We start from the raw sequence: 72,089 nt of genomic DNA on the forward strand, positions 1-72,089 counted from the left end.
TGAATCAGATAATTTCGTTACTCCTGGTGATAACCAAAATTCAAGGTCTCTGAAGCCCCATTTCGGTTCCAAACAGTATGGCAACAAAGTAAAGAAAGCATCAATTTATTCTTTGAAGTTTCTTGATTTGGTAATTTTAGACAAAAATTAAAATTATCGTTTTTATATTTATGATGTTTAGAGTTTAATGTCAATCATAATCATTGTATGCTGGATATGTAGCATATTTCTTTGCAACCTCTCGAAAACAAATTATGCTGGAACTGTATTAAGCTTGATCCATCTATAACAAATCATATTATTCTGAAATACGTCCTAATGCTTAGGCGAAATTAGTTCTCCCTGATGCTCTAGTAGTTTGCGCGCTAACTTTGAATCCGAATTCAATGCCTGATAGAACAGCTTTAAAATTTGAACGCAATACGGTGATTCGGATTTCCCTTCAAACTGTAAATCCATGTCTTATATAGCCTTGGTGCTGAAAGGAGACGCTGAACTTCAACGAAGAACAACAGACAGAATTAATACTGTATGTCCATCCAGTAGGCACCCAGAAGTACATTGATTGTCCACACTATGGACCGTCATTTGGATTATTATTGGGCGATGTTCAGAGTTTTCCGAATTAGGCAGGGAATTCCGGATTTGAAGAAAATTTTCTGCGTCCCAAATAACACCTAAGAGGGACACACTATATGGTGGGACGCTAATTTATCCAAAATACTCTAAAATATGCGACAGAAATTCATTGTCACAATTTCGAGCAACGAAGCGTACCTGTGGCTATCGAGATATCGGTAGTATTGAATGAATGAGTGAATGAAGAAAGCCAATCCTTCCCCCAAGACGAAAAGAAAGGGGAGTCTAGCCAAAGTACAGGTTACTTTGCCCAGGGCAATTTTTAATAGTTTTAATGAAGAAGTGTAATAGAAGGCGGAACACAAAATGGATATTTAAAATGTACTTTTGTGGAATGAGTTGCTTGATTCTACGGCAGAAAGAAGTTGCTTTTTCCATTTCTAAGTTCAAAAATACTATCCTGGCTTCTAATTGGCTTCCACGCTCGACGAATGGTTCTAGATGCAAATCCAGAGGCTCACTTGCAATAAACTAGGTGGAGGGAGCTTTTTTTTTTTAATATATATATATATTTTTTTTTTCTGGATTTTTAAAAATTAATTTTATGGCGGATTGAAAGGGATATGAATATTGCCACGAGTAGAAGTTAATTAGTATCCACAGTCTTTGTTGGAAAATACTCTCGGTGTGTTTCAAAATGGTCCTATGCAATCGAAAAATTTCAACGGGAGATGTCGTGACTGTCAGAATAGAAGTAATCCAAACTCCGAAGTACCAAATGACGAATAATGTCTTCATGAGTTTCCTTCATGAGTTGGACTAAACAGTTTCAAGAGGTACCAAATCAGGTTGCGGCATCAAAGAAACATCCGGCGAAGTTATACAAGTGTCGGTTGTTGACGCTATCATTGTACGGGAATACCGTGTATGGCTCTTTACAAGGGCTGAACTTGATGAGATCAGAAATTATATTAGCTATTGTAGTAAAATTGGACTTGTACGCGCGTTTTGACATGTGTTGGACCCTTCCTGCTTAGTATACAGATAGGATCTTATTAGTAAACTTTTATGTGTTGTTAACAGCGCAATTACCATCAACGATGTTATTTCTTTGTTTGTACCCGGTTCAATGGTTCATAATTGAAGGCTCGCTGTAGGAAACAATGTAAGTGCCAAAAACAGTAGTTACTGTAACAGTAGAGATAGAAAATAGTAAATTGTAGCCAAGTGTCACAAAAATAGGAATTTCTATTGCTTAGAAATACAACCTACCATACAACGAAGTGAAGCTATGTATGAAAATTTAAAACACAATCATATTTAAAAAAATAAAATAAAATAAGTGAAACAATTTCAAGGTGGCACTTACAGTGTTTTCTACAGCGAGTCTTCAATTGAATCGTTCAGTTCGAAAACCGATCACCTCCATCGAAGCTAATTTGAGAGGACAGAGAAACAAAACTAAATTAGTCAATATGTATCTGACATATAGGTCTGTTTTCATTTTCGGACCGTAGACTTTCCATTTCTCTACAGTCCAAAAATGAAAAGAGCCCCGTATATAAGATACATATTGACTAATTTAGTTTTGTTTGTCTGTCCTGTCAAATTAGCTTCGATGGAGATGACCGGTTTTCGAACTCAAACGATTCAATTGTGTTCAAGTCATCGCCAACAAGATGGCGCCACAAGTTTTCCGTTTCGAGTGTTTTTCGTATATTTTTTCTTGCAGTTTACATTCACGAATACATTATATGTACTTCTTTCAGCAAGGAATCGGCGACCCATAAGTGTGCACCGCTTTAAGCTTACGGTAAGCGATCTTGAACACTCGCCCTGTTCAAGATCGTATTTAATATTTTTGCTGCTCTGGGCCAGGGGAGTCACTTGTGAGGGCTGGGGGAAAATTGTCTCCTCCAGGTTTGTAAAACACATGCTTTAAATAAATTGTATACCAGTCTCTATATAAAAGAAGTCCTGACTAACAGAATGACTGATTGAAATTTGGACACGGTATAGGATTCGTGATGTAAGGTTTCACTAAGGAACGATTTTTGGAAAGTCGGCGAGGAAGGGGGAAAGAAGAGATATAACAATTATTATCTTAAAATATACACATCTTGGAACCTCACAAGGGAGGGTCACGCAGTGGCTCCGCTAGAGATCCGAACGAGACAATTTGTTTGCATTTGATATGTTATAACTAGATGAATCCCAAAGTTATACGTGACACCGGGCAGAATATCGTAAGTTACAACACATTTTCCAATGTAAAAAATGAAATTAAATCTTTGAGTTTTACGTCCCACGGTTATGCCGGCTAGGGTAAAGGAGACGGTGAAAGTGAAAAATGAATGAAATAGTGGAATGAAGAAAGTGGGAGGAAACAGGAGAATCCGAGGGTCCACCACAAAGTTCACTTGGCGGGATCAGGGTTTGACCCCGGGAACCCATGCACCTGGGGTGAACACTCTACCACTGAGCCACCGCGGCCCCTGTTGTAATGTAAAAGCTACAAACAATTACCTGTCAGAACAATTTGAACCGAGTCATTTGTTCGGAAACGGTTGGGTAAATGGAAAACTCGGCCAACACGTATCCCATCATTTTCAAGGACAAACTTTTTGGAGCAAAAAACTTTGCCCCAGGGTCCAACTCAAATTTTTCAAATAACAAGACGGGTTAAGTGGCACATCGTTTGAAAGCTATTGTAAAATAAAAGAAAATGGAGCAAGACTCGACTCTCTACGACAACCCTGTGCAAAATGGCAGCGGGTCAAAATTTAAACAAAAATTTAATTGAAAAGTCTACTGTCTTGGAGCAGTATTTTGGAGGGCTCTTCGGAGAGGGGCGATCGCCCCCTCGCACCCCTTTAATGCTAGGGATATTAGAAAATAATAGCTAAATCGCTGTGGATTGAGGCTAACAGCGATTTAGCTTTATTTAGGTATGTGAAATGTATGGACATGGAATTATGATTTTCTTTTTCTTTTTCCGTGAAAGTCGCCAACAAGGTCAGTTTCCAAACTCTTTCTTCTCTGTTCTGTTTAGTTTAATGATGACGACTCTTCTTCGTTCTTTGTCTGGAAGTTGAGAAAAATTAAGAAGTAAAAAATGAAGCCTTTTTTGTCCCTCGTATACTGCGTGGTTGCCGTTTGTAAGTTAGTATAAATGTCCTTTCTTGTTCTTGTAATGGTTCAAACACCCGAAGGTTAGGGACGATCCATGCGACCGAGAGAGAACGAACAAGCGCGGCCGACTGAAAAAATAAAATAAACTACTCGGGTACATTGGCAGCCCTGATTCTTCTTCAGCTCGTGCACCGGATCAACATACACACACACAGACACAAACACAATTCACCGCGCCGTGACGAATGCGGTTAACGTCTATGCCACTACACTGGAGCAGCAGCAGCAGCGCCCTTTGCTTGTGTAGAGGAATGCTCAGTAGTTTCACTATGCGTCGAGAGATGGCACTAAAGTGCTCTTTTTCTCTTCTCATCTCAGTTAGGTAAACAAAATACAGTTGGATGCAAAAATACAGCAGTGTTGCCAACGTGGAATTCTTGGAAAAATTTTAAAAATATGGACAAGTATCAAAGATTAAAAAAAATGGAGGTGAGCTGTATAAAGTGTTGTATCTACATGCAATATCTCGTATGGATAAAATACAACAAAAATGAATACTAAGTCTACTAATTGCAAATTAAGGTTATAAAAAAGAGAATGAGCAGTCCTTATTATATCCTTATTGTAAAGCAAAATATATGTCTGTGAGTAACTAATATGCAAACTTCAAAGCAGGCAAGGATTACGGGTTGCATAAATATCTAGACGAAAATATTTAGATTTTTCACTCTTATTATAACCGCAAGACAAGACGCCTGTCTGTCAATCACGCCGATTCCTAATACTTCAGTCAGGCTAATAGTTATCGCTATTTGCCCTACCTGCTACCTGACGCCAAAAGATGTCGCTAGTGTGCAAGCAATCGTAATGCAGACTAATCAAAGGCTTCGAGGAAGCAAATGAAATAAAATGAAATCTTTCAGTTTAACATCCGACGTGTTTATGCCGTTTTTTAGGTTAAGGGAGACGATGATTAAGGCAAGTGGGTGATGATGTTGATGGAAGAAATGGTAGAATGAGAAAGTGGGAGGAAATGGGAAATCTACGTATACGATGTTGTCCACCACAAATTTACTTGGTCGAGGATCGAACCAGAGACCTCTTGTACCAGAGGTATGCCCTCTACCACTAACCTGCCAAGGCCCCATTGGAGGAAATAATTTGTAATTGGAAGGGAAGGTACGACACGAGAATGTATAGGATCTCTTCTTCATCCAGGTTCCAAGAAGATATCTTTTAGAATTAAAACAATGTCCTTCTTCGCTCACATTGTGCCAATGTAAGATCTTGAACCTAAGAACCACCACCAAGAATCTCTTTTTGTATGTGCATATTTTGGAATTCCTGGTGACCAGTGGCGTAGCACACTTTTGCGCCCCCCCCTGCAAAGTATAGAGAAGGGACCCTAGTTGTAAAGCCGATAGAAGTAAGGTTGAGGTTCTACTTCTTTAAATCTTTATTCATCTCAAGATTTCGGGGCCCCCTACACCTCGGGGCCCCCCCGCACTGCGTAGGTTGCGGGGGCAGCTGCTACGCCACTGCTGGTGACGGTAATCTGAGAAAATTAATAGATCTCGAGTGTATAGATACTGGATGTAAAGAGATTGCTTTTGTCTCTTATGACTTTATTAATTAAAATTTCAATCACTGAAGGTTATAATGATTTTGCATCTTCCCAAGGAATATCTATGTAATATATTCTGACATTTTCGCGAAGGAGGTTGAATCTTGAAAGAAATTTATATATTTATATTACACGCTATTACCTCATAAGAAAATGATATTAGTACCATCTGATTTGGGATTTGCTAATGCTCTCCCTACGGAAAAAAAAAGTTCGTTTGAATTCGCGACTACTTGTGGAAATATTTAGCCTATAAAAGAATTCCTGCATAGTAAAAAAAAGTTCGATTAATGGGGAAAGAAGGGGATGATTAGTATTTCCTCTTTTTCTGGGACTATCTCATTGTAGTTCTCCAATTTCTCTACTTTACAGCTGGGTGAAGAAACTATGCAAACTAAGTAATTAAAAATACCAAACTAAGTACTCGTACATACCAATAGCATCATTTCAGATTTTGCCAGAGGTGGGGTAAGGTTGTCTATCAACATAAGAGTTTCAGTTTTTTTTTTTTTTTTTTTGTTAGTATATTAGTATACAGTTTATTTAAAAAGCATGCGTTTTTCATAGCAAATTGTCCCCCTTCTCTCTCCAAATGACGCTCCTCGTACAAACTAGAGCTTAATTTCAACATGTTGATCGACTTAACATAATAAGAGTTTGCAAAAGCCTAAATGAACAAAGCTTATCAAGGTTTATATATTGTGTGTGGTCTGGCACGCATTGACTAATGTAATGTGAGCTAGACCTTTCCATTGTTTCACTGATGAATTCTCGTACAATTTGGGCATAATTATTACATTATTTTTTTGTAACAAAGAATGAAAATAAAAGAGAATGTAAAGTATGGGAGGTCTATTAAAAAAAAGGGGGCGTTTCAAAACACTGAATCCATGCAGAGAAATTTTCATCTTAAATGATGCTATAGGTTCCAAACAGGAGCGGATTAAGGACGGAGCCAATGGACCCCAGGCTTCAGGGTCTCCCAAAATCCGTCCCTTTAATACTAAAATATAGCAATCAATTATTATATTATAGGCTTCAGATCAATGCTAATTTTTTCCCGCTCGCTACGCTCGCTGTATTACTAAAGTTAAGTCTTCTTCCACCAGCGTCTTCACGATAGTTATTTTGTTGTGTTCACCATTTAGCTTGTATTTGGCATTGCAGTATATGAGCATTTAACTGTTAATTAAACTAACTGTTGTAAACTTGGAAAAATTAAAGTATTACAGCATAGTTCTCGGTGTTTCAATAAGCCTATGATGCTGTGGAAGGCAGCAAAGAAAATTTATGAGTTGGAATTATTCGTAACATAAGGCCTCCTTGAAATAGTCGGCTCCAGGGCCCCAAAAACTTTAATCCGCCCCTGGTTACAAAATATCTTTGTAAAAAAAATATATTTAATCATACAAAAACAGGAGAAAAAGTCTGGGAGGTAATGGGTAATTACTCTTAGATTATTAACATATGGATGGAGATTCCAGTGCTAACAGGAAAGTTTTTAAGGACAATACCAATTTTAATTAAAGTGAGCGTTGGCGAAGCTCCTACCGTTCGTTTCGACCTATATTTGTGTGTTTGTCCGTCCATTCGTCTATTCCACGTAGGGATGCATTCGAGTCGAGTCGAGTCGAGATTTAAGCCTGTCTCGACTCGTCTCGAGAAAATGTTGTCTCGACTCGAAAATATGTTTCTGTCTCGACTCGTGTCTCGACTCGACAGTCTCTGTCTCGACTCGACTCGAATTCGAGTCGAGACGTCTCGAAATTCGAGTCGAGACAAAATATACGAGTTAAAATATACGCACACATCAGCCAAAATATTATGACTACCTACCTTATTGTCAGTGTGTCCAACTTTGGCACGGATAACAATGGCGACGCGTCTTGGCATGGACGCAATGATCCTTGAAAGGTCACTGGAGAGAGTTGATTGGTACACATAGGCAAGGGCGCCGATTTTTCTGTAAATGTGGGGGGCATTCAGATGCAGAAGGCATATATATGAGGATTTTAAGACGAATTGTATTCAAATTATGCCAAATATTGTATATTCATAAATACAATGCGGGGGCTCACATGAGCTTTGGGGGTGCCCGGGCCCCCTCGGCCCCCCAGGATCGGCGCCCTTGCACACAGGTCATCTAATTCCCGTAAATTCCGGGAAGAGGGGCGATGCGCTCTGAAGTCATGTTCAATCACATCCCATTTGTGTTTGATTAGGTTCAGATCAGGCGAGTTGGGCGGCCAGCACATCACTTGGAACTTGTCCCTGTGTTCCTCGAACCACTCCATCACAATCCTAGCCTTGTGATATGGTGCATTATCTTTTCGAAAAATGCCACTACCGTTGGGAAACATGGTCGTCGTCTGCAAGCAGTGTGTGATACGCCTTGGCCGTCATGGTGCCTTGCTCGAGCTTCACTAGACACATAGATGCTCACGTGAATGTTTTCCGGAGCATAATTAAGCCACCGCCAGCTTGTCTCCGTCCCGCAGTACAGGTGTCAAAGAACTGTTCTCTTGAAACACGACGAATTCGCACCCTCCCATCGTCATGATGAAGAAGGTATCGGGATTCATCAGACAATGCAACGCTCTGCCACTGTGCCAAGGTTTAATGACGATGGTCATGTGTTCATTTCAGTCGCAGTTGCCGATGTCGTGGTGTTAACATTCGCACATAGATGGGACATGGGCTTCGGAGGACCATCGTTAGGGTGTTCGGTGCACTGTGTGTTCAAACGCACTTGTACTTTGCCCAGTAATAAAGTATGATGTTAGTTCTGCCACAGTTCGCTGCCTGTCTTGTTTTACCAGTCTGCTCAGCCTATGACGTCCGACATCTGTAATGAGGTGGGGGCGCCCAACCCCTTGACGTTTAGACGTCGTTTTCCCTTGGTTTCGCGACTTGTTGAAGACACTCACCACAGCACTCCTCGAACATCCGACAAGTCCTGCAGTTTCCGAAATTCTCCTGCCGAGTATGCGGGTCATTACAACCTGCCCTCGGTCAAACTCAGATCGCGCGCCTTCCCCATTCTACACACGGCCAGCACTCTCACTGATACTACATGCACCGTACGCGTGACTGACTAGCAGGCATTCGTCGGCAGGTGACACAGATATCGCCTGGACGAAATTATATCGATAGTAGTCTGACTGATCAGTACATACTAAATAAATTTAAAATGTAGGAAATTTTCAACATTCTGATTAACTTGCAGGAAATTTCACAATGAAAAGAAGCAACTGACTTGGACAAGACAACGGTTAGTTGATGGGGCAATTTTTTTTTTCTGGTCTTTGAGGTGTGATCTTTGACCATGCCTTGTGAAATTTTGATGTTTGGTGCTCATCAGTCGCGCTTCCATTTTTTTCTAATTGTTCCAGTTCATGATAATTAACAATACATTGCGCAGTTCGAATACATGTTCACGTTTTCATTCAATCCAACTCAAGCCGCTTCAGATACTATAGAGTTGTATTTGTTTACGAAGAATTAATTGCGTATTAGAAATACACCCCAACAAAACATTCTGCGTGCTCATCTGCTCAGTATTCAAGGTTTTAATTACAACCTGAATTGTTAAAATGCGAACGTAAGTTGCATTAGATATCTAAGCAGTTCCTAGTCTATGGATAATTCAAGCAATGCTAATTAAGGTCTTTCTAGCAAGCACTTCTGCTGTTCATAAACCTTACGCATTGGAGTAGGAAAAAAAAAGAAAAGAAAAGAAAGAAAGAAGTAAAATTGGTAATTTTGCAACCGTGACTCACTCGGGCTCATGCTCTCTATCCTCAACGGAGCTCGCGTTCGCTAATCTCAATGAGGATCACACTAGTCAAGTTTCTCACTAATTCGAGCTTGAGCTTGATATTTACTGTAAAATTCTCTTCAGCTCGATCTCGTAATGCCACACGTCCTTTCTTGTTTTTACATTTGTCTCACCATTTTCGATTTATACAGGTGGCCGTGGACTTTTCAATTAAGTTGTTTGTTTTCATTTTGACCCGCCGCCATTTTGCACAGGGTTGTCGTAGAGAGTCGAGACTTGCTCCATTTTCCTTCATTTTACAACAGATTTCAAACGATGTGCTACTTAACCCCCCTTGCCATTTGAAACTTTTTAGTTGGATCCCGTCTGGGGCCCTGCGGGGAACCCTGAGGCAAACTTTCAAACTATTCTAGCAGGTAATTTCCTAGCTATGTCTTTTTAAATATCTAGAAATTGGCCATGTTTTTGGCCAATATCACGGGAACGGTAAGCCATAGAGATATGATATTGGTGGTAATCAATCCCTAATAGAATGCTAAACATTTTTGTCCTGATATTAATTGGTGGCCCCTGGCCAACTGGCCATTGACCAAACCACTGGCCAGTTGGACAGCGACTACCGGTTACTATTTGGTACCAAAATGTTTACCATCCTTTTAGATATTGATCAACACCAATATGATCTCTCTATGACTTACGGTTCCCGAGATATGGCTGCTTAAATTTCTGTAAATCGGTCATTTTTTGGCCACTATCTTGCGAACTGTTAGATTGACGCGAAAAATTTAATCATTTTGTCTAATAGTTTTTGATGCTCTATCTAATGCAGTGTACATCATTGAAAAAATGCAAATAACAGACAGATGGACAGATAGACACACAGACATAGAGAATTCAGTAACGAACTTTTTAAGTTCGTTGAATATGTTGTAACTCACGATATCCCGCCCGGTGACACGTATAACTTCGGGATTCGTCTAGTTATAACATATCCAATGCGAACACAATTGTCTCGTTCGGATCTCACAAGGGAACCTTCCGAAAATGATAGCTGCAGTGAAAGGTGTGGCCTATGCCAATTGAAAGAGCTGTAACAGAGATGAGCATTCCCAAAAAATTAGCTGCCCATAGCAATAGGCTCAGGAAATATAAGGGGTGGAAGTTCGGGAAACAGCAAGGCTGGGCAAGGGGAAAAAATGCAAATTCCACAAAAAAAGGGGGGCACGGCAAAATACAATGCTGACAAGTGATGTATAGAAAGAGACTTGCCACAATAGGGAACAAATGAAGGCCACCAGTGGGGTTAACAGTGTTGCCAACTGCAATGAAAAGTAAATGTTTTGCAAAGAGCACTATATGAAGTGAGTGCAATATTCAGTGTCAACCTGTCATGTAGAACATAAGATATGGCGTGTCTAATGAGTGGTACAATCTAACAAAAGAAAATAGAAAAAAACAGAAGTACGAAAAATACGGAAAAAAACGGAGTTGGCCATAATGCGCCACATTTGATCAGGGGCTGTACATATTAGAATGAACAAAACAAGAAGCACCGAATATGCAGGAAACCGACGTACCTAGAGTCGAAAAGAAAAACGAGTTCCAAAGTTGGCAAGACTGGCCATGGACATCCAAACAAGTCTAATATAGTTAGGCCACTCGCTTCAGAAAAAGAAAATTCCGGCAACAGGCATCACTCGGAATGCATCAATGTTAGAGTGATTGAGGCAATGTCAAGTCGGGGAACATGAAATGGTTGGGTTGAGCCAACAACCGATAATAGAAGTAGTGAACATTATGTCATGGTTGGGTCGTAAGTGGGAATATGCAGGGTGTCCCATCAAACTTTGTGACCTGAAAGATTTGCGAAACGAACAAAAATGTGACGGATCCAGTTGTCCAGGCATGTACCAGTGTCAGGGGGTGATAAAAGTCTGTGAGAAGCAAGTGCCCCCAGGATCCCCAACATAGGGCCCCAGGAGCCAACTTCAAATTTTCAAAAGGAAACAGGGACCGAGTGTTACCTCTCTCGATTGATCATGGAATGTGCAACAACATATATAGGAAACATTTGCTATATGAAGCATGTTTTTCAAAATGGACGCCACAAATATGTGCTGTCTTAACATGGCATCGAACAATGTGATCTCAAATTGCTGCGAAGCGAAAAGAGATGTTGAAAATCCAATTGCACAGGAATGTACTCATGTCGAGGGCCAAGAGAACTTTGTAAGAAGCAAGTCCCCCAGGGCTCCCATCATAAGGCTCAAGGGGGTCAACCGCAACAATTCAAATGGGAACAGGGGCGGATGATATTTCTCTGGATAGATACAACACCGTCTATAAAAAAAACATTTGCTATATGAATATGAAACAGATGTCAGGCAAGGACAACTAGCGGTGTTTCCCATATGATCAGACGATGACTTATTTATGGCACGAGCCATAGTAGAAGGCGGCTTAGTTGAAGAAACTACACCCTCTCAGTAACCTAAATTGCACGAAAATTTCCAAAGCAGGTTCATTGACCTGACTACCGCATGTTGCCCACTTTGTCCAAGAGCGGGATGGTTTGTTTCTAACTTTTCTACCGAAAAGCATTTGTCTGGAATGGTGTTTCGGAGACAATAAAATAAAGAAAATATACTAGGCAGAGAGAGAGCATGGAGGAGGGAGTGTGCCAATTATTCTTTCCTCTAAACCAGCGTTTCCCAACCTTTTTCAACTTGCAGCACACTATGGGTGTAACATGGATTCTCGCGGCACACTTATAGATATTATTATTTGTAAATATAAAACACACTGGTATTTTTTTCTTTGATTACTGATCTCCTTCGCAGAGAGAAGAAAGCTCGATCACTGGGTTTTCCTCGTAGTAAATCACTATGCTTATTTTTCATTCTAATTTAAAAGGAGAAAACAACTGCAATGAAATGTTGGACTCAGGTTATTAAAAATACGCTTACTCTTTCGAAAACTGTATCCAACCTTTTACTAAGAATGAAGATCATTAAATAACGAACGAACAAATAAATCTATTTTACTTTTAAAACACAAATGTAAATAATTTATCGAAAGGATTGAATGATATTTTAAATTTTCAAGTTACGAAATAGTCTGTAACGATAAAGAAGCAATATGTCATAACAATAACAAATTCTTTTTTCAACATTAGAAATGTACAGAAAAGTAACACCTCATGAAACTTAAAATTGTAGATTCATAGTAGAGGTTCATAGTAATGTGCAATACAAATATACATTTTCCCCTACGTTTTGCAATTTGATTGCTATAGAATTAATAATTTTGTTTTGATATCCTCGCGGTACATCAGTGGCCCATTCACGACACACCAATGTCGCGGTATTTTCACTGCTAGCTTCTCATTTTAGACAGGTATATTTACAACAAAGGGGGTAGCGTGCACCTTTGCACCCCCTTAAATCTGGCCCTGTCCAGAAGTTATGTAGACCTATATCGTTCATGGAAATAAAAACACAATAGTTATAACTATGCTAAATTACTATAGACTGCCAATTGCTCATTCAGACAATTTATGATGTTCACTTTATTGCAATGTTCTTATACAGACTAGATATAGGCTACGGATAATAGTTTTATACAAACTAGATAATCAATTATTATTATTATTATTATTATTATTATTATTATTATTATTATTATTATTATTATTATTATTATTATTATTATTATTATTATATTTGAAGTACAATCAAATATCACGACATTAATTACTAGTTTTAATTAACTGAATTGAGCTGAAAATTAGATCTTGATCTCGGAAGATTAACTATTAAATTTATACGTTCTGTACCTTTCTAAAGTAATAAATGCTGGAATTGGTTTCAAGGCTGTTCCTGAGTGAATAATTTCTTCATAACAACATTAAAAGTTTTAGAAAAATTTTCGAGACATTCGAGTCGAGTCGAGATTTTTATGAGCTGTCTCGACTCGACTCGTGTCTCGACTCGAAAATTCGAGTCGAGAAACACGTTTGTCTCGACTCGTCTCGAATTTTACAAAGTGTGTCTCGACTCGAATCTCGACTCGAATTCGAGTCGAGTCGAGTCGAGATTCGAGACATGTCTCGACTCGTGCGCATCCCTAATTCCACGACAAGTCTTGTAAAAATTATCCGATTTTGAAAAGAAAAAAAAAATTGGTGTGTGTCTTTGTTCCACTTTCAGAAACAACTATATTGTTTGGAATTGCAATCATAAATGGGCTAAAAGGGGGTAACGCAAAATTCAACCTATGTTACAAATTTGCACATGTACAGTACATGCAAGACAATTTCCAATATAAACTACGTAATGTTGTTTGTTATTACAAAACTTAATGTGTATTTTCTTTACGACATTGAAACTATTCCAACAGCTTAGGGTTAAAGTCCACCAAGGATAAAAGTATTAATTTACCAGCTTTGAAAAATTCCGCTTTTAAAGAGGCAAAGAGGGAGGAGATCTCTACAATGTTGAAATTTCTTGTTTCATATTTACTAAACAAGCTATTTTTCCCATTCTCCCTCGTGGTTAAACGGATAGCGTACGTACCTTTGGCGGGGAAGACCCGCGTTCGACTCCCAACGGGAGCTCATTTTTTTGATTCCACTGTAGGTTTACGTCTCATATAGCCTCGCTGTTAAAAGGGACGCTAAACTGGACTAATAATAATAATAATAATAATAATAATAATAATAATAATAATAATAATAATAATAATAATAATAATAAAATTAAAATCTCCCTATGTGAAGCGCAAGCTTTCTGCTACTGTTATGCACAATCTGTTCAGTGCACTACAGAGCATATTTTTAAAGACTGATAGTGGCGGTTATTTAGGTTGTGTAGTCCCAGGTAGAATTTACGGTGGAGTTTCGAAATTTTTGTATCATAGTAGGGCCTTGTGATACAATTAGAGGAGCTACTTGAATTAGAAGAAGAGAACTCCCATTAAGAAAGCTAGTAAATAATAATAATGGTAGTTGATTTATTGACCGCACATCATTGCAACTATAAAAATCATCTATTTGGTCTTGGTCTTTTGTGGATTGCAATGCCATGCCAGGGAGTTTAGTCTTATCAATGTACTCGCCGCCTGATAAAGCATCAGAGACAAACCTACTGTTTGTTTTCCATTACAAACTTTTATGGAAAACAAGTTTGTGAGTTTCCTAGTGCAATTTTATTAGTATTTCCCATGACCACGGAACAGCAAATAGGATTTTGTTGTCTCACCACGTAAATTTAATAGAAATGTCGTCTCGTCTCAATTCTCGATTAATTCTTGTCTTGTTTCATTTTGCTAATTTATGTACTTGACTTTTGGAAGTAGTCTTGATATAATTTCCACTTAGTAATAGGAAATTCAAATACAATATATGGGTAATTGTTGAATAATTAGCATTAGTTTTAAAATATCCGTATTTCATGTTTCTTAATCGATGGTCATACCCAAATGAACATAAAAATTATTTACAGCACCGAAGTACTAGGAGATTTTAAGTAGGCAATTATTCGTTGAATATATGAAATGCAAAGATACTGATTAAACTTCTGACGTCTTATAGGCAAGGCACCTGTAGTATTGCTCATGCAATTTGTAAAATTCCTAGTCTCGTCTCGAAAACTTTGGCTAGTTTTCGTCTCGGAAAAGCGACAATAACTGTCACACTTCTAATCTCGGCTTGAATTTAAAAATAGTTCAAACAAAAAAATTTTTCATTTCGTGGGCAACACTAATTTTTACTAGTACATCATGCACCTTAGATATTCATTATCGAAAACTGAAAGTCCCTGGTGCGAAACCCCAAAGTCGACCAGTAGGAGATTTGAAATTAAGACATGTAGTCAGAATATCGCTGGTCCCATCATTGTTCATAGCTCTTTTAGTTGATTGCTATTGATTTCAAGATAACAGTGCGGCACTGCAATCCATACTGAGAAATAAATAATCTTAATTTTTTATGTATATTATTATTATTATTATTATTATTATTATTATTATTATTATTATTATTATTATTATTATTATTATTATTAGTAGTAGTAGTAGTAGTAGTAGTAGTAGTAGTAGTACGACACCAGCTTTAATCTGTAGTTTCTTGAAGGGCAAACGGGGGTCAAAGAAAATTTTGAAGTCACAGCAAAGATAGTTTTGTTACTTGATGTACATACATCACAATGTAACATGTAGGGGTGCAGCAATCAGGAAGCAGACATTACCAGGGTGACGCCCACCGCATTCCTCCCAACCTGTGACGTTGTCACTGACGTAAGTAGAATAGAGCTCACTCGTGGCTATGTAGATAGCACACGCGCCTTTGGTGAGGGTGATACGGGTTGGATTCCCGGTAGAAGCTTATATGGTTCAGATCCCACATTAAGCTGTAGGTCCACATCTTATACAACCTCGCTGCTGAACAAGGTCTAAACTCAGATCAAATCAAACAGAACAGTAGTGATATGTTAACTCACTGCTACAATGGCTTTAACTTTCCACGATTATTCTCATTTCCTTTTATTTATAATATTTGTTCGTTGTCGTTGTTTTCACAATATTATTGATAAAAAGTTTGAAGACTAGTAAATGAGACAAGAAAAATTTATAAATATGAACAAAGAAACTAAAACAACTGCTTTAACTTTTCTTAATGATTAAAGAGCCTACGTATTTAAGAAGTAATGGCAAGAATTCTGGGAACACCATATCTTAGCCGCTAAAGACAACTCACACGGCACTTACGAAAGTACAGCGCAGAGAACCCGTCACCCCGTAGGCTATGATGCATGATGAGCCTTCCATCTTTTTACATGGCCCATTCAAAAGCAACCTGATGTCAAATTTAATCAAGATTCTCTTCTTCCTTGGCTTGTGTAAATCTTGGGCTCTGCATATGTGGGGTCTTCATTTAAAAGCATTGTTTTATAAATTATACGCTTTTTTTTTTAAAAAAAATCAAAACTTTAATTGTTATCTACTTTAAATAGCTTCAACTATCCTTTTGCACTCGACCAATATAATTTGAATGACATATTTTGGGTCATACTCCAACCTTACCTTCTGGACACCTTTGAATAGAGTAAATGTTGGCCGGCTTGTATACAGCATAGCGTTATTTAACCGATAATTAGCATTATACAGCATAGGAATTGGGAGATTCTCTGTTCGCAGGGGTGAAAATAGGAGCCTGGTAGCCCAAACGACATTCTTCCCCCCGTCCTCTCAAATAGAGTTTGACTGTTAGGTGTCTATTTAAACATGTTTACTAAATAAAGCAAATGACAAATGGTTATACAGAGTGTTCAAGGAAATCTTTCCTCGTCTCGATTCTTTTTGTAAATTTATGTACAAAATTTCCTCCTTGTTTTTCTTTTTTTCTCTCTCTCTTTAATTTCATCTAGAAGTTATCAAAATCCTTTTGCGTCACGAGGAATCCACAAAGGGTATGATATAACAACATTTAAACGGTATTTATTATCGTATGTTGATAAATGCTCTTCATTGCTTTCGCATTTATAAATACTTTATCAATTTATAATTTTTATACTATGAATCATGTACTACAAGATCTAAGATTTGGGTGAATTAAGAGTTGCCCACGAGTTTCTTCTCGTATTGAATTCAAAAATCTACTTCTTGCTTCGAAAAAAAAAAAAAAAAAAAGACGAGACGAGACGAGACGAAACATATTTCGTTTCCTACGCAATACTACTTACTAATCTCAGCGTATTCGATGACAAACACAGGTTGGTGAATTCCATCTTACTGTATATAATTATTAGCATTCCTTCTTTTCAGTAGTTCCTGGGACTAAAATTAAACGTCATGATGACCACAGCCAGACGGCTTTTAGTAGGTGATGTGTGGTCGGCACACCAACTTCCGTTTCAGTTTTTTATGATCTTCTAGATCAAAGATCTCCACTACAAATCGTAAGCATCTTGCACATTCAAATTATTTAAATTAAATATGAGTACGAGCGAATTACAATTTAGGAAGACTAAAACAACAGCCTGAGCTGAGTAGCCACTTGAAGGTTGTCTAGTAGGCTATAGCCCTGTTCGGTAGTCATTTTTTTATGGAGCGAAACGCCAGAATGTATTTGGCTTAGTCCATTAATTGGTAAATTAAAAACGGTGAAATCAGATACTCTGTGTGAAGTTTCTTAATAAAAGCCTTAAATAAAATTATCTTTCTATTTTTTATTTATTTATTTATTTATTTTCAACGAACTTAGAAAGTTCGTTTACTGAATTCTCTATGTGTGTGTGTGTCTGGTATTTGCGATTTTTTTTTTCAATTTTGAGCCCTCCATTCGATAGAGCATAAAAAACTAGCTGAAAGAAGTGATAGCATTTTTCGCGTTACTCTTACCATTTCCGAGATATGGGCCAATTTTCGAGATAGTGCCGATTTCCGAGAGGGAGCCGATTTCGGAAGATTTGGTCAATACCTAAGAGAATGGTAAACATTTTGGTACCAAATAATAACCGGTGGCCACTGGCCAACTGGCCACCGTTCCCCGGATATTGGCCAATAAAGTTCGGATTTCGGGAGATTGAAGAAGCCATATCTTGGGAACGTAAGTCATAGAGAGATGTCAGTTTGTGAATTTTTCAATTTTCAGCCCTCCATTTTAAGCATGTGTCTTCGTAAAACAACATATTTTAGAATGTTTTAACAGAACTCTCGAACAAAACATGTAGAACAAATTTAGTACTCCAGGAAATTATAAATGCATAGATATATTACAAGAATATAATAATAAAGAGTATAATAATAAAGTACACAGAACAATTGGTATAAAGTCTGAAGAAGTTAATAAGAAAAAATAATTCTTTTTAAGTTGTTCTGGCAATGAATGCTCTTGGAGCATTTTCAACTGGTTAAGATTTGAAATCCAGTCTGCAGCGAGAGAGAGAGAGAGAGAGAGAGAGAAAAACTAAAATCGTTCAAAAAACACAATTCTCCCAACTTCTGTCCACCATTAATATTCAGATGTCCGCTTTCTGACTATGATTGACTCAAAATTTTGAAAAAATGTAGAACCTTAAATTGTTTAATTAGGAAACCCAAGTATTCTATATCCTAAAGTACACATTTATTATTTGTATGACACACAGACACACACTCACTCATAAGGAATTCTTCTCTTTAACCTTGACTTGTAGTTGATTCCCACGAGTTGACATGTTTGCCTTAGCTATTAACAAAATCCATTTCCACTTTTTTCGTCACATTCCACTTGTTTTGAAAGATATGCATTATATACAATCACAGGCTATGTTTCAATGAATGAATTATTCGTTTGATCCTTGGCTTGAAGCTTGGAAGTGTTAAGGACGAATAGTTATCTAGTTACTGAGTTTCTCCCGGAAACGTATTTTTACGAAATGCTTGTAATATCCGTAGATGAATAATACAGGAGTTGTTTCTAATGCAAGAGACATCTGTGCACATCTTTAACCAATTTATTCTTGCAGATACGTTTTTTCTTTATCTTTTTTAAGCAGAAAGAGCTTTTTTACGTGGATTTGAACAAGCAAACGCTTATCTCATAAAATAGTACTTATGTACATACGTATATGGCCGGATTTAAGGGTGTGTATCGATGCACGTGGAACCCACCCCTTTGTTGTAAATATACACTATCTAAAATAAGAAGCTAGCAGTGAAAATAGCAAAACTTTCCGTAAATTCCTGTCATCATGTTTCCTTTCAAAAGTAATAGCTAAGGTCGATTTTCTGAAGGTTGAAGGGAAAGGTCTCACCAAGCAAAACAGTATTCCTCATTCACACCACAGATGTCTGAAGCTATTAAAGAATTCAAATTTAATTCAAATGAACTGGTAGTTATTGGTGCAAGCCCGTCAGAAAATTCTGGATCCGACCATATATTTCCTTTAAATTTTGCTTTTTCCGCATCAAACTGCAAAACAAATTTAAAATTTGCATAGTATTTATAAGTTTCATATAGCACTTTCGGCCGAAAATAGTTATTATTGTAGTTGTTATAGCTATTAATATAATTATTATGTATGTAATATCTTATTATGATATGGACGGAATAATAGATGTTTTTTATACATCACAAACCAGTATGATAATGAAAAGCGAAGTATAGGTACGGCAATTATAGTTAGAAAGAAAAAATGTATTCTGTTTATCCTTCTACAGCTTGTCTAAGGCGCTAGCTAGTTTCGAACGTCCCCATACGCTGAATCGTAATGCCGTCATGAGACGCGGAATTGGAGTTAATCCGCAACGAAGTTAACCCACATAGTGGCAAAATGGGGCCTCAGTGGTAGAGTGTTAAATTCTGGTGCGTGGTTCAATTCGAGCTTGCGCCAAGTGCACTTTGTGGTGAACAAACGCCGTGTGCGTGGGTTTCGGGGTTCTTCCGTTTCCTTCCACTTTCTTCATTCCACTATTTCATCCATACTCATCATCACCGTCTGCTTTAGCCTAGCCGGCATAACTGTGGGACGTAAAACTTAAAGATTTTATTTCATTTCATTTCGTACAAAATCATAATTTAATTTCACAAGAACGTTCTTTACTACACTGAGAAAAATCCGTTACCCGGACAAATTGTACAAATATACGATATCCTTATGTTTACTACAGAAATCAGTACGGAGCATACGTTATCCATATCCTACGTATGTACTGCCCTTAGATGTTACATCATGCCGTTGCAGGATGTCTGACATCTAACAGTCTTCCGGATGTTACATATGGATACGTATGTTACATTTGTCAACTATATGTTATATATGTCCATTTTTATGTGAAATCCTGACCGCCTATGTACATTTTTTTTTTTTTTTTTGTTCGAACGGAAAGTACGCTTATTCAGAACATTTATACGTATAAAGTACGTATAAAATATACTGTTTCAGTTATACGTTTGTTGCACGTTAAGTCCAAAAACTATAGGAATTACACATGTAGCCTACGTTTTTACCTACGTCACATACAATTCTTTTTCTCAGTGTAAACTCATATTATAGCCAAATACTAATCGGGCCAGTTTGTTTTTCCATTTTTTAAATAACATTCTAAACCACTGACACTTCAATAATAATAATAATAGTAAAACATGGTAGCAAAAAGAATGACTGTTTCAATGAGTGTCATTTATTGACTAAAACTAAAACTGCTTGAAGCAACTATGAAACGATGGTGCAAGTGCTAAAGCGAGTTCTTGCTAGTTACCTAGTTTCCGAAAAATAAGCTGGGATCTTACTTCTTAGAAGTCCATTGAAGCAATTGATACAACAAAATGCCGCATTGCACATGGTCCGTTTGTTGTCAATTCTACAGGTAGTTCCAGTAATATGCTGTATAATCCATAGTAGATTGGTTTGTGATACTGAGAACCTAAAAGGCATCTAAAGAAATGAGTTGGGTTTTCTAGGAAGTATTTATTACTGTACTTTAACCATATAAGAAATTGAAAAGTTGTAGTTTAAAAAATGCTTAATTCGGTAATAAATTATGTGTACAGATACAATGGCTCTATAATATTCTTTCATTGAAAACTGAGAAGAATAAGACGACCACTTCCTAAAAATGGCAAACTGTTTAATAACAACCTTCTTTATAGAAACGAGTAAATTTGCTTTTCTTATTGTCAATCGGGACTTACCAGAAGTGATGTGTGTTATCAGTTCAAAGGTAAATAAATAGTAACGGATCTCTGCTACAATTCATGCGTCTGCCTTTCCTATAATATCCAATATAAACAATAAAACCACTAACTAGCTCTATGGACTATGGAACTCGAAGGTTCAATGCCGCGTTCACTAAAGCTCTGCATTATCTTCTGACCTTAAACAACTACATCCAGTTTCTATTTTGTATTTCTATTTCTGCGAGATCAATCTTAATTTGTCCTCCCATCTGCGCCTAATGGTCTTCCTAATGGACGTTCTCCGACTGGTCTTCCAGTTAAAACTTGGAAAGCGTTCGTACTTTCTTCCATCATGGCTACATGACTTGCTCACCTGAGCCTCCTAGATCTGATGACTCTAACAATGTTGGGTAAAAATTATGTACTAGTTCCTCGTTATGAAGTTTCCGCCATTCCCCATTCCCGTTCCTCTTGGGTTCGAATATTGATCTCAGAATCTTGTTCTCAAATACTTTCAGTCTATGTTCTTCCCTCAAAGTAAGCGACCATGTTTCGCATCCATACAGAACAACAGCATGATTATCGTTTTATATATTTTAAGCTTCAAATTCCTCGACAGAATTCGCGACGACAAGAGATTTTGAACTGAACAAAAACATGAATTCCCTGCTTTTCGTCGACATTTAATTTCTTCGTGAATAGGGCTTCCGTCTGCTAATATTGATCCTAGATATTTAAAAGTATCCACTATATCAAAAGTATTATTTGATATTATTTGATATATCCAATATAAACAGTTACATTTAAAATTTAAAACTACACAAAAACGGGGAATTCCCTTCTAAACTCTTCACTCTTTGATTATTCTAATAGATAAAAGCAGAATTATCTCAGTATTATATTAGAAACTCGAAACAGTTTTCATGCTATAGGGGTATAAAATAAATATTTACTTTCTCACAAAATGCTAAAAGACAGCCATTCTGATAAATGCTTTTTTTTAAAAAAAAATCATAAAGATCTTTCATTTCGGAACGATCCAAATGACGGCCTGCGAATAAAATATAATCTGTTCCTTTTCTTAAAACTCCACAAGTAACAGGAAGAGTGCAGCTAACTGTTATAATGGCCCGGATCAAAACGTTTTCTTTAAAGCTTTGGTTACCAAGTCCATTCTAAATAAATATTAAGCCGTTGGCACAGGGTTAATTTGTAAGATAGAAAAAATGCACATCCCATAGTACTTTCAAATGTTAGTAGTGCAGGCCCTAATTGGGTTAGTTTAGTTACGTACCTGAAACAAGAAGCGATTTACCCAGAATGGAACAAATATTCACAGAACACAGAATATGTTTCTAAATCGCCATTGTTGCATACTTGCTTTTATTTATCTATTTGTTTTTAATTTCTCTGGCTCCCAAGTATGATTCTTACTTTGTCCTGGTTCGCAAAGTACCATATCACTTTTATACACCACTATTGGCTATCACTTTTATACACCATTTTGGAAATAGAAAGAAAAAGTAAATATGATTTTATGTTCGATTTATTTTATTTTTACAAATATAACGTAAGTTTCAAATTTGCATAAGTTAGATCGTCGTAACTGAATAAATTCTACAATTGAAAAACAAACAGCAAGATGTCCTTTGCAAGTTCTGCGTTTGTATTTTGAGTCTTAATTCTACAATGTGACAATCTGAAATTTGTGCATTTTTAGTTGGAGAATCGGGTTGTCCTCCGGAGTCAAATACATCATCATTCAAAAGGTCCTATTAAACGTATTCTATCTACCAAACTTGAAGTAAATCGTGAAGTAGGAGCGACCTTATTAAGGCTGCTGACCAATTTGCTTTATTGGTGGATTGACAAGCTATACTTTCAAAAGCAAAATGTTTTTGAGAAGCTATTGGATTCCAAAATGAAATGAAACGAAATAATTCATTTTTACGTCACATGGTTATACAATGTTGGCTAAAGGATGATGATGGTGATGATGAGAAATGAATGAAAGTGGGAGGAAACTGGAGAAACCAGAAAAAATCGCAAACATGGTGTTTGGCCACCACAAACCTCACTTGACACGAGCTGAAATCGAACCAGGGCCCTCACGCATCAATAGTAAATGCTGAGCCACCGTGGGCCTCTATTGGACAACAAGTTGGACTAAGAGAATTAAAACTTGTCCAGTATATAGTCAAATCCAGTAACTAATGAAGTTCGAGAAAATAAGTATTTGTATAACTAAGATAACAAGACACAATGCAGACACAAGAGCTTGAGGTTAGAAACACGCCATTAAACTCGATCAAACAGAAGGTCCGACTGGTATAACAAGATTGGACATGAGCATACTTGTAGTGAGAGCAACAGAGGATGGAGTTAACATATCTAATTGTTGGAAGGAGATGAAAATACGAATCACTGTGTGATAGAATAAAGACAGGAATAACCTACAATAACTAACTATAAATGTTACTTTTCTTTATAAATCATCGTCTAACACCGGAACCCGCAGAAGTTATGTTCTGTTTACTGACTATGGTTTTTATTATCCGACACGTGCAGATTAACAACAGCGGGAAATAAAGTTATGTAATGACTAGTAACATGTTAAAAATTTTTTACAAAAAAAGTTTTCTATTGTCCATAGCAGATTTATTGTATTATTTGCTTTCCATTCGTATTTGCTGATATGTGCAGATTATAAATAGCGGTACATAAAGATAATGACCAGATTTTTTTCTTTAAAATAATATTATCCTATTGTTTGAAATGGTCGTATTTCAATAGCTACAAGGTTTTCGTACCTACAGTTGGCAAAGTATTGGCTATGTTAGCTTGCCATAATATATGGTTTCTTTCATTACCTTCTGTTAAACTAGGTTAGCTATCGTTAATTTCGATAACCTTAGATTAGTTCATCTGTTGGACTACATTAAAGCATGGTTTCTCAACTTGTGGTACGCGGGACCCTATTAAATACTACCAGTGGCGTATTTAGGGAAAGGGGCTTCCGGGCTTAAGCCCTCCCCCCGAAATCTTACTTACTATAGTAAAATATATGAAATATCTTGCAGAATTTTCAGATTTTCAGGCAAAGCCCCTCCCCGAAAGTTAGCAAAGCCCCTCCCGAAACTAAATCGTAAATACCCCACTGGATACTACACACAACTATCTGTAAACTTGTGCGACTACACACAATTATCTGTAAACTTGTTTGACAATATTATCTTATTTCAGATAAAACTTGTGAAGCGCAATATGCTCTGTAATATTTCTTAGGATTCCGTAAATATGTATTACTTATATTCATTTCTTATACTGATTGTAAATTTACTTCAGAGCTGAAGTATCATAACCGGGATACGGACAAAATCTCGCGGCCGAAATATCGCCGCTCATATACTCGCGGACCAAAACCTCGAGTGGCCAAAACCTCGCTGCCCAAAACCTCGCGTACCCATAACTATATATATTAGTAATGTTCTCTACACTTAAACTGTGGGTCATGACAATATGAAGAAAACTGATAACAAAGTTGTATATTTTATACAGGGTGTTTCGAAACAACACCGACAACATTTAGGAGGTGATTCCTGACACCAAGATAAGACGAAAAGTAGAGCTATAGACCAACCTGGGTGCACAAATGCTTCCTTTCGAAGTTATAAGCTACCGAAAACAAGAAAAAAAATGGACTTTAAAAGGATCATAGCTCCAAAGCTAATGGGACCTATCGTAGTCGAGTCAAGACTTCACTTAGGAACTAATATGTGAGCTATTCAAAAATATATTTGTAGAATCCTAAGATACTCCTAAAGCAATTTTTATAGAGGCAGTTTGGCTACTAGCATATAATTTGAAGTACTCACCAACTCTCTATAAAAATTGTTGCAGAAGTACCGCTGCATTCTGAAACATGGATATTTGGATAGGGCAAATATTAGCTCCTAGCGACTGCAGGTCCTATAGTATTGGAGTTATAGACCTTTAAAGTTCATTTTTTTATGCTTTCGGCAGCTATAACTTCGAAAGGAAGCATTTCTGCACCCTGGTTGGTCTATTCTTTGCGTCTTATCTTGGTGTCAGGAATCACCTCCCAAATGTTGTCGGTGTTGTTTTGAAACACCTTGTATAAATATCTGGTCTGTATTTAATGTTTTACATTAATAAGATACCAATAAGCAGTGGCGGCTAATGTTAGTGTTGCAGCGTTGCGCAACGACCAAAGTATTTCAAGAAAAAAAAATATTATTATCAATAGTAGTGAAGAACAGAAAAAATACTTTTTAATACTCGCTTATATACACTTTAAATAACATATTTTTTTACTTCTGTAACTGTCCGTTCCGTTAATCCGTTTTAAAAAGCAAAAGATAATCCGTCACAGAGTCTCTAATTTATATTGTGTTGCAGCGAGCATACAACGACCAGATTCCTTCAGCGCGGCAATTGGAGCAAATGTTAAGTCTCATTTCCCCTATCTCAGAAGTTAAAGGGACTGGTCGTTGCAGTGCTTCTGCAACACAGCACAGTTTCCAGTGAACGAGAAGGTGTTTCGCGCGATTTCTGAATTTTCTTTCACTAGCAATTAACAAATGGAATTTGTTTTTATGCATTCATATTTTTTAAATTACGGGACCATATTGAAGCAAATCAATTAAAAAGTGATTGCCGAATTACAAAATAAGAAAGAAAATATGTAGTAAAGCAGAAAACAAATGAAAGTAGACCCGCATGTGCAAGTTAATTCTTAGCTTATATTGATAATGAAGGGTTCTTCCACAGTAATTTGTGATTCAAATATTAATAAGTCAGTATGTAGAATATCTCCCCCCCCCCCTCTGTGGATAGTATTTTAGTATAAACATATTTCTTTTATAAAATAAGTATATTTTATACTTTTGATAATTTCCACATAAAACTGTATGGTGGGGAACGCCACATTGAATTTGGGACTAGTTAGCAATGCTCAGGGGCGTAACCACGAGAGGGGTCCACCGGGTCCGAACATCCCAAAAATTTCGAAACTTGACTAACATTTGTAGACTTTCTTAACAAACTATACTTGTTTAACAGAGAAACGATTGATGTAGGGTAAATATTTTATTTTACGCCTCATCATGTACTCTTCTTTTCGTATAAAAATAATTGTTCTCTCATTTTTTCTAAAAATATAGTTGACAGTAAGTAAGAATTACTTATCGTCTTTTCGGGTGCAGTATAAGACAGGTTCCATATTATGTAGACGTATTGGACCTCCCTCAAATACTTTGGATCCCTCCCAGTTAACACTTCTGGGTGTAGAACTGGCAGTGTTGTTTGTTTTTATGTTCTTTGATCTTTGGCTTCTGTTACATGCGGATCCTTGATCTGGCGGGTTTCGAGGTTTCCTCTCCAGAACATATCACATTGGTAAGCGTTGTTTCGCCTCATGTGGAAGTATATTGTGTTCATCGTGCATTGCGTAACAACCAAGACGGATGATTTGGAATGTAGTTCTTTCTTTTACGCACATGTGTGTGTGTTGATGTATGAATATGTGACATTCGGAATTCATATACCAGTACCTCTTTTGTATCACTATTTTGGTTTTTATTTACTGGATTTAATTTTATTGTGTGTGCTTTAATTCTGTAAATAATCTACAAATTCTGAATGAATTGTATACCGTGACTTCTGTAAATAACTTACAAAAAACATTGACCAGCTTTCAACTGAGGAAAAACTTGCAATTAAGGCTTAGACAAAACAAGCAAAGGGCAATTCAGGAGAGTGTTCGAAAAAAAAATCCAGTTTAAATTTACAGGATGTTTTATGGCAGTAATGTTGTTTGCACTAGATACATTTCCTCAATTTATTTTAAATTTTCCTGGATAAACTGTGAATAAAGTGTGTTCAATGGATATATTTTATAACACGAATCTCTGTTACGAACTCTCTTCAGTCAACTCTGAAGAGGAATTCGGATCACGGTCAGGGACGGAGTTTGCTAGAATGAATCGTTCGCAATAATCTAGAAAAAAATATTTAGTGAATCTACAAAGCTTCTGAAATTAATATTAACTGTACCTATGGCTTCAGCAAAAGACGAAAAGTTTTTTTCCACATGAGAAAGAATTGACACTTTCAAGAAGTTGAATGTCCCAAGAAAGGTTATCACCATTGGTTATGCTTTCCATCGAAAAAGACCTGACAATAAGAATACCAGAGTTCAACTAGCATGTATTAGGCAGATTTGCTCCAATCAAAGAGAGGAGAATGAACTCTCTAATTAATTAAGGTGATTAATCGGATAAAGTGTTCTGCATTTTTTATTTTTTAAAAACAGAATTTTATTTAACATGTCACATAACATTTGCATCTAAAGGTATGCTGATTAGTCAATGAATCAACTTTATATATTCTGTCTTTTATCGTTCGTACTGCAACACCCGAAACCACAATCCACCGGCCGCCACTGCCAATAAGGTTGAAGACATTTAAGACATAAGGCTGAAGACATTAGGCCTAACATTTAAGCATAATTAAATAGCGGAATTTGGGATATGATATAGTATTTTTAGTGATTGCAAATCAAGGAGACGACAATTTTATTCTTATCCATGGGAATTTGAAGCACAGAAGTATGTGGAATTTGGATTAAGCAGTAATAACATATACAAAGAAGAAATTATATATTATAGGGACCGTTTTCATTTTCTCTTGGGGGTGGGGAGACAGTAATGATCCTCTCCAACTAGCTACAACTGCCTCTAGTCTCAAAAATATCTAAATTTGAAGCAGGGGCAGACCTAGGACGGACTTTTTTTGAGGGGGAGGTTGTAATACTGCTACTTAGAGCTACTTTTAAGAGCTCCAAACTCTGGGATGGATTTTATTTATATAATTTGAATAAATATTCTCTCTCTTTGGGGGGTGATCGCCCCACTGGATCCGCCCCTGATTTGAAGAATAACAATAGAAGTCTATTCGCTCTGCTATTGTCTACTACATAAATAACTGTTTCCTAAATATATTTTTTGCCCTGCATTATGTCTTAGTAAACTAGTGATACTGTGCGTTGCTGAAGCGAGCGATACTCCCTCTCACTAACTTCAACACCAAATTATAGAAATAATGTAACTCTTTAATTTCCAACAAATCACACACAATTTTCTATAAAAATCTGAGTTAATTAATAAATATTTAAGAAAATGTGGTATATAATTGGGGATAACGCGCTCTCTCAATATTGGCCCATTTCAACTGCAAGTAATTGAAACTGAAACGATTGGAAATTAAAAAAAAAAAAAAAATCGACAAACTTGTATTATTTACGAAAGTTATCTTAGAATTTTTATTTAATTTTGGAGGGAAGGGGCTCAACTATAAGAATGGAGATAATATGGTGCAAACCAATAAAACACACACATCATATTGTGTTAAAATCCAATAATGTCATCCAAGCTATCATAAAATATGTTTTTTTTCTAACTTGAGGGGATTCATCTACTAATTCTCAATTGACTTTAAATCTAAGTAATGGGAAAGATTACAAAGCCTCAAAAAGTATACGCATATTCCATGACAATCTATTTTGTTTTTTTTTCTAGAGATGTATGTAGACTTTATATCTGGAGGAAGGGGGTAATCCATACCATTAGAGTGGTAACTTCATCGATCATTCTTGACTGACTTTAATCCCAAGCACTGCGGATTACGGAAAAGGGTCAAAGAAAATGTACCAAATGAATTTTATAAATCGAATGCATTTTATAAAAGTTATCGTGGTACTCCCCCCCCCCAAAAAAAAAATCCGGAAGGGTGAGGAATACGACGGTAAATGAAAATTTTATTTACCAAATTTTTTATCACCGTCTTAAGTGAATCCTCAAATTGATATTTTCTGTGTAAGTAATCGAAAATTTAAATATAGAAATAGTTCTACCAATCTTAGGGTTAGGAGGTAAATATACCTAACTTATTGAGGCTTATTGAGATACTCTATTCCTTCTTTTTTAGGGCCGCGGTGGCTCAATGGTAGAGCGTTCACCTCTGGTGCTTAGGGTCCCGGGTTCAATCCCAGCCCCCGCCAAGTGAACTTTGTGGTGGACAAACACCGTGTGCGTGGGTTTTCTCGGGGTTCTCCCGTTTCCTTCCACTTTCTTCATTCCACCATTTCATTCATTACTCATCATCATCACCGTCTCCTTTAGCCTAACCGGCATAAGCGTGGGACGTAAAACTCAAAGATTTCATTTCGTTTCATTTTCCTTCTTTTTTAAAAAACATTTTCAGTACGACACACTTGGGATATATTTTCAATAAAAATCTTTTTGCTTAATGCTTTCGTGACAAAAGGGATATTCTGTGCAAATTTTACGTTTTTAGCAATAGTAGTATGCAGCGACTACGCTAGTTTTACTTCTTACAGAGAGGACAGGCAGAGGTATTTTGAGGAATAGGTAGCTATTTTTTTGTGTAGGGTAATTTTGTTACATTAAAATACATCATGTGTAAGGAGAGGCAGCGTTTGGTCTCTGGGGGTGCGGCCCCCTTGCCCGATCCTCTGGCTTCGTCACTGGCAGTATGGCCTGGCCATTAATGAATAAGTCACTTTTACCTGCTGCACATGAGACTGTTATTGAACAGGTCTCTTTGCATTGTACGTAGATTTTGTTGATGGCAACACTGACAATGCCATGTTTAATGAAGTGCCTCCTCATAAAATTACCTTGGTTTTCAACTCCAGGTGTTCGTACTACTACCAGCTATTGGTTTTGTTTATGAGTGGTGCTCGTGTTTTTTCTCTTATCTTCTTTTAAGTTGGTAGCAATGAACAAGCCATTTTTTTATCAGTGAAAAGAGAGAAAGAGAACTCGAGAGAAAGAGAAAGAGAGACGAAGTTTAGAGATAATTCTACCCTGTTGGAGAATGATAAAGGGGAAGGCAGGGAAGATCGTGGCTGAATAGAAAATAATACATATGTATGTATGTATGCGGGCGGGTATTGCTGTTTTAACATTGTATATGTAAAAAGAGACGAGTGGGGCGGGAAAGCAGAAAAGGTTTATAATAACTTAGAAGAAAACTAACTTGTTCCGGTTTTTTACAATCAAAATACATATGATTTTCAAAGAAAAAATGGGGATGGGGGTGTTGTAACTGAACAAACTGGCTATTTACTACCTTAGACACGAATGGAAGGGAATATTCACCATTGGAAAGTTTAGCTGTCTACTACTGCGGGATCGTTTTACACTTCAGGGCCACAGATCCAGAGTTTCCAAAGCGTCGAATCTTCTGGTTCCCCGATTGAAGATGTCCAATTTTGTCGCTTGATGCAGCCGTAGTTCGTAGTCGGTTTTCAAATAGAAGAATGACCAGTGGCGGATCTAACTCTGGTCCAGGGGGAGTGGCAAAAATAATTGAAATTCTATTTACATATTTTTGAAAGTTTGTAGTAAACTCGTGGTATACCTATCATAGTCTGGGTTCTGGCTACTACACATATTTTTTATCTTCTAGGTCCGCCACTGAGAATGACATTAATGAATTTGGACACATCACCTTATTGCGTCCCTCCGAGATTTTCGTCATACACAATTCCGAGGTTTTGAAACAGGGGATGCACGAACTTAAATGCATTCAGAAATTTTACGTATTTGCTTAGCTAAAATACTATTATGTTCTCTACTCAAAAGTTTTTTGCAATTATTTAATATTCTAGTTCCTATCATTTAGTACTGGTTTCTGTTTTAATAACAAAAATGGTATTTATACATAATACAATATTAACAGAACTAGCCAGATGTACAATTTGGCTGCAATCTCCAGGAGCGATACAGAAACTTGCTGTAAACATTCCAAGTAGAGCAGTTCTAAAATTTAAGAACAACCGGGAGTCTACGGAACTTCGAAGTAAGAACGATTTAGTAATAAGAGAATTTAGGTATAAAAGAGAATAATGTAAGAAAGAAAGGAAAAAAGACTGAAACAGGAAGGGAAAGAAAAGAAACTGCGAAAGATGGAAGCACGCAAGAAATAAATAGATTCGATTGATTAATTATTGTTGCTTCATCATTACTCGCAATATTGTAATTTCCTTCACCTAAGAATCTATATAACAGCATAAAAATAACTCACTTGTCAGTGTCAGTGATGAATTAGTTAAATGAATAAATCGTTTGAATATGGGAGAAGTAAATGAAGCTAATCTTCAGACGATATGTTCAGAGTAAAATAGCATGTCATTAGAAATTATTATAGTTGAAGACCTCAAGTAAATGAAGATCTAAGTGCCAATTGAACAGTTTTCAGATAATGGTGTTTTTCCTCGAGAATTTGTGCCGTGCACATACACCTCACGCATTCTATTGGCAATGATCTGGACTAGTAGATCCACATACATTTAAACTGGCTTGGCCCATAGATCATCATTCTGGTTATAACTCGAAACTTCAGAAAATGGCACTTAGATCGAAATTTACTTCAGGTCTTCAGTTCCAAACTATGCTATGCATGGGTTGGATTGGCAGAGCAAAAAACGATAGAAGATATCGAGATGCGGTTTCTTGTAATCGATTCAAAATCCCAAGAACAAGTTACATCTCCTCCATTAACTCTATGCAAACTAAAAGTGGTTCATATTAATCGTTTCCGGTGTCAACGTTTATTTCCATAGAACGAAAACGGTAACAGATAGCGAGAAGTGGTTATTTTTATTTTTCAAACGATTCACCATCTGAAGGCAACATACCATGACCATTCCAAACACTCTACCAAACCCGAAAGTAGTTCAAATATAAAATTGCTTCCTGTTTACATACTGATTTTAACAGAATAACAACGGTAGGAGATATCAAGATGAGGTTTTTTTCTGCAAACAATTTACTCTCCCGAGAGTATGTTCTATCTTCATTAACCCAAGTGATTCAAATTTTCCATTACCGGTATCAACACTTACCGCCATATAACAAGAATAGTAACAGACAGCTGCAAGTAATTTTCTGCAATCAATTCAATGTCTCATGAAAGAATACTGCCATAAAGCTGCAACACTAAAAAAAAAAAAAAAAAAAAAAAAAAAAAAAAAAAAAAAAAAAAAAAAAAAAAAAACAGAAATGGTTGAAATTTGCTACTACTTGCAGTTTCAATAGTGATTTTCATACATCAAAAATGGTAAGAAATATTGAGATGTGCTTTCTTGCAATTGATTTAATGCCGTAACAATAGATTCCATCTTCTCTGTTTACCCCTTATTCAAACCGAAAATGGTTTAAATTAAAGATTTCCAGTTTCAACCTTTGTCGTTATTGAACAAAAATGGTAATATATAGTGACAGCCGATTTTTTGCAGCCGATTGAAGGCGTCAAAAGAACATATCATCACGACCTGCAACACTCTAATAAAACCGGAAGTTGTTGAAATTTACTACTACTTCCAGTTTCAATAGTGATTTCCGTAGAGCATAAGCGGTAAGAAATATAGAGAGGCAGTTTCCTGAAATCGATTCAGCTTCTCAAGAGTAGGTTCTATCTCCTCCTTTAACCATTTATTCAATCCAGAATTGGTTCAATTAAGTTCAGCGTCCAAGGAACAAGTTCTACCTTTGATCTTACTAATCTATTGTAACCATTAGGCCTAGTTATACATGTACTACTTGAAGTTTAAGTAGGGATGGTACCGAGACCGAGACTAGTCTCGGTCTCGTCTCGGTCTCGTCTCGAATTATCGAGACGAGACCGAGACCGAGACGGGCTTTTATATACCGAGACGAGACCGAGACCGAGACGGATTTTATATAACCGAGACGAGACCGAGACCGAGACAGGCCTCTATAAATCGAGACGAGACCGAGACGAGACTTAGGTCAGTCTCGAAAGTCTCGGTCTCGTCTCGAATATTGATAAAATTGTCTTCACTCAAAATTTCTTTCGTCGCAGTGTTAGATAATATGGGAACGGTTGACTGATGTACAGTCCTATATTTAGGGGGTGCCTATCAGGCTCAAGCCTCTCCCGAAATAAATTTGTGACCATTTTTTTGCACTGCACGTACATCACAAATGTTTCTTACCCGTTTCTCAAACCTCTCCCGAAACAAAATCCACTGCTGATGTAGCCTTCTCTGTCCGTCTCTCTCTCTCTTTCTATCTATCTCTCTCTCTCTCTCTCTCTCTCTCTCTCTCTCTCTATATATATATATATATATATATATATATATATATATATATATATATATATATACCTATATATATCAACAACGGGTGGGAGGTGATTCCTGACACCAAGATAAGACAAAAAGTATAGACCAACCTGGGTGCACAAATGCTTACTTTTGGAATTATAGGCTGCCGGAAACATGGAAAAATGAACTTTAATGGTCCATAGCTCCAATACTATAGGATCTACGGTAGTTGGGTCAAGACTTTACTTAGGAACTATTATGTGACCTATTCAAAAATACATGTTTCAGAATCCTGCGGTACTCACGCAACAATTTTCATAATTTTAAGTACTCACCAACTACCTCTGTAAAAGCTGTTGCAGAAGTACCGCAAGATACTGATACATGGATATTTGGATAGGGCACATACTAGTTCTTAGTTGAAGTCTTGACCCGACTACGGTAGATCCCATAGTATTGGAGCTATGCAGTAGCATAGCTAGAATGTTTTTCAAGGGGGCCAATGAAGGGACCACGAAAGTTTTGATGGGGGCATCTTCAATGAATGGAAAAACTTGATTCATATACTCACAAAACTTGTAAGGTTCAATCACAAGCTAAAATGTACTATATAATTTAAAAATCATTGAATATGCATATCTTATTCTATCCATTAGGCCTATCCTATCCAAAAGCACTATTTTTTAAAAACAGAAATATGATAACTATTTCTTTTTTTAGTAGTCGTTAAGAAAATCAAAGCGAACTAGGAAACAAGTCTGCTTATCATATTTATACAGTGGAACATTACTTCTGAAAGTTGAATGGAAACTGTAAACAAGAAGCTGTTCGCAGAACATGCCGCGACATCCTTTGTGAGTAAACCTAGTGCTCGTGATTGCTGCCGAACACGAGCAAGGGTTAGGTGACTACTCCACTTGGACGTGACGGCGGAGGTTGACTGCTATAATAGAATTGGATATAAGGTGAAGCTCAAGGTTATAGGAAGTAGTCATCTCATATTTTACCAGCTCGAAAACATTCCTTCTTGCACACATCAGACTAGTTTGCCTGATGGAATGATGGAAGTGAATAAATATCACAAGTTCCAGATTTGTTTTAATACCGCATAATAATATAAGTAGTTATTTATATTATTATGTAGATAAACTGTAATAATAATAATAATAATAATAATAATAATAATAATAATAATAATAATAATAATAATAATAATAATAATAATAATAATAATAATAATAAGTAGCAGTAGTAGCAGTAGTAGTAGTAGTAGTACCAAATTATTTAATGATTACTATGCATTTGTTCTATGTCGCCATAGTCAATGAGAATTAACCACTTACTGTACGAATTGTAATAGGTAATGTACGAACACTTCTTTCGTCCAACGCAAGTGTAATGTTTTACTAAAGTGTATGCTATTTGTAAGTAAATGTCTCATATTTTAGTATAAATTTCAGCATTGAATGGAATGAGAATGCCGACTGATTTTGCTTTTCTTTCTGGCTCTTTGTCGAAAACAAAGGAGGTAACTACGTCAATAAGATACAAGGGTTAAAAGGTAGTTCAGGTGGTGAGATCAATGCATGCATCCTACAGATTTCGGTGAATTAGATCTTCCTGTACTACGAACATAAACTAGTAGAGCTATTTTACTCGAAACGCAGAGCAGTGGTTCAGTGGTAGAGCGTCCACCTTTGGTCCGATCACAGCTCGCGTCAAATGAACTTTGTAGTGGACAAACACCACGTGCGTGGGTTTTCTTGGGGTTCTCCCGTTTCCTCTCAGTTTCTTCATTCCACCATTTCATTCATCTCTCGTCGTCACCGTCACCATTAGCCTAGTTGGCATATCCGTGGGACGTAAATCTTGATTTCATTTCATTTCGGAAAACAGACTATTGCAACATACGGTATTCTGCAGTTGGTAACTCTGCTGTGGAGAGATGTTTTGGTAGTAGTTTCACTAGTGGCCACGACTCACTTAGCGTTTGTAAACCTATAGCTATATCACTGTGTTTGGGCACTAGGGGGCCAAGATTTTGAGCAAGGGGGCCTGGCCCCCCTGACCCTCCCTTGGCTCCGCCATTGGAGCTATCGAACATTAAAATTCATTTTTTTCATGTTTTTGGCAGCGTGTAACTCCGAAAGGAAGCATTTTGTCTTATCTTGATGTTAGGAATCACCTCCCAATCGTCGGTGTTGTTTTATATATATACAGGCGTCAATTGTAATACTGGGTGCAACACCCTTATTTCATATGGCTACGTACGTCAGTAAGTGGAGCACCAATTACTCCTGTGAGAACAGTAAGCATCGCTCTCACTTACTGACTATGTCGCCATAGAAATGAGGGTGTTTCACCCAGTATTAAGATTGACACCACTGTCTTGTCCTAGTGTTCCCAACAAAAAACATATTATCCTCGTTTACTTCTAAAATCTGGACTTGGGTTTTTTCTTCAGTGTATATGCAATTATTTAAAGACTTACTGTTAGTAATACGCATTGTGTTAATTTTTGGGTTAACTTGTTTTAGTTTAACATCCCACAGTTATGCTAGGGCGGCTAAAGGAGACGTGGAGCTACTGATTATACTGGAACCACTTTGGTCGTTCAACTGTACCCACACCGGGAATCGAACTTGGGACCACGCGAATTGTAGTTAAGCGTGCTGCTTACGGCTCTGCTGTAGTCAAGCGTGCTGTAGTCTGCTTACGTCTCTGCGTGACATCATTGAAATTCTATGGTTAATCAGAGCAAAAATAAATAAAATAAAATAAAAATAAATAAATAATTTTAAAAACTTTTTTATACTTCACATAAGCTACTGGGAAGAGTAGTACGAAGAGTAAAACTAGATATTTCCAAAGGAAACAAATTATTGTTTTGTCCTACTTAGATGAGTAACAATAACTCTATGGACCCACAAAGCTGATTTCGTCGCCACCGAGAGGCGACATTTTCCCTAGCGTACAAAGAGATAGATCTGCAGTATTCATGACAATTTATTTAAATTATAGCACTAAATTCTTCAATTTCTTACGTATTATCCTTTCCTTATTTCTCAGAGTAGAAATTTTGTAAGCCTGACTGGGTTTTTCGACGCCCTTATGGGTGAGGATCCCGGGACACTATCCCAGTTGCTCCTGCGTAGTTACGGCTCTGGATATATGCATAGTAATGCATTACGACCTTACGATCTCGTATAAGAAACAGAATGTACTTAAATTGAGACGCGAACTATGCGAAATATCGGACTTTGAATCTAACTTGTTTGGTGATTCAACCCAAGACCACACATAACAAAGGTGAGTGTCTTAGCTCCCACCACAAGGTTCAGGAAGTCCGTGTTATAAAGTGTAAATTAAATACGTATATATGAAACGCTAATAAAGCATTTGATCAATTAGAAACAAAATATATTGTAGTAATAACTTACCCTATTTGTTAAGATCATGAATGTTATATTCTGTTTTTAAAATGACAGTCAATGCAGAATGTATTGGACAATAAATGAGGTATTGTAAAATTTCAATTTCGGTCCAATTTAATACTTTCGTGCTGCTATGTGTTGTGTTATCCGTTAGGAGGTATTGATCAATTCTGATTCAAAGGAAGGAAATAAACTACTGTATAGTACTGGAGTTAATTTAATAGAGTTTAATTGTATAGGCAGTACTGAGGCTATTTGAGACAAAGTCTATTGCTAGAAAGTGAAATATGGGTTACTATTAGGATTTTATCCCAGATATGACATATCCACAGACATGGGGGGCAAAGGGGGGCAGTTGCCTCCCCCACCTTTTCGAAATTACCCATTAACGTATATAGTTTCATTTGGAAATATAAAGTTTTGTATGTATTATTGGTTCATAGAATAAAAATAGTGCCATAAAATATTTGTCGTTCCATGAGTACTTATTGGTTGTCTTCCCGTGGAATTAAGAAAGCTACAGGAATTGCGTTTGAACTGCCACTAAAAATGGCCCAAAAATTAACCTATTGGAGCGCCACAATTAGAGCGTACTTTAATTTCTTCTTGCAAGGGCTCGATATGTTAGTCAGCTGCTCTGGAACTAATTGAGATAACATTTCGCAAGAAAAGAAGTCCTTCATAAGTTATTCTTTAATTGCACAAAAATCGACAGCTCCTAAAATGTATTTTGTTCTTTCTAATAATAAGGAATATTTTGATTTGATTTTTTTCAGTTTAACGTTCTGTTCAGCAGCGAAGTTATGTGAGACGTGGACTTAATTATCAACGTGGAGTTCGAACCACGTGAGCTCCCCCCGGGGAATCGAGCCCGGGTCTCCCACGTCAAAGGCGTGTACGCTAACCGCTTAGCCACGAAGGAGCTCAGTAAGGAATATTAATTTTAATATAATATAAAGGAGTTTAGGGGTGTACATATACAGTTTTGTATATACAATTCAATTTATTAAATTTAGCATAATTCTAGATTTCAGAATTATTTTGTATAACTGAAATGTGGAGTCACTAAGTATTGCTGAGTTTTGATATATTCCAATAAAGTGAAAACTGTACTTAATGGCAGCGAACTTGTTTCGGGAAGCTGCAAAAGTATTTCTTTAAATGTCGTAGCATATGCTTGTAGTATTCACTGTCATTCTAAGAGTAATAACTATATAATAGCATGCGTGGAATTAAAAATAAGTTGTTCATTAATTTCCAGTTTTAATATAACTTTTGCAAAACAAGCCCCATTATTCATTACTATGATTATTTGATTAATATTATCCTTTCTGTTTATTTGTTTTGCAAATTTATTAAATATGCCTCTAATCTGATCACACAATTTTCCACACAGATATTCATGAGCAAGGAATCAAATCTCTTCTTACACCTTCGTTGTTTAAGAGTACAAAGGGCTAGTGTCTACTTGCGTTTCTCTTGTCAATTTACTTAATAAAATATGAAATACGATATACGGTATTTTAACTGAAAAAGATAGTATCCTATTAGTTATACAACCTTTCGCCAAACAAAGTGTTACAAGCAACCAGGAAAACTAACATTGATATCAAATATTCAGATCATGTCTTGCCCCCCCCCCACTTTTAACGTCCAACCGCCGCCACTGCCTACAAATGATTGAACCTGGAACACACGCATGGAAAGCATTAGCGCTAGCAAATTAGCTATGAAGAGGTACAGCGTACCATAATAGTCAAGAATGAAGGCAAAAAATAAGAAGCGGAAACGACAGACTGTACGATAATAATACTTTCACAATTTTAATTTCACACTATTTATTTCGAGACTTTCGAGACTTTCGAGACGAGACCGAGATTTGGTCCTCGAGACCGAGACCGAGATCGAGACAAGCATCTATTGACCGAGACGAGACCGAGACCGAGACGGCGATTTTTGACTCGAGACGAGACCGAGACCGAGACAGCTATTTGTCAACCGAGACGAGACCGAGACTGTACAAAGTCTCGTCTCGTCTCGTCTCGATACCATCCCTAAGTTTAAGTATTAAATTCCAATAGTTTGGAAGTCTAGTGTAATTTCACATTATGAAATGAAACACACTTGCTAAACTTCCAAACTATGATGTGTTTAAGTGTCGAAAATCTTATAAGAACTATTTTATGCGTCAGTCAATCCGTCCGTCCGTCTGTCAATAAGTATTTCTTCTCTAACTTCCGTAATATCCAAGTTTCTAAACCATACAATCTTATGCTCCATATATACCATTTCGTCAACTTCTTCCTTAGTCAAATATTAAGCCTGCCAGTTAGGAGTAGTCTTTTCTTGTTGAACGCCTATTCTGTACAACAATTCTTGACCTCATCTCTTTGATGAAGTAAGCATCTCTCGTCAAAATACTTTCCAGACACAAAATGATCGAATTTTTTAAGCTCTCTTTGTTTTACTTTGATCCTTAAGGGTGTGTTTCCACGGGATCTTTAGTGGCCTCTTTCTTCTCATGTGTTTGATGGCTTATACTACTTCTCTTTTCAGTATACTGGGTCTTTTGCCTTCTTCATTCACTTCTTCTGTTTCGATTACAGTATATCTTTGGCGATTCATATAGATTCTTTATGTATTCCCCCATATACTAAGAATTCTTTGATGGTCAGTTATTACGTGATCTGGTTGATCTTCGATTCCAAAAGCTAGTATACTTTTCTTAGTTCTTCCACCCAATATCTAGCTTTCTGATACATGAGATTATATCTGTCACGGAGTTGAAGTTCTATTATTTCTTCACTTATTGCTTCCACGTACTTTTCTCTGACTCTGTCAGTTTCTCTTTTTTGTCCTTATTCAACCTTCTATATTCTTTGATGTCCGTGATTTTCACCCTTCTGGTTTCATCATTTTCTTAAATATCTTTTCAGTTACCCATAGTTTTCTTAGTGACTTTTTCCATCTTGCCATATCGTTGTTGAATGTATCTAGCAGAATGACAAACTTTTCCCCAATTTTCTTCCATGCTGCCTACCCTATCATCTACCGCACATAATTTTTCTTCTGTTTCTTCTTTCACATTACTGTCCATACTTCTTAATTGTTCTAAATCTCATTTTCGATTTCTTCTTCCATTTTCCTTGATTGACTTTAACCAGGTTTCTACTTCCACCACTAGGAGATGGTGGTTCGAATCAATGATCACTCTCCTGGCAGTGTCTTACCGTCCCATACACTATTCCTGAAACGTTTCGTAACGAGAATATAATCGTTTTGGTAGCATCTTTTATCTCCTGGATTTTTCCACCCTTATTTTCTCTTCCTTTTAACTAACAATCTATTGAAAATCTCTGTCTTTTTCTTAAAAAAAAAAGAAAAGAAACATGAAATTAATGTAAAGAAAGTCGTTACCTTAATTCCTGAGGTCGACTGTACACTGGAAGATAATTGCAAGCTGGTAAGACAGTGATCTATTGGGAGAAGGAAGCTGGATAGACGGGAGAACTCGCTGAAGATTCTGAAGATACTAGATCAGGTGAATGAGAATTTTCTAAGGAACCTACAGGGGACACTGAACATGATTCCACCTGTACGATAGGTATTTCATCTCGAGAAGCAATTTATATAGAATGTAGAGGTTACAGGACCTGTTGCAGGCTTCTCAGGTAAGTCTGGAATAGTAACGACTTCTCCTCCAAAATCTGCCTATAGTGTTGCAAAGCATCCATAATAGCTATGTAGACCCTTATCATATAGTCCGTAAGTACGATGGTAACGTCGTAAGCTCAAACACTTACGTCCCATTTTTTTTCTGTTTCTTTAAGTTTTTATGAGAATTTGCGTCGTAAACTTGAAACGTTGTATGTCGAGACCGTGGTAACCCGAGGACCCACCTGCAATGAGAACTCAAGACAAATGAAAAAGAAAGGAAAAAAAAATCATGGCTGAGTTGGCAGAAAATCAAATTTCAGTCTTCTGCCTGTTAAGTATCATCTCTTAAGCTATTGTAAATTATTTGAACTACGGATTAGAAGAAAAGGAAAGTCTAAATGAATGATTTTGTAAGTGCTACTACAAATTGTCGTTGAAAGGTTTCTTGATGAAAATTATAGGCCAAAGACCTTATTACCCAAAGCAACCGTAAACAAGAAAGTGTGCTACCTAAAAAGTGAAACCACCAAATAACGCTCTCCAAGGAAAAGATAGGAAAAACGCATTTTTGAAGATAATTAACAGCGTATCAAATCCTCCAGAAATAAAAATTAAAACAATATTAAAAGTGGACTTCAAGAAGCAAAATGCCATTAAAACAATCGAAATAACAAATAAACCTCTAACTATAAAGCTGTAAGTTTAAACCGAACCAAGAGATGAGAGATGATTCTGTGTCAGTTACTTTCTACACAAAAATCTGAAATATCTTAGGTGCTGTCATGTTAGATCATGAATATGAGTTTGCAAATTGATCGATTCTATTCTGTTTAATTTAAAAGCATTTATAGCCTTAAGTTTCCGTATTTGTACTAGTGAGATTTATATTACCGTTGATTCATTGCAATAAATTTAATGTCAATGATGGTAAATTGACAAAGTTGAAGTCTTCTTACGTTTATTGACAAGTTATTATGCTTTTTTCTGCCCTAATGATTTTACTAAGTTTTTATTATACTAATGTTCAGGTTTCAAGTTAAATGCATATTGCGTTTGTTTTAATCAAACTTAAATCGTGACGTTATTGTTCCGTTGCTAACGTTGGCTGGAAGAGTCCTTACTTTTTCTAGTATCTGGTCTAGAAACTTCGATAGTATTCAACAGCGGTTGTTTTACCAGGTGGAGGGTGGTCAGAGGAAGGGCACCTATCACACATTCCAAGTTGTGATCTTTCCGGTAGACTTCACACATATGATCTACCTATGATATTGAGGAACTACGGGCGGGGTGGGACACATTTTAGCGGTACCCGTCCATTAAATAGACCGAACGGTCGCGGGAATGCTCCCCATGCATGCAATTAAGCGTGGCATAGTAGACCACTAGCTCCTAATATGATCTACCTTGTAGGTGAAAAAATGAGGATGTTTCCATTATTCTGATTGCAGTTCCATTTCTGGAGTGTAGTAGTGTACAGATTATGTTGGCAGTTATTTTGTTTCTGGAATATACGAGTGTACCTGTGTTTCATTGGTGGTTATGAATCGACATATGAAATGAGTTTGGATTTTTTTTTTTTTTTTTTTTTTTTTTTTTGTTAAGGCTTGTCCTTTGAGATTTACGTATATACATACTGATTCACCTTTGGTCAAATTTCAGCAGCCACATTTCCGATATGAGTCACGGTGTTGAATAAGCTTATTCTAACTTTTTAAAGACTAACTATTCAAGATGATATTGCTTTTGGAACTTCTTGTATGAACTAAAAGACAAATTCTGACCAAAGCATATATTATTTAGTAAATAATATCGTTAAAGCTTCGGCAAAGTATCTTTGCCTTCATCAGTATATATGCTTTGGTCAGAATTTGTCTTTTATTTTATATGCTTACCTCTGATGTGGTGTCCCTGGTTCGATCTCCGTCCAAGTAAGTTTGTGGTGGACGACATCGTATCCGTGGGTTTTCTCGGAATATTCCCGTTTCCTCCCACTTTCTCATTCCGCCTTTTTTTACTAGCATTTACTTGCCCTAATCATTGTCACCCTGATCCTAAAGGAACATAATTGTGGGACGTTAAACTGAAATATTTCGTATTTCATTTCCTTTCTAATACGTTGAAACGTATAACACTTTGAGAACTAAAGCCTGTGGCAAACATCTTGGTATTTCAGCTAAACGAATAAAACGCAAGTTCTGGCGTGACGTTGCCAAGTAGGAAAGGGGTGTGGCTATAGCTAAGTAGACAAACTACAGCGCGATCAGGTAGCAGGGATAGACATGGATGTGTACAATATAAACGTGGCAATACCGCTGGCCTCTCATTTGCTAGCAGCATTTAAAGGGAACTTGGAGCGCCACCTTCAAATGCCAAGATGTTTGTCATGCCGTTTAATTCCGTATTTTTACCGAGTAGCTAATCTTTTGTACACTACGGATTCCGTATTCATACGTGACGCGATTCAAAGTGTACTTAAATGTTTTTTTCTCTGTCATTATACGGAGTTAGCAGTTTTGAAATATCCTTTGGACTTCGTAGTTCGGAATTTCGTCAATAAATAGCGTGAAGATCCTAATTAATACCCTGTTACCACCAGGGTTAAAAAACCATGTGCTTATTGTTTGACCGTCAAAATGACGAGAAAGAGGCCTGTCGGACGATTCAATACGCTTCAGTTTAGAAGCGGAATTGAGCGACAGTGATGGTGATTTGTTTGAAGGAGAGTTAATGGACGATTGTGAGAATGATTCAGACTATGCAGCAACAGAAATATCAGACATGTCAGGTAAATAACCTTGAGATAATAATTCTCATATTCGCATTCATTTTCCTTGCACTACAAGTAAATCTTATTTGAGATTTGTAATGCTTTTTTGTGGTTGGAATACAGAGTATTATCACAAGAATAAAGAGCAACCTCTAAACTTTCAAACGGTGCATGTTGTATTATTTTAGCTTTTCTTGATTTTGAAAAGGTTGAAAAACCCAGCATTCTTGGACAAGCCTGCACTTCAAAGCCCAGCACTCAAAGTGCTCAAATTCGACCAGCAGGTGTATATTTTCTCAAAATTAAGCAGATAAAAGTGTTACATATTAGGATTAGGACTTAGATTTCTGGACTGTCGGCACATAAGGCAATTTAAGCCCGTCGCGTATATGAGGGAGGACGTCCCTCGGCGATTACATTATCCAATGAAAGGGAAGGGGAAGGAAGGAAGCGGCCTCGGGCCTATAAGTAGGTACCACCCCGGCATTTGCCCAGTGAAATGAGGAAAATCCAGGAAAACCTCATTCAGGATGGCTGACATGAAAAAGCTTTTTAAAACTTTTTCGACCGAGTGCCCCCACCGGGAATCGAACTCGGGACCGCTCGCACCTAAGGCAAGAGCAGTAACGACTACGCTACGCGGGGCTACAAAAGTGTTACATGTATAGAAGGGGCTAATTATTCTATCTTTTTATAATATTCTCAAATATGGATTCACGAGGCGATTAACAAGATTGGCTATAATAGTTTCCTCTACTTAAGACAACTCTCTGCATAAAAAAAAAACATTGCAATATGTTAGAAATCTTAAGACCGTTGATCATTTGAAAATGAAAAAAAAAAAAAGATTAAAAAAAAAAGAACATGAAACTATTTGTTGGAAACAGAAGAAACGTTTTAACTGCTTAGTTTGAATCTGTCGTGGGAAAGCACACTGCCACAAGATGGAGTCAATTACAACAAGTGTAAACAGTATAGCAGGATAGAGAATTAAAAAAGAAAAAGTCGAGAAAGAAGAGAATGGAAGACTGGAGGGGAAGGTTTCATCGTTGAAGTAGTTGAAATGAAACGACTACTTAAAATAAAAGAAAAAGTAAGAATAAAAAAAAAATACAGAAGAATTTGCACGTGGTTACTTTGACTTTGCCCAACCCATCAACTTCGCTTGTTGACTTTATGTCTTACATTGGCGTCTTTTTTTCCTCTTCCCGTCTTTCCGCTCTCTCTCTCTCTCTCTTTCTATTTATTTATATTTCTTTTCTTTTTTGTCTTATGTATCAGTGTTACCATAACACTCTTAATGAAAAGGACCAACTTCTTATATACATTGTCAGTTGTGGAGAGAAAAAAGCAAACCAGAGCCAAAGTTGAGATAGAAAATACAAAGGTTGATCGCTTCGAGTTTAGCGTCTTGTTCAGCACAAAGACTATTTGAGGCGTGGATCTCAACCGACAGACCAACCGACAGACCACATGAGATCCACCAGGAATCAAAAAAGGCTTATAAGCTACCGATCCAAAGGCTTATAAGCTAACCATAGAGCCACGAGGGATTTCAGAATACAGAGTAATACATGACATGTTACTGGGAGAAATATTGTATAAGGAGAGGTTTTTAAAATCATTATTTGATAGGGATTTATGAAGTCAGGTGAGAGGATAATAGGGTGGAGGGAGTATGAGGTGAAGGCAGTAGGGTAGTAGCAATGTGAAAAGTGGTTGTACTTGCATGGGAGTTGGGCTAATTTTGAGCAAGCGGAAGAAAGAGAAGATAACAAAAAATAGGATTTATTGATGATAAAGTTGACCAGAACAGTACCGAATCAGATAGAGGCCCTATCAACAGCGTACAACTGAAGAAGTAGAGGAAAATTGAGAAAAAATAAAACAAAAATCCAAAATGTGCATGTATAATTTTAATGAAACACTACCTAAACCTGCTCTGTCTACTCAGCTCATTGTTCTGTTATGACCATGAATCTCCTTTCCATTGTGCATATCTCCTTACACACGCAAGTGGACAGGACAGGACGACTTACAAAGGGAGTGAACTATTATAGACAAACATACATACACAGCATTCCATGTGTAGATGTTGGAGTGAACTTGTGACAGATTTGCAGAAGTGACATGATATCAAATGGATTTTTCCCCTATAAATCCATGTCCATTCGAGTACGCATCATTGGGGCTCTTGAGATCTTTGAAGTTGTCAGCATTCAGTAGGTTTTGCCACTCACTTAAGCAAAGCGCCTGCAATGTCCGTCAACCCGCTGTACATAACTCTTCTACTGGTTGCCTAACAAGGAAAATGAAATGAAATTTTTGAGTTTTATGTCCCAGGTTATGTCGGTTAGGCTAAAGGAGACGGTGATGATGAGAGATGAATGGAATGGTGGAATGAAGAAAGTGGGAGGAAACGGGAGAACCCCGAGAAAACACACGCACACGGTGTTTGTCCACCACAAAGTTAACTTGGCGGGAGCAGGGTTTGAACCCGAGACCCCAAATACCAGAGGTGAACGCTCTACCACTGAGCCACCACAACCCCACTGCCTAACAAGGATATTGATCCCTTCGCCCTGGCTATAGTATAAATCCTATGGGCTTAAAATGGCTCGTAAAATGTTGAATAGAACAATAACGGCACGATTTTTGAAAATTTGAATGAAAACTGGCAGATGTACACAAAATTTAAAACAGACCAGTGAAAACAGCACGTTTCTAGAGCTTGTGGTTTCCGAGCTCTCATTGTCGAAAATTATTGGCCACGAACATACTACGTATAAACGGAACTGACAACAAACATATAAACAGAATTGGCCACAAACATATAAACGTAGCATTTTAATATACAGATTTTAATACTGTTCTGGACGAAACGACAGAAAAGTAGTACCACAGCAAACATTGTTTAATCAAAAGAAATAAGGGAGAGAAAGAAGAAGATACATACTGAAATTTTTAATAAGTGAACAAAGAAATCAAATAATTGCGCTACTATTCAGGAAGAAAATCGGAATAGGTTAGTTTAAAGAATACTAAAGCTCTTCTCAGATCATAATATTACTTTGGTCGAATTGTATATCCAACTGACAAAATCAATCAAAAGAAAGGAAGGTGGATAAGGAGATATTCAAGAAGAAGGGTACGGGAAAATCGATAAATAACACTGGCCGAAAGTTACAGAAATGAAAACCTCTGATTCTGACTAATTTCAGGATGCTGAATTCGAAATTGATAGCCGCGTATTTTGGCGTTATGCATTGTTGCCAATTTTGCCATTTTGTAGAGACGGCTTCAGTTGTCATCGAAGTAACCGGTCTGACAATGCTAGTGGAGTAAGAAATAAATTAGATTTCACTCAGTTGGCGACAGATAGGACCCCCCTTGTTGGCATATACAGGACACATTATATATATATATATATATATATATATATATATATATATATATATATATATATATATATATGTATATAAGAAGAAGTATATTCAAAATGACCAAATAGTGAACTTGATCCTTTGTGCACTAAACGTGCCACTTCTGAAAGACAACCACGAATAAATAAAACCCAGAAAAGGGAATGAAAACTATAAAACCATGAGTTTTATACCATCAGCAAAAAATAATGCTTTAAAAGCAAAAATGAAGGTTCTATGGCACAATCAAAAGTAAAGCAGGAACTATTTGGGTTTTGTCGAACAACATTTGGCTTATGAAGAGTATGCGCGTGGAGAAAAGGAGATACACACCACAGAACCGTATATTCCAGAACCGAATCGAATAGAAGTAGAAGCCGCTATAAAGAAATTAAAAAAACACAAATCTCCGGGTGTGGATGAAATTCCGGCTGAGTTAATTTTAGCTGGAGGCGAAAAATTGTGGAACAAGATACACAAACTCATTCTCCTTATCTGGAACAAGGAAGAATTGCCACAAGAGTGGAAAGAATCAATCATTGTTCCAATTCACAAGAAAGGCGACAAAACTGACTGTAATAATTATCGAGGCATTTCTCTTCTGTCAACATCCTATAAAATCCTTTCAAATATTCTATTAGCAAGACTGACCCCATACGCAGATGAAATTATTGGAGATTATCAGTGCGGATTTAGACGAAATCGATCAACTATCGACCAAATATTTACCACTCGCCAAATACTCGAAAAAAAGTGGGAATACAATATCCCGGTACATCAACTATTTATTGATTTTAGAAAGGCTTACGACTCGGTTAGAAGAGAAACATTATACAACGTTCTTACAGAACTTGGAATACCGAGAAAGCTAATTGGATTAATTAAGATATGCTTAAGTGAATCCCAAAGTAAAGTCCGGGTAGGAAAATTTTTGTCCACGAGCTTTCACGTCCAAAATGGCCTGAAACAAGGAGATGCGTTGTCGCCATTATTATTTAACTTTGTGCTGGAATACGCTATAAGGAAATCAAAGATAGCAACCAGGGCCTACAGTTGAACGGTATTCATCAGGTTATGGCATATGCTGATGATGTAAATTTAATAGGGGATGACAGGAGAACAGTAGAAATAAGTGCAGAGATCTTATTAAATGCTTGCAGGGACATGGGTTTAGAAGTAAATGCAGAGAAAACTAAATACGTGGAAGTGCGTCGGGACCGTAATACGGCAAATTGTGGAGGCGTTAAAATATTAAATAATACTTTTGATAAAGTGGATACTTTCAAATATTTAGGATCAATATTAACAGACGAAAATTATATTCACGAAGAAATTAAATGTCGACTAAAAGCAGAGAATTCGTGTTACTATTCGGTTCAAAATCTCTTGTCGTCGCGAATTCTGTTGAAGAATTTGAAGCTTAAAATATATAAAACGATAATCATGCCTGCTGTTCTGTATGGTTGCGAAACATGGTCACTTACTCTGAGGGAAGAACATGGACTAAAAGTATTTGAGAACAAGATCCTGAGAAGAATATTCGGACCCAAGAGGAACGAGAATGGGGAATGGCGGAAACTTCATAACGAGGAACTACATAGTTTATACGGTTTACCCAACATTGCTAGGGTCGTTAAGTCTAGGAGGCTTAGGTGGGCAGGTCATGTAGCTAGAATGGAAGAAAGTAGAAACGCTTTCAAAGTCTTGACTGGATGACCCATAGGAAAACGACCATTAGGAAGACCTAGGCGCAGATGGGAGGATAATATTAAGATAGATCTCGCAGAGATAGGAACACAAAGTAGAAACTGGATGCAATTAGCTAAGGATAGAAGTCAGTGGAGAGCTTTTGTGAACGCGGCACTGAACCTCCGGGTTCCATAGGCCATAGAGTTAGTTAGTTAGTATTAGTGAAAGATTTAATGTAAAAGATAACAAAAAGTATTTAGTAGAAGGGGATCTTGACCATTTAAACTTACAAAGGATGAGGCTCATTTGCTATAGACAATGTACCCAGCAGATAATCCAATGAAACTTATTTTGTTAAAGTACTACGTATGTTAATACGAAACACCAAATTCGTTTGGGCAAAGGTTAAACAGAGGGGCAAAAATTGGATTTGGAATTAACATTATCGTCTATGGCAGTGGTTCTCAAAGTGGGGTCCGCGGACCTATGGGGACCACGGGATCTAACTAGGGGGTCAGCGACGCCTAAAATTTGAAATGGTTGTAATAAAATGGAACTCACAACTGTCATGCAAGAAGTAGTTAAAAGATTAAGAAACTGCAGCTGTGGGCAGTACGATTACAAAACAATAACTATTCATCATTTCCAGTGCTCGAGGATTTCATTGATTCTTCAGGTGAAAAACTCTCTGCCGAATGCACAAAACACTTGTAGGACACTTGAGAGCATTAGCTCCAATCCAAGTTTTCAAAGATATTTCCCTGTCCCACAATCTGGTGATGATTGGATTGAAAAATCCTTTTACTAATGTAGAAATTCATGACATACAAGGTTTGAATCTCTCTTACACAGAACAAGAACTTCGATTGGAACTATTCTGCGATACTTAATGAAGAAACGTTTTTAAAAGAAATAAACATTTTAGCTTTTGATTACGTTGCGTTGTGAGTATGAAGAGTTGTCTAAAAAGGCATTGCAACATAGCATTACATATGTGAGCGGACCTTTTCTGCTCTTTGCAGTATTAAAACCTTAAAGCGAAATCATCTTAATGTGTAATCGAACCTAAGATTGATGGATTGATAGTGATAAAATTTACTCCAGATTTCAATGCAAATATGGTAAAACGCAAAGAATTTCACTCCTCACATTAGTAACACCACATTTGAGAACTTGATTATCAAATGAATTTAGTTTTAAAAAATCCAGTCTTGAAAGGTACTGTATTTTTAATTGAAACATCGTTCACTAGGAAACAATCATGTATGTTTAGAGTAAATTACTTACTGCATTATTTTCTTGATATTTTTCTTCTTAGTGGTAATTCTAAAGGGGCCCGCGTTATCGGAAAGTTTGATAACCACTGGTCCATGGAAAAAGAACAAAAATAAGAAAACTTTGTTTGAAAATCACAATATTATTCTGTATTCCAATAGTACTTAGTAAGACCTTTAAAATGAGCCTTCAACACCCGTCTTAGAGAAATGTACACTCAACAGCAAAAGTATCTCCCCCTAAGTGCTCTAATTCCATTACTTGGGGTTTAGGAATTTGCAGTTGTGAGAACGCCTAGACAGATGCAACCCAACTTACACGTAACCTTTCTCGGTACCGACAGCAGTTGGTACCCCGGATCTAGGTGTTTATGCAGGTAAAATTGTAAACTAGGTGACGAACGAACCAGTTCTCCATTCTAAGATGAATCTCTATGGTTCGGATCGTGTTTTCCAAAGAACACCATATATTAATCTCAATATTGTTGTGTATTATTTCTTTATATACTGTATGTTTAGAGAAATAAAAATACTGGTTACGCATGAATCAGTGACTGCTTGAAAATAGCTGAAAATATCAAATCTAGAACAACTGCTGGAAATAAGTTTGTAAATGGTTGCCTCCATTGAGAGACCTTCTCCAATTCTCTTCATTCCAACATCTTTTCTTTCTTGAGTAGAGAATATCTTGCTTGTCACACTGAGTATGTACTGAAATTAAAATTGAATCATCTGAGAAAGTTTCAATCTGGCCGGGATTTGAACCCGGGTCCGCCGAATAGAAGTTCAATGCGCTAACCACTTACCTACCGCGTCACTTGACCTTTCGTCTAAACTATTAGCTAGTTAAAATCGTTGCATGTGAGACTATACACAAAATACTAATGCTCGTATAAGCAGACGTTCCTTATGAATGTCATAATGACTTACTCGAGATTTCCTTCTTTAACTCAAAAACAAGTTATATGGACTTTCGTTATATAGAAAATATCACGAAACGTTCTTCAAGTTGTGGCTACCTCATCGTTTTTAACTGCTCCCGATTTACACTACTACTATTCTTCCTCACTATTAACTTCTAATTTCCAAAGAAGAAAATGAAAATGAAATTAAATCTTCAAGTTTAACGTCCCACAGTAATGCCGGTTAGGCTAAAGGAGACGGTGATAATGAGAAATGAGTGAAATGGTGGATTGAAGAAAGTGAGAGGAAATTCCAAAGAAGAAAAGCCGGCAGACATTATTTCCACATTCTTTGAATTGCATCAACATGTGTAGAAAAAGAAAGTTATATTTTTATCTTCCGTACGTACTAGTTTATTTTCTTATCTTTGTATAAGGAATTTGTGGTAGATTGACAAATTATGGAACTCGTATGGCAGAGACACGGGTTCGAATCCCGTCGTGGTAATTATTTTTTCTTAATTGGAAGGTATATATTGTTTACGTAATTGCTATTTTAATTCTGTTATTCCTTTATTATTATTATTATTATTATTATTATTATTATTATTATTATTATTATTATTATTATTATTATTATTATTATTATTATTATTACTGGTGTTAATGCACATTTCACATGTAATTTCCTGAAATTAGTTTAATTCTGTGTTAAAACGGAGCTTAATAGTTTTCATGCAGACATACCAATTGCGATTTGCGTGAGTTCCGAATGTCCACTCTTACAATCATCAGAAAATAAAATAACCTAACTATAGATATTGTAAAATTCTGCTTGGGCAGATGTTAATAGATTATAGGTAGAGCAAATTACAGTCCAGAATCTTTTTTCCTACTACCGGCTTTTATTGCAAAATTTCACTATAACAAAAAGGTACAAAATTCTCTAATGTTTGGGTTAAGTAGGTCTCCCTTCGACCTGACAAACAAGGGAAAGAATCCTCTCGAAGTAAGCTACGTGAAGAGGAATAGGACACTCGCTGCCCCACTACAAACAGAGGAGTTAAAGATCCCGACAAAGCTTCAATAGCTGCTGGACCGGGGTTTGTGGTAAGGAATCTCCCTATGCTTTATTGCAAGCACAGAGAGAGGTAAAGATTCCCACAAGACTCCACTGCAAGCCACGAGGAAAAGGAAACCAATAGTTCCACTACAAATTAGATACTTTGGGTCAGGTACTTCCTAGGCTCCAGTACAAGCCAAGAAAGGGAAACTTGACCAGTCGAAACTATGTCTGTCCATGGAATCCTCTTGGTTATATTGGTGTTCCAGGCGAGGCGGTGTGGGTGTTGTCTCCATCGTGTGCAGCTATAGTAATCCATAGTAAAAATGCACACGGTGATGTTTGTCAATGTTTCTAAAGACAGCCGTGCGGGACATTACAATATATAATATATTGAAATGAGACTTTAGGGTACAAACTTGTTATATTGTAGAGTTACTTGCCAAACACTATTACAAATAACTAACTGAAATGTCTGTCCTTTACATGAGAAGAATTGGTTCGTGGAAAGTACTCGAACCGCTTCCTTCCTTAGTATATGCGTGGGAAATGAATTCGGGCTTAAACAGCATCGGAACGGATTCTTTTCTGAGACCCCGAAAGCAATGAATTGGTTACTAAAATCGGTCATTCTCGATTATTATTACATGTCATCCCTTCCCAGTTCCCTCTCAACCATTCCAGTGAGGTTGAATTTGGAATTAAGCACATCTCGAGTGTTACTATTCATCTCAGCGACCCCGAGAACTAAAGATTGAACATTAGATATTGTCGGTCCCTTTCGATTGTTTTTCCAAGTTAAAAATTTGTTAGCATTGAGGTTAAAATGGGAAATGACTTCTCTTTATGCCCTCACTTCTTCACGCTTTAGATCTGCCGACAGATATTCTGCAAACAATTTTGTCGAGAGTTTACGCATGCCCAAGTCATTATAAATTATGTTACCGACGTGTTCCTGAGAAATGACCACAATCTCTGTCATATGTTTTGCTGAGATTCTATTATATTCAAGAATAATGTCATAAATTTTATCCATGATTTCGGAGACAGTCACTGGTTTTGGTCTTCCTTCACGTGGAGCATTATCTGTTCAGAAATCGCCATATTTAAACTGTGCCACGCCACCCACTTCTTCACCACCGCATATGACGGAGAAGAGTCTCATAGTATTTTACTGATTTCCTCATGAATTTGCTTTGGTGACTTTCCTTGGTGGAACAAAAATTTGATGAGTGCAAAATAAACGTTTGTTGTTTTGATATGAGAAACATGTGAGAGAAGTTTACAAGTTTCCTCCCGGAACACACTGTATATACATTGCGACAGTCTGTAGTTACAAGTACAGCCAATAGGCAACTGTCAAAGTGACCGAAATTTCGAGGTAGGTTTCAAAGAGAAAAACGTAAAGAAGTTTTGTGTTCATCAGCTAGGCAAATCATTTGTCTCGGATTTTTCGAGACTGTCCCGGTGGGACACCTAAACAAACGTCCGGTTTCTGAAGTACCTTAAGGCTGATTAAGAAGAAAAAGTCCTTAAATTTCCACAGATAGTTATATTGTCTCTGTGGTAGTGAAATTTTAAATTTATATTATCGAAATTTCCTACCAAGGACATAGAAAACTATAGGAAAGTTGATATTCTTATTTTAATACTTTGAAAAATTCCTTCCACCGAAATATGTGATTTCTTTTTTAAGATAATATTCTAGTGGATGCCGTTGAGTGTTGAAGTTATGGTCCTTTCTTAGTTCATGAAGGTTGAACATGACGTAAATCTACAGTTTAAGGTTGAATCTAAGCCACCGTAGTTCGTTCAAATTTCAATATTTTCCCACTGCAAGCGAAATCCGGAATCCGGTGTATTAAAGGTGCTCGCGCCAAACACTATACGAGATGGGGAGAACTACAAGAAAAATATCAGCATGGGCGAGGAGGGGAGGCGACGGAACCCGGTTCTGACAATATATATATACTTGTCTCTCCTCGGATCTGGATATATTTACTTGGCTCTTTGGTTGGATATTTGACAACGAAACACACATACCTGAACGAGCCTAAGCCCTTCTCAAGGTTATACAGAAATCATTGCCGCTGCCCATGATAAATACAGGTAAACTTATTATTGGGTTGCTGCGCTTTGCTTTTACTAAAATTGAACATTGTTTTCATTTTCGTTTCGTCTAGAAGGTGTCATGAAAGTAATATCTCGTCTCGGAGAGTCTCTTTTTGTTGGAAGAGCTCTGTATCGTCTCGTATATCGTCACGATGAGACGTCTCGTCTCATGGACATCCCTTCTTTAAGCATAGGCTATCTAAAATTAACATTACATATTATACAAAGAATATTGTGCTAAATTTAATACGTTAAAAAGTAGAGAACAAAAAAAAAAACATACAATAGTTCTTTTCCTTGTGGTTTAACTATTTAATATTAAAGAGTATACAACACTCCGTATGGGTTCCAGATTTATATAAGGTTCTTCCATCATTGCAATATTACCTTATCAAGCTTTCGGTAGATAACAAATTCTAGCTGCCAAAGAACTTTAATCATGACGAAGAAGCAACTTTTTGTATCTGAAAATGAAAGCTGCAAGCATCACCTGGAAAATATTTCTCCCTATACCTTATAAGTAATGTATGTAGCAGAGATAGTCATGTTGCAAAATCGGGATTCACTCAGGCTCGGCGGACATAGGCTATCTTCAAAGGGGCTCGCGCGGTCATTAATCTCAATAAGGCTCTCCTTATATCAGGCTCGTACTTGGTTGAGCTTAGTGCGGCTCACACATGCATCTAACTCGTTGGACACGCGCTCACTAAGGACTTAAGGCTCTATCTTTACAAAAGGGCTCGCACTCGTTAACTTCACTGTGGCTCGTTGTCACTTAAACTCAGGCTCTGCCTGCCTAAACATTAAGTCCGACGTTAATTGAACCTGAGAACCGGTTTCGTGAATTCTGAGCAAAGGTGTCCGAACTCATGAGGTCGCTGCTCATGAGTTCGGAACTCACGCTCACTCGACCTCACCCTCACGAAGTGAGCGGAGGTTGAGTGAACGAGTTCCAAATCATGATGTGAGCATGAGTTCAAGTAAGCGTGATGCCAGACCAGAATGTTGTGATTGTGAAGTCAAGTGAGCGTGATGTCGTGATGATGCTGTGAGCATGAGGTCGAGTAAACGTGATGTCGGAAAGATGTTATGAGTGTGATATCCAAAGGATGTGAGTGGAAGGTCGAGAGAGGATGATGTCAAAAAGATGTTGTGAACGTGAGTTCGAGTAAGCGTGAGGTCGAAAAGATGTTGTGAGCATGAGTTCGAGTGAGCCTGAGATCGAAAAGATGTTGTGAGTATGAGGTCGAGTGAGCGTAATGTCGAGATGATGCTGTAAGAGTGAGGTCGAGTGTGTGTGATGTCGGGTTGACGATGTGAGTGTGAGGTCCAGTGAGCGTGAGATGGAAATGATGCAAGCGTGAGTTTGAGTGGGGTTATTCGAAAGTAGGCACCTTTGGGTTTGAGTCTTGCTCAGATCCCTGAGATATTGTGGGTCTCTTTCAGGATCCATTTAAGAGCAGTAAGGGTCGAGGGCTGAAGTCTCATAGATTTACTGATGAGCGCGAGAGTCTTGGTCTTGCAGTTTTTGCAAGACTCTTGCATGCAAGACCAAGACCAGAACCAAAAATTCCTATGCAAGACCAAGACCAAGACTCTTGCGCAAGAGTCTTGCACAAGTACCGGTACTACTTGAATTTTTTATAGAATGTAAAAAAGAAAGGGGAAAATCATTACATCTTTTACTTGAATTTCTTGGTTTCAGTAAAAATGCCGCTGGAACGAATGTGTTCCCAGTAGTTTATGCAATCCGTGTGAGTCAATCTGCCCATGTAGCATATAGCTACAGTATATAGTTTTCTAAATTGGTTGTTCGCGTTTTCAGTAGATATTACTCGCTTTGAAGCCACACATCATCTTGCGCAATGTGAGCTTTCTTGGTGGACAAAAACCGTCTGCGTGGGTTTTCTCGGGGTTTTCCCGTTTCCTTCTAATTTCTTCATTCCTCCATTTCAATCATTTCTCGTCGTCACCGTCTCCCTTAGCCTTGGTGTATAATCGTGGGACGTTAAACTAGATATTTCATTTAAAAACATATTAATGGTGTTCTAAAACTAAAGAGAAATGTAGTATTGAACATCGGTAATTCTGTACACCATAGGTGCTGACTATAGTCTTGGCTCCGAGGCTCAAGCATCCGTTGGAAATTTTTAGTGTGTGCCCATAAAATTAATATGGAAATAGCATTTTCATGACTTTGGCAAAAATTTAGTGCATGTGACCGCAAGCTTTATTTCACGGCCGGATGCTTATACGTTGAATAATTGTTTATCAGTATAACTTTTAGCCTCCTTAGGTATACGCCATATCCAGGATTGAGCGATATAACATTATACGTACAACAACAAATCTATATTATAAAATTAAAAGTGGCTATGTTTGTGACTCCTAATCTCATGAACCACCCGACCGATCTAGATCAAATTTTCAACATAGATGAGGTTTCGACTTGTGGTGGTTTTTATCATATTACTTTGACGGTAGAACTTAGGGAAGTGGAAATGTACAAAAGTAAATTAAACTTAAAAACTCTTGAACCACTCGACCGATTTCAATCACAGTTTCAACATAGATGAGGTTCGAACCTGAGATGGTTTCTGTAATATCACTTTGACAGTGCAATTTAGGAGAAGGAGAGGGGAGAGATATTTTAAAATGATCGAAAATGACCGGTATTCGTGTGGAATCTATAGTTTTGGGGGTTACTGAGATAATCAGGACACTTCCGATGCTGTTTAAATCCAAATTCAGCCCCGTAGCTTGGCGGACAGGAAGGGAGATATTGGTTATATGTATAAAAATGATTGAAAATGGCAAATATTAGTGTCAAATCCATAGTTTTCGAGGTCGTTGAGTTGAATAGTGATACTTTCGATACGGTTTACGACCAAATTCAGCCCTGTAACTTGGGGGACGGGAAAATACATAAAAATGATCAAAAATGACGAATATTATTGTCGATTCAATAGTTTTCGGGGATGCTAAGGTGAACAGTGATACTTCGATCCCGTTTAAATGCAATTTCAGTACCGCAACTTGGGGGAGGGTCAGGAAGGAGATATATAAAAATGATCGAAAACGACCATTATCAATGCCCGAGGTCATTGAAATGAAGAGTGACAATTTCGATGCCGTACCTCGCAACATAGGGAAGGAGGAGATATATAAATTTATACAAAATGGCCGATATTAGTGCCGAATCCATAGTTTTCGGGGTCTCTGAGATGAACAGTGACACTTCTGATGTCTTTTAAATCCAAATTCAGCCCCGCAACTTGGAGAGGGGAGAAAAATATAAAAAATCATCGAAAATGACCGATATTAGACAGCGCTTTAGTAATAGTAAAAAGTGACTGACTAACGAAACATATTGCTGTTTTTATTTTATTTTTTTTTTTTTTAAATTTAACCCAACGAAGTGGGTAATTGATGCTAGTAATCCATATTCCCAACTGAGACTCATTTTGTACAGTTGTTTCAAATAACATGGAGTTTGATGCCGTTATTTTGTGTTTCTAATATAGGTCAAAAGTATTTATATAAATTGAGTTTACACAAAAGACATAGACAGTGTTTCCAGTTTTCACTCAAATTATTCTAAAATGTTAAGGGGGGTTTGATAATAATAATAATTATTTTATTTTTTCTTTCTCTCTTTTTGGTCAATATTGCTAAACATATCATCATCATTTTCATCATAGCTATTCTGCCATTATTAGCAGGTTACTTGCTGGAATTGAGAAGCTTCGATGTACGGTGGTCCTCAGCTGGTCTCTTCGTCTTGACGTAGCAATTTTCTGTTTTAATAACTTCCTTCAACTACAGTCTCCTTCGCTCTCTCCCTCTCTTTCCTTTCACCCACACCCTCTAGCATGTCCCTCATAATACAGTTCCTCCTCAGTCAATATCCAACCAGTTCCTCTACCTCCTCTTTTAATAATATCTAAAATTCTACTTTTCTCCCCTACTACTACTATTTCTAACACCTTCTCATTCGTTTTCCGTTCAACGTAGCTAATTCTCTCTCTCTCTCTCTTTTTCTCTCTTTTTTTTAACCATGCCCACGTTTCGAAAGCCTGCAATTTTTTTCATCGCTTTTGCGTAATGTACATGTTTCTGCCCCATAGAGTACATATTGAAATTAGTAAAACAAAATCTCAATATTTAATTGGAAGTTTGTTCAATACAAAGATGAGCCAACAAGTTTGGGAACCAGTGGAGTGTTGGGTCTGTTAAAAAATATAAAAAAAGATTACGAAACGTTGTGATTTATCTTATAAGTAGTGAAGCGTGGGCACCCATTAAAAAAAATAAGGATCATCACCTATGTTGTACACTATCCTCATACTTGCACGAAGGTAAACAATATTACATTTAGAAACATACATTGTATTTCCGTTACTATTGGCGCATTGTAAAATTTATTATTCTTTATATCCAGAATAAAATTTACCTATGAAAAGCATAAGATTTCTTAAAAGCAAGACTTGCAAGACTCTTGCATGCAAGACCAAGACCAAGATCAAGACCAAGAGCATCCTGGTCTTGATCTTGGTCTTGCATTTGCTCATCACTAGATAGAGGGCCCTTTGTGAGTAGTCATTGTGGAAAACACGATCATTTAACAATCACACAAACATGTATAACACTTAACTCTAGTACCTTTAGGTATACTCTAGGACCCAAAGTATACCTATAGGTACTAGAGTTTGTATATTAGGTAGCACTTAAAAATACAAATAATAGAATGTAAAGACATATATTGTAATAATAATAATAATAATAATAATAATAATAATAATAATAATAATAATAATAATAATAATAATAATAATAATAATAATAATAATAATAATAATAATAATAAAACTTATTCTTATTTCCATGAACAGGAGACAGAGGTCACATCATTGTTTCTATTGAGAAAAACTCATCTTCTTTGATTTGTTCATTTTAATTACATACACATTAAAAGTAACTCTAACACAGTGGCTGGCATTTCACTCCCATTTCCATTGAACAAATGCCTTTTCGAGAAAAAAAATATCTGGAACCACTAATTAAATGGTAAACCACATTCACTAAATTAGATAGGAACATTAGCATTCAGTTTAGGAAGAAGTATGTTAAAATAAGCCTACTTTCATACACTGAATTGCTCTTCCTTGCTTTCAGTACAGCAAACTGAATTTGTTTCAGAAAAATCCAGTTCCCTAGTTATGCCATGTTCTGATGATAGAATGTTAAAAGCATTCAATTTTTCTTCCTTTAACGCAGTTCATAGTGGGCTTTTAATGAGAAACAATTTTGAGAATACTCTTTCTGCCTCACAACTAGAAATAGGGAGTGTTAGCTAAGACAAAGAGCAATAAACATATCTGGAAAAACTTATTGCAAATCATTGTTATACATATGTCTATATATACAGTTATACACCTTGCGCAGTCTTATCTTGTGCTTTCAAGCTGCTTCTTCACTGTATAGTTAGAGAAATGAGTGATTTCATCTTTTATATTTTTCATTTTCCACTTCGTCCTTGTAAACTGCAATGAATTGTTGAACAGCATCTTCATGAATTATTTCCGTGCCTAATTTTGGAATAAAGTGGAAAATAGATCAGATATGTTCATATGTGGCAATTCTTCTCTTGATTTTGAAAAGAAGTGTGTTGCTAATAAGGGTAAACGTCTCAACTTGGAATTCTTTCCTTCGCATTAAATAAATGTCATTACCGTCAGAGAATCTTTTGGTTCTGCTTCTTTCAGCTGCATCATTGATATGTTATTTCTTCTGTCTATAACACTTCTTCAACTTTATCAAGTTTATCACTAGAAATAAATGCACCCCTTTCGCAAATAGTATTAAAACAACATTGGAAATGTTCCAGTTGTAAGCAAGACATCAAGAAATATATATATAATATTAAAATAAAGTGGAGGAGGCGATATCGCTCAAAGCGCCGGGTACTTGCAAATTCACAAACATATCACTGGACACGTGCTGACTTTTATGAAAGGCATTTCCACCTTCTTTAGGAAATATTATCTCGACAATTGATGATTTAGGCGGCTACTGAACTATAGAAATGCTCTTTTTCTTTTTGAAACCAAAGAAAGACGACTAAAATCAGTAGTATTATTGTTTCATGGGCTTTACCTTCAAATAAACTATATCACCGCATAATACAAAGAATGAAGATTCTTTTTATATATACGAAAAAAAACTAATTTAATTTTTACCTGAAAACAAAATAAAATTCAAATAAAACAAATTAAAAGAGAGAATTATACTGACAATTCCTGTAAATATTTTTATTAGTATGTGTACAACGTACTAAATCTTTAAGAGTCCATTAGAACGAAATGTGTAGGAAACGTAATGTAAAATTTCCAATTACATAGGAGCCCCCTGAAGCTCGGCGCCCCTAGCCCTTCCCACTTAAATGGGCCCTGGTCTCTGTGATATATTTTTATTTACTTAATTTTCAACAATAATAAGTTAAGAAAATTTCTGAGGTAGCAACATTGGAGATTTCCATATAACCTTTGTTTTCTTTTTATTAGTCAGTTCAAAATCAGATACCGCCAATTCTCTCTCAAAGGCCGTTTAGTTTCATTCTTCCTCTTGTTCCTGATGTGGTCACGTACATGGAATTTGTTTAGAAAATTCTACAAGCGTTGTTTTGACGTTCTCATTAATGGGTGTGTTTTTTTTCTGCAGTGACGGTTGGTTTCAGATTGCACGTTCCTGATTGGACGTTTGATTGAACTGTTTGCTTATATGGGAGGGTGATATGAAAGTATTTGTGGTTTATGTGATTGAGAGAGTATAATGGGGGAGGGACTACTCACTCGCAAACAACACTATAAACAAACGAACATAAGGCGGAATTGTTTCACTTGTGATCGTTTCGAACATGTAGGAATGTACTTTTTCAACTGTTTTAAATTAACGGAAAATTTCGGGACCGTTACTTTCGCTTTTATAATACTTGCTTAGTATAGTTTAAAAGTGATGTATGTATAGGACTGAAAGTTAATGGTCTTTCCTAATCTCATCTGATTTTTTTTTTTTTTTTTAAAGAGTAGTGAAGAATATACAATTAGAACAATCAAAAGATTTAGAAAGTGAGCCAAATATATTGCCTGCAAAACGCTATCAAATAAACTAAAATTGATCCCAGATATTTAATTATAGGTCGGAAATTTTGGCACTATACAATAATATAATAAATTTGGGTACTCTAATTACTGATTGTATTGGAGCAGTGGCGGATCTAGAAGATAAAATGGGGGGTAACCAGAACCCAGACTATAATAGGTAGCCTATATCATGAGTTTAGAATTTTTGATGGGTCTTGCAGGATTTTCCAACTTAACTTTCTCCCTATGGTATCATTGCTAGGTTCATATTGTGGACCTCAAGTAAATAATTATACGCATTGCATGACAGAAAAATTGAACTGAAACTATTATATCTATTGTTTCGAAAATTTTCCAATAAGGAATAAAAGGCAACGCTTATTATAAAATTTCAAAAAAAAAAAAAAAAAAAAAAACATAAATAACAGCTTCAATTATTTTAGTCGCTCAAAAAATTGGTGGCCTAGGCCCCACGGCCCCAGGTTAGATCCGCCACTGTACTAGAGGTCTTCTAAACAACTAACTATTAGTTCATTCGACATCATTTTTCAGGTAATATCTGGCTCAGTTTCTACGCTTTTGATGTTCTCCATTGCCTTTGTTATTCACTAACAATATATATATATATATATATATATATATATATATATATATATATATATATATATATATATATATATATATATATATATATATATATATTTTTTTTAAAGAAAGTGAGATCGGGCATAGCAAAGACTCTTAAGTCAGGGTAAGATTTTCTTAACACTCACTAGAGTTGCCAACGCTGAAAAAAAAGCCCCCCCCCCTTCAAAATTCCCCTTGATATAAGTCTAAGAGTAAAGTATCTCTGTTCGGATCCATCTATGGGAAGGAAATATACTATCGTGAACAAAAGTGCATTAGCGCCTGTGTTCTGTGTATCCTTAGTAATTCACTAATAAGCTTAATACATTGTGCTAAAAAATTATAGAAATAGATGAACAAAAGTATATTAAGTACAGGAAAGTAATTTAGTAAGTCCTTTTTCACTCTCAATAAATGTATAAAAGTAAATTTCAAATTTTCCCTGATACAATCCCTGTCATCTCTTTAAAATTATCTAAACAGATGAACAAAATATATTTATTAATCGTTGATAGATGGTGAAAGGTGACAGTTTCAGATTTACAAAATGAAAGTTATTATTTAAATCTATACTTCGAACTAAGTGAATTGCTTCGAACTAGATACAAATTTGAAAAACTGGTCATAAAGAGGCTGGTAAGATGTTTGTACCGGTCACCGGCTTTAATCAAAATAAGAGCAATAGGGCAATTCTCAGCGTTACGCACGGGACATTCGTACACAAAAACTGCTTTTTTAAACAAAAATCTATTTTCAAATAAAAATAAAAAGCATGTCATAATCAGGGGAAAAATTATTAGTGCATAGTTAAATAAAATGAAACACACAAAACAATTGCACTTTTGAGTTATAAGCCAAAATTAAGCGTTACGCACGGGACTCAGACAAAAAACTCATTTGACAACCTCAATTTCATTGGACATTCTCGGCGATTTATGGCAGAATTTTCATTTTATATGCCATCACTTATGTTCTACATTCATTCTCCTTACTGTGCATTATATTTTTTAAATTGGAAAATAGAATTTAATTAGCTTTACACTATGTTTTCTTTTTCGACTCACCGTTACGCACGGGACAGAAAAGTAACCATGCAATTGTTTGGCTGTTCTAAGACTGTTATTACGCAATATTCTTACTAAAAAGATTGATATTTTAAGATTAACATTTGGATATTAACAAGCACAAAAAATTTGCATCCATAATTTAATTTAAATGCATTAAATTACATTTCAAAGTATCAAAGTCGAACTTTGCTAGGCAACTCGCTTAGTGTTATTACCATGTCTTTAGAGTATTTGTCTGAGCGCTGATTGGTGACGTTCAAACCACATAATGTTGTACAACTGTTGAGCTGCTCGATCCTCTGTCTACCTAACATTCATTCGTTTAAACGCTGCCATTGTCAACTGAAATACGGGAAAGTGAATTGAAGGGAAATAGTTGGGTTTTGGTTATTTGGTATGATTCTTTGTTACTTCACAGTGAAGATTTGCGTGTTTTTTAAAATAAGTAATATGGATTCACAGGCAAGTAACTCTGTTCCAAGTAATATGGCCAGTGGTGAGCTGAATCGATCAACAAAAGCAATGAGCGACGCTGAAAGGGCTAGAAAATTGACTTAAACATAAGAAGAAGGTGAGACTGAAAAATAAAGTGAGAATGCAGCATTATAGACAAGTTATAAGATTAACTCTTTTCCTCTCACATTCCTTTTGCGAAACTCATTCCGCATTGTTTCGTTGTTAGCCCTTTGGAACAGGAAATCACTCTAAAATGTGAAGAAGAACAAGGTAATTCAAGTCAGATTGTTTCAAGGAAAACGAAAAGAGATACAGTGTACAGAATGATATATTCATCAAATGATGACAGCGACATTAATTCAGAATATAACTTTGAAGACAATGTTCATAATGATATTCCAACCCACCAACTGTCGAGCTCAGAATCGACAATATTAGAGCAGGTGGATTTCTCCTAGTGAAATTTGATTGTGGTTCTTCCAGATATAGGATTAAATATCGGTATGTATGTATGTCTGAAAGTGATGTAGAAGATGGGGACATTAGAGTAACAAATCTGAAATGCAAGGACAACAGTTGTACAAATTTTTGTTTCGATGAAAGGAACAGATCTTCTGTCTCACTTGATCAAGTTTTAAATATATTTCAAGCATCTAATTTGCTGATAAAGAATGAAAGAATATACTATAAGGTTCCAGAACCAATAGCCGTTTATTGTAAAGAACTAAAGAGTTTTGAAGCGAATCCATTTGCACCCTACAAGACTGTGAAACCAACTTAGATACCTACCTTTCTAATGAAAAGAGAAAAGTGTGATTTATCATGATAATTTGTTTTTAAGCCTCGTGGTAAATGTCTCTATGTAACTTAACGTAGACTTTTTAGGTAGTTATGTTTAGTTATGTTTGATTTAGTTTCTTACAGCAAATTCATGTTTCTTTGAGTTAATATAAAAGTTTATTCTTCATTGTTTAACCTCAATAACAATAAACACGTATTGAAATCTTAATAACTTCATTTTGTTCACTTCCTTGGATAAATATGTAAATGTCCCGTGCGTAACGTTACGCACGGGACAACATTTCTATATCTCATGAAGTAAATAAGGAGGATAATAAACAAATTTAAGAAGTACTACTAATAGGCTAATAATAATTCTACTTTGAAGCAATAGTTTCAATATTTTGTCTTCCACAATTACAAAGAAAACACGAAAAATACATGTTTTCCGTTACGCATGGGACAGCAAAACATGACATGAGAAAACTGCGTTTTTTGCCTACCAGAATAAAATATTGATTAAAACAAAATTGGCAATTTTTTGCCAAAAGTCCACTTCATATTTTTTTCTATTTTTCATATAATTACATATTTAGAATTTAGTTTGAAAATTATTTGAAAATTGGGATATGTGAACAGCATTGAGCATGATGTAGAACAGATAAAGTTTATGTGGTCAAAATCTTGTAAATATATTTTACAAAAAGAGTTTAAATATCTTGGTATATAGTTACTCTATTTCTTAATAGGAAAACACAAACATCTTAGTTTCAAATCAATTTTGAAAATTTACTGACAATGGACCACTTGCCAGAGAATCGCCCAATATTTCCGGCCAGGCCGGTGAAAAACCAGTCAGTTGGTAGCCCTAACCCTCCCTCACCCTGAAAATGTACACTGAGAAAAAAATTGTAGGTGGCGTACTTAAAAAGATACGTTACATGAGTAATTCCTGTAGTTTTTGTACTTAACGTACAGCAGACGTGTAACTGAAAACGCATGTTTTATAATACTTTCTGTATAAGTGTTCCATCTATACGTACTTTCCGTATGAAACAAGGTAGGCGGTCAGGATCTCACATACAAATGGACGTATATAACATATAGCTGACGAAGGTAACAGAAGTATATGCATGTGATATACGGAAAACTGTTAGATGTCAGACATCCTGAAACGACCTGATGTAACATCTAAGGGCAGTGCCTATGTAGCATACGGATAACGTATGCTCCGTACTGATTTCTATAGTACGCAAGAGGATACGGTATATTTGTACCATATACCGCTGTCCGGAGAACGGATTTTTCTCTGTGTATTCGGGCTCTCGCCCACACTCGCCCTTGCTCTCAAAATTACATCAAGCCTAGCCCTCAAAATATATTGCTGTCTAAATGTATACTCGCACTCAGCCTCAAAATTAGTTCATACTCTCGTATCATTCTCATTTACTAAAATGAGGGTGAAAGTGGCCCTGATCAGAGCAGATTGAATGAGAGAACTCATCCCTGTCCAGATTTCGGGCTCAATTGAGCTTGAGCTTGAAAATTGAGCGTGAGCTCGTGTAAGCGCGAACCTTATAAGGAGATAGTGAGCCACAGCCTGAGTCCTAGGCGAGCATAGACTCTAATGGGGTTAGTGAGCGTGGGTGTAAATAGCCTTATTGAGCTGCAACTACACGAGGACAGCTACCCGAATCCTTCAGCGAGCTAGAACCCAATGAGGTTGGTGAACTCAAGATTAAGTGAGCATCTTGAACCTCATTGAGGATAGCTAGGTCGATTTCAAGCAAGTGTGAGCTTAAAATATTATTTGTCTCATTGAGATTAGCAACCGAGAGTCTCATTGACTCGAGTAAGCCCTGCCAAGCTGTTTATATTTTGGAGCTTATTTTCAAAAAAGAATATTTCCAAAACCACTAATTTTACAATAGGAGTAAAAATGGGATGGATATTTTTCCTGCTTGGTAGATGTTTCCTACTAAAGACGTTCCCATTTGCGTAAATACTCTTGCGTAATCCAACAGAGCTCATCTCAAAGATTCAGAAACCGTTGAAGAATAAGTTTCGTTTGGAAAATGTCTCTCATTTCAATAATTTACGGAAAACGAACATGGCAGAATAACTACTGTACTTTGATGTATAAATACTAATACCACTTTGTTTTCTTAGTTAGACGATGGGACACTAATATTCATATTTCTATTGTGAAGCACTCTGATATACAAGGTCACATAAAAAAATTAGCTGAAAATTGATACACTGTATTTGTTGAAGTCCAGTCTAAAATTTCACACCCAATATACTGTATATTAAATAAAGATTAACAGATCTTTAATGACTCTCCAAATGTATATCAAACCGATTTTGACAATCATTTCTGGTTAATTTCTGCATTTCTCTGCCAATTTTACGCACTGTTCTTAGCCATCTATCTCAATCACATAGTCAGGCCAGTTCAGTAGATCACCAACGACTCACACACAAATTTGGATCAAAATCGAACAAAATTCTTGTGAAATAATTTAAAAAAATATATTCACGGAGAAAAAAAAACTTTACAGGAAAAATATGGCCATATTTGACCAGTGCTGCCTAAATATGCCATCACTAATCTTCATATCAATTTTGGTCTATATTGGTTTCGTTATTCATGAAAAATATAATGATCATAAACAAAAATTTAGTTTGGACAGAAACTTCAGTTTTGGCAGACCAAACATCCACAGACAGAAGAGTTAATGGAATATTATATATAGTGAATCGTCAGGAGAGCCATGAACTGGACTGGCTCTGTTGGTGAGCTTTTTTGTTTCTGAAGCGTTTAACATTAGTTGAAACATTAGATAAATATAAACACTATCATGGTAACATATTTTGTTGATATTCCAAGTACTGATAATATTCAATATATACATCTCTTGCTGATGATATATTATTTTATAGCAATTCTCATATACAACATACCTATTTAAGTTTTCTTTGTAACTGCTAACAAAATACGTTAACGTAATGGTTAGGCGTGGATTTCTCAGACCGGAAGACCATTGTTCTGTGCTTTATGTAAATGTTAAAGACGGCTATGGTAGAGAATATAGAATGAGGCCACTCCCCTTAAATAAGACCTTCAACTTTCCTTTAAATTGTCAGCAGGGAGAGTTCTAAGAACCCTTTCTGTCTGAACTTTCAGGGTGATGGGGCATTAGGCTATCATTGTTATTCAGTTACAAAACCATTATGGAACAACAAATATTTTTCTTTTATGGTCGTCCTAACGTAGAACGAGTTTTCTTTGGCATAGCCACTGTTTCTCACTCTGGCTATTTTAAGAAAGCTTCACATCAATGTTCCTCAAAATTTTGGAGTTGTGTTATAGTATTTCTTAAGAGACCCCATCACGGCGAAATTAAAATGCCGCTAATTTTACTGTAATTTTGTGATATCTTCAAATAGATAAAAGATAATCGAAATGTGAAACAAGAGCTCGCTAGACAATATTATTTTGCATGAGACCGTTATCACGACTCACTTGTCTGCTTTCGATTTCCAGCCATTTAGAAAATCAACATTTATTTTCACGTTTCTAAATGGCAGCAAACGGAAAGCTACTAGGTAACTCATGATGACGGTACCTCATGTAAAATAATATTGTCTAGCGCGATCTTGTTCCACATTTCGATTATATTTTATGTATTTGAAGATATCACATAATTACTGTAAAATTAGCGGTATTTTAATTTCGCAGTGATTATGCCTCTTTAGGAGTTACCCACGATACCAGTGATGCCAACCTCAAAATCCCATATCGAGAGGCACATATTCCCATATTGGTCTTAAACTTCCTACGTTATACTATAGTTACAAAATTAAAATTAAAAAAGAAAAAAATGATACTATTGTATGTCACACATTTTCTTCAATATACCAGTAAACTACCCATAAATTGCGATCTTAAACGTTTATCAAGTAGCTGATGAATAACTATTTTTTTTTTTTTTTTTTTTAAGTGGAGATAGTTGAAACTGTTGGTGAAAACAAGAATATTTTGTCCTTAGGACTTAGCATTTGCATAATTCTTTTGTGTTATCATATTGAAATGTACGTAAGGATACTAAAAGAATTTTATTCTCCTATCATTAGGTATAGAACGTTTTCGAAGTTGGTTGTTTCTCATTTTGCAATTTACTTTTTCCTCCCATTAACTACATGATCTATCTACTAAAATTCTACAATAGCAATTAAAAGCGCTTTTCTTTTAGGTTAAGCCGGTCAAAGGGTTACGCCCTTTCTTCGGGACAAGGATTATAGATATAGGGAATTTTCTTTATTTATAGTGGGCATTGAGGGTTTGAAGCATTGTTTTATTTTATTTTATTTCATTTCATTCTTATTTGTGGGCAGCATTAATTTTTATTTATTTATTTATTTATTTATTTAATATATCCTTGGAGACATCAATTTGCAGTAGGTAGGTTTCATTGGTTATTCACTATTGCGGTAACTGGAGGCCGGGCTATTGGTATGTTACGAGAGATGAGATGAAGTGCAAGTGGACGTCACAAACACAAGGGTAAGGTTAGTATGGACGAGTGAATGGTTATCTTCTGCCCTGGGGCGTCACAGGGCTGATGAAGACAGATGAAGCCCGCTGTTAGCAACATTGATGGAACACTAGTGCAGAGATCGATAGATGCACGGACTAAGATTAGGTGGATGGTAAATGGCAAAGTCGGCCTTTTGAGGGTCATCGTCGTCTAAAGTGTTATGGTATAGAATGAGAAGGTGTTGTAGAGGAGTGGCTTGGTGACGTGGGAGCGTATTATGTATCATGTCTTGTTGTAAGGTGCCTAGGAAAATCGGATTCCCTTCCGCAATGACTTTTGTAATATAGTCAGTACGAAGTGTTTCGAAGTGCGGAAGTATGGTTGGAAAGTTGATTCGGCGATAGAGGTCGGCAGTCAGTGCTGGTAGTTTGATACGATAAGCAAGTCGGAGAGCATGTCTTTCGAAGATGGCGAGTCTATTATATAGTTCATCAGGGGCAGAGATCCAGCAGATATGGCCATTAAAAGCGCCTGAGCTCCAACCTATAACTTTAGCTTTCAAATCTTTCATTTGCGGTTATGTGTGATTTCACGTTTAACAGAGACAAACATTTTAAGTATTTGTACTTTAAATAATCTAAATTAGATAACTATATCTTTTTCATAAAGTTTATGATATAAAATTATTGTTCAAAGCCTTTGTATTTTAATAAGCCTTCTCTAAAATCAATGCATGTGAATTGTGCTTCCATCTTCCGAGTTCTTTTAAACTATGTTTATATGTTTGTGGTCAATCCTTTCGACAATGAGATCTCGGAAACTACAGGCTCTAGAAAGATGACGTTTTCACTGATCGATTGGAAATTTTGCGTAGACTGTCCAGTTCTAATTGAATATTTAAAAAAACATGGCCATTATTTCTTTATTACATTTTTTAGGATACACTGAAAGCGTCGAAGTTTAAAAAAAAAGCATCATATCCTATGCATTATACATTCCAACACCACAATGTTGTATATTGGGGTTGTATATGTCTCAGGCGTTTGTTCCATGGCCAAATAATAGTGAAAAAGGAAGGATAATTATTTCTAGAGTCTAAGATAAATCTTTATTTATTGAGTGTTTTGCCCAATGAACACCATATACAACTGACATTATAATTAATTGTATATGTAATGTACTTGCTAATCACATACTGCATGCAAGAAGAAAGAAAACACTGGTCATACATGAATTAGAAACTCCAACCGGAAGTAGGCTCAAATCTTGCAAACGGTGCGAGATATTGAGAAAAAATAATCGAAAAAATCTCCCCTTTATGATACCCCTTGCCGATTTTTCTTTTAAATCAAGACGTCTTTCACTTGTGTCTGTAAAGGGACATGTACATATGTTGTGAGGAATGAGAAGGAGATTTATGCTCATATACGAATGATTCGCTGTGTAGAGAGCGCAGGTTCAGCTAGTTTATGTTTAAAAAAATACTAGAGCACCATTGACACTTTTTGGAGCTTGCTTTTTGAGCATTACAAGTTACTTGTGCACTACCATGCATTTTCCGGTAACAAAATTTGATAATTAATACTGATTTCAAAATTATTGACGAGTCATTGGTCAATTCGCCTATACAGAATTTTGTTGCTGGGATTGAATATCCTTATGATATTCCTGCCAATTACAATGAAAATTCCCCTTACCCCTTCTCGAGAAATTAATGTCAAAAATCCCACAAAATGGGATTTTTCCCACGGTACCAGTTAACATTACTGCACAATACCAGAAATCTCTCGTCTCGATTTTTCTCTCAAAAACTTGACGAGAAGTGACTTTTTAAGAGTCCTCGTCCCGGTAAATTAAAATACCGCTAATTTTACAGTAATTATGTGATATCTTCTAATACATAAAAGATAATTGAAATATGGAACAAGAGCGCCCTAGACAATATTATTTTGGTGAGGTCCCGTTATCACACGTCACCTAGTGGATTTATGTTTTCAGCTGTTTAGAAACGCGAAAATAAATGCCGATTTTCAAAATGGCTCGAAATCGAAGGCAGATAAGTGAGTCGTGATAACGGTTTCTCATGTAAAATAATATTGTCTAGGGCGTTCTTGTTCCACATTTCGATTATCTTTTTATCTATTTGAAAATATCACATAGTTAATGTAAAATTAGCGGTATTTTAATTTTGCCGGGATGAAGACTTAAATTCGAGACAAGTTCGAGAACTTTCACGAGTCTCGTTGGCAATGATACCTTCGCCCAACTCTCAGATCTCAAATACAGTCTGAATGTTACGTGATTCCCAGTTAAAAAAAAAAACAACTATAAATTGATAAAGCGATTGTACGAACACAATGAAGGGCAGTTATCAACGTTTAAAGATACGAAAGTCATTGCCCAATATACTCCAATAATAAACATGGTTTAAATGTTGGTATATCTCACTCATAGTCGACCTCTCGTGACATGCGAGGGTTTTCATAACTTCTAAATGAAATAAAGAAAATATCTGTGCATAATATTTGCATAAAAAAAAGACGAGAGGAGAAAGAATTCTTCTTTCAGAATCAAGACGAGGCGATATTTCTACAAAACTTACGAGGCGAGGCAGAAAACATTTCTTGCCTCATCTTGTGGACAATTCCAATTTTAAAAAATGGGATGGCCACCTTTTCCGGGAAACAGAAGACGGAAAATTTTCCGGAAAACAAAAGACAGGAAATTTCCGGAATATTAGAAGACAGGAAATTTTCCGGAAAACTGGAAATTGAATATTTCCCGGAAAAGTGGAAAACGGAAAATCTTCCGGAAAAGCGAAGAATTGTAAATGTGATTTCCGGAAACAGGAAAACTATTTTTTCAGGAAATGGACATCCCTAATAAAAACAGATACGCTCTCTGAATCGAAACATCATTTCCACGACATTTTTTTCGAGACGAGACAGGATCAATTCTTGTTTTATACGTAGGTAAATCTACTTAGAAACAATGCAAATGAGATTTTTTTTTGCGCAGGTACCCTATATTTCTCATTAGAAAACTTGGATTTAACTGACAATGTTCAACATCGGAAAACTTGGTTGGGGGCTGGAAGTGGAAGTTTATATTAAGTCCACATCAGTTAGTACTGGACAACCTCGTATTCGAGCGTTTTCTCGAGATTCCGTTTGTTTTCTTCCTAATTTTATTTCATTATTTATAAACGGTCTAATGGCACTTTCCTTTATCATTCGTCTCCCTAGCTTATAGAAGATAATCGTCGGACGTCAAAATAAAGATGTATTATTTTCCGAAAAATTTAATATACGGATCACGTAAGATGTATATAAATATTTCTTATTAATTTCCTTGATATACTAAAGTTAAGAATGTATTAAACTAATTAAACAGCTATGGATGTCTTCTTGTTCTTGACTTTGAAATCCGGAGGAACAAGTATCCGGTTCGAGCCGAAAATTGTTAAAAGTTAGAGGGTGCCGGCCAAACATGTTCAAATGTTTAAAACTGCTCGGCCCGGGTTTAGGATTGTCAACGGCAAGAGCGGCTCGGCTCACAGCTCATTCATTATTGAGCTGAGCCAACAGCTCACCCAACCGAGCCGGTTCGAGCCGAAACAACCGAGGTGATGTCTCACTCCAACCAAGCAGACTCGAGATGTTCGCTCAGTTGAACCTTGCTTGCCTTGGGATCAAAACTTCGACCGTCCAGGTCTCAGCCTTGGTATAAGAACTACAGTATATACTTATATTGGTGCTCACGACATTTGAGGCTGTTTCGTTATAAAAATCCATTGTCATCTTCTTAATCGAGACGAGACGAGATGTGAGCAGTGTCCCATCTCGTGAGCAACACTAAAAATATTCCACATTACTGCTTACATTTCTCATCCACGCTCTGATCGTTTTAGCCTATACTCTCCCAAGTTACCCAAGTACCTTGTTATATAACTGGGGAATTTCTGAGCCGGATTAAGACGAGGTAAAACGAAGAAAAAATCGAGACCACCGAGAATCGAACTCTGGCCACCCAGTTTGGTGGATAGACACCATACCAACTTCTTCACTTTGGCTCTGTATCATATATTAGGTCTGCTAACAAAAGTAAGGCTGTAATACGTAAACTAATATTTCTTTTTGTTACTTCTGCTAAGCAATATTACGTACATTATCGTTGCACTTTTTTCAAATTTCCCAATTCATTCTTCGA

This window comes from Thermobia domestica, chromosome 9, assembly GCF_964235325.1.
Source record: "Thermobia domestica chromosome 9, izTheDome1.hap1.1, whole genome shotgun sequence".
Classification (NCBI taxonomy): Eukaryota; Metazoa; Arthropoda; class Insecta; order Zygentoma; family Lepismatidae; genus Thermobia; species Thermobia domestica.